Here is a 72,089-nt window from a genome sequence, read left to right on the forward strand (position 1 = left end):
TTATTTACGAGTCGTCGTTTGACAGGACACTTCTTTGGACGTTTTTGGAGCTGTTTTCTCATAGACTCCAATGAAAACAGCTCCAAAAACGGACGTAAAAAACGCCGCGAAAACGGCGCGAAAAACGCCGCGAAAAATGCGAGTTGGTCAAAAAACGTCTGAAAAGCAGGGTCTGTTTTCCCTTGAAAACAGCTCTGGATTTTCAGACGTTTTTGGTCACTACGTGTGCACATACCCTAACGAAACTCTTTCCTCACTAGGCTCCCAAACTACTGCTAGGGTATATTTGCCGGCAGAGAACTACAGCTCCCGACATTCTTTGCGAACAGCAGCGCGGAAATGTGGTTAGCTCATGTAGTAAGCGCCCAGAGCGCCCTCACGTCAGAGCAGCAGCGGGACTGCGAACTACAACTACCAAAGTGCTTCGCGGCTAACCCGCCTGACCCTCAACCCTACGTCTGCGGTGTGCTCACGCCTCCTGAGTCCTTACTCTCTCTGTGTTCGCCGCACGCCTGTGCAGAAGGGAGACAGTTGGACGCCAAAATGTCGGGTGACGATGAGCAGCAAGATCAGACGATCGCTGAGGACTTGGTGGTCACCAAATACAAGATGGGGGGCGACATCGCCAACAGTGAGTGTCCGGCTGTCAGCAGAGGGGATGTGTCTTTGCCGGGTTACGGGTGTCAACGCATGAATGCCGGGTAGCACCCGGCCTTAACGCGGGCACAGTTGGGCACAGCTCTTGGGTATCTCCGGGAACCTCGTGTGCGCATCATGTGTACTGGCGGCCGGTATACGCTAAACGGCACAGTGGGGGAGGGGATCGCACGTGTCCCGCCTGCCATGTGCCTACCCGGCACTCGTACTTCTCCCGGGCACCCACGTGTCTGCCGGGCCCGCCGTACTTTCTGGTGACCGCTCTTTTACCTTACTCCACACTTTCTATGGCGGCCTTCAGGAGCCCATGTGTTCTCCACGGCCGGAAGTTATAAATGGTTACGAGCTTTTGTGTCCCTTTTAGGTTTCGACTTGTTGAGGGTTACCGCCGCCATAAATGAGCCTGTTCTCTACAATCAAACATCTCTAATTATATGAAGTCACTTCAGGAATTACACTGGCGCTAAACACTCACAGAAGGCTCAAGATTGGGTGATAAATATCTAACTGATGGGGGTTCGATCGCAGGGATCACGAGAACAGGCTTACCTGGCTGTCCCTGTGCGCCCCATGTGAATGGAACTGTTCTGCGCATGCTCGACCACCGCTCCTTTCATCTTCAGGGTTGCCGGAGAGAGCTGAGATGCAGTCCGATAGAAAGTGAATGGAGCAGTGGCCAAACATTCACAGGACCACCACTGATCAGATATTTATCTCCTATCCTGTGGAAAGGTGATCAACATGGATTATGGGAAAACCCCCTTATTCACACAAACATAAGGTCGTCTTACATGGGCCGTGTAAACGAGCGCCGATCAAGACCGCTCGTTGTTCGGCGCACATTTGCTCCTTTAACAAGGAGCTAGTGTGGGGACGGGCGCTCATTACTCCGATCGCTCATCCCCATACATATCATGTCGGCAGCGCGTCTCCGTTTACACAGGTGGATGTGCTGCCAACAGCGATAATATTTTTCATTTTTAAAACGATCCGTTCTGATAACTGCTCTGTTTACACTGGACAATTATCGTCAACGAGCGTTTGCCCGATAATTGGCCCGGGCCTTGAGTTCTCGTTCTGTAAGTTTTGATAACGGACGACACACTGATTCCTACAAGTCAAAGGGCCTGATTACACATCCTTTTGGGTTTTTTTTTTAGACGGAGCGTGACTGGTTCAAGAAACTTACAGCGTGTAGTATTCTGGTCTGTTTTTGGGAGGAGTCTCAACCTATTATAGTCTATGGGTGCGTGAAAAAAATGGACAGAATGGGGCGACGTCTATGTGCTGTCTGTATTTCACAGACTCAATAGCTAAAGAGCTTGCGGAAAAAAAAGTGAAACTAGGAATTGCTTGCAGAGGAGAAAAACCGATTACCCACGGATGCAATACGGACATTCACATGGAGGAAAAACGCCTTTCTTTAAGGACGCGAATCGGGCACTCTTGTGTGAATAAGGCCTTATACTGTAACTGTGATCTCCACAGAGCTTTATAACCGTAACACAGGAACGGCGGATGTCAATCTTTGACACGTTGATCGTGTTATTTTAGACCATACCACCCTCCCTCAGATCACCGGTGGCCTCTGCTAGTCCGTTTAATAACCTGGTTAGTAAGTGCTCTGAACATTATAAAGTGATTTATTTCATCGTGAGTGATTTGGTAAGGTATTACAATGAGTGACTGTAATAAATGGATTATACCAAGTCGACCAGAGCCTGATGGCGCAGCTCCTTTTATGGCGCACCATATTGCAGATCTCAAGCTGAAATCCATGGTGCTCTATGACATGCGTTAGTTCTCTGTGAGGCCAAACCGCTACCAGGAGGGTTTACATGTAAGACCTTATCTGTCAGACTCATTCACACTACAATGTATGTCATTACACCGCCTGCCTGACACATGGCATTGTGCAGGGTGATCAGACTTGCATGTATTTGCATGGACAACCAAACCAATGGCTGTCACAAAACAACTTTTGTTTGCAAACTGGTCTCAGAGTAAAAACCTGGACATACTATTTTGGTGAGACCGGCCGACCATCTAATCTGACGGGCAGTGTCCTGACCCTTCCCCCGACGGCAGATGGGTCAGGCATGTTAAATTTCAACATGCCCTACCTTTTTGTTCGTTATTAGATAAGTCGCTGCCCGAGGAGTCGGACAGCGGCTTTCTCCCTGGGAAACGCATGCACGCTTTGTCGAGCGGGGCATGCCTGTATATGAGGGAGTCGGGAGGAATAGCTGTAAGCCGAACTTCTATCAAAAATGTGTGGCTTAATACCAGATCTTAGTCGCATATTAAGCTACACCCCTTTTTTTTTTTTTTTTTTATTCCCGGCCCCGTTTTTCGTTTTTGTTTTTTTTGTTTTTTTTAATTGTCTTCTAGAGAGGTGCAGACATATGTTCTGAAATTAAATGTGCCAAATTGTGGCCCATTTTTGACACGTTCTAGGTGCAGACATATTAGTAAATCAGTTTTGCACCAATTTTCACTTTTGACATAAATAAAACCTGAATTTTAAAATAAAAATATCCACTAATACTTCTATGCATTTTATGAGTAGACCCTTTACACGCTGTATAAACAGTACCCAGAACTTTACACTAAAAAAAAATTGCAGAAAAAGTCACGTTTGTGGGTAAAAGATGCACAACACTTACTAAAAATAAAAGTTCAGCATGTGCAAAGGTCACGCATCCCGCTTATACCGATGTCTACATGGGTATATGTTCACCAAAAATCTGTGATCCAGATGCCGGTAAAAATCCCACTTCCCCCTTTCATATATATGTGACCTATTCTGTCCCATTGGGAGGTGATAACACGAAGATAAGTTCTTGTTTTCCCCCTTACGCACTGGGGTTACTGGAGGATATACAGGGGGAGAGATGACCATAACAGACAGGGTAGTTGAGGGGGAAGAAGAAACCCTAAGGCCGGATTCACACGAGCGTGTGCGTTTTGCTCGGGCAAAAAATGTGGCGTTTTGCGCGCGCAGAAGGCACTTAACAGCTCCGTGTGTCATCACTGTATGATGCGTGGCTGCGTGATTTTTGCGCAGCCGCCATCATTATGACACTCTGTATGTTTGTAAACAGGAAAGCACGTGGTGCTTTTCTGTTTTCATTCATACTTTTCACTGCTGTTGCGCAAATCACGCGCGTTCCACGGAAGTGCTTCCATGTGGTGAGCGTGATTTTCACGCACCTATTGACTTTAATGGGTGCGTGATGCACAAATATAGGACATGTTGTGAGTTTTACGCAGCGGATTCACGCTGCGGAAAAATCACTGACCATCTGCACGGCCCCATAGACTAATATAGGTCCGTGTGAGGCGAGTGAAAATCACGCGCGTTGCACGGACGTATTTTACGTTCGTCTGAATAAGCTCTAAGGCTGGGTTGACATGACCTATTTTCAGACGTAATGGAGGCGTTTTACGTCTGAAAAACGGGCTCCAATACGTCGGCAAACATCTGCCCATTACTTTCAATGGGCTTTACGATGTACTGTGCTGATGACCTGTCATATTACGCGTCGCTGTCAAAATACGGCGCGTAAGATTACAGCCTCGTCAAAGAAGTGCAGGACACTTCTTGGGACGTAATTGGAGCCGTTTTTCATTGAATCCAATGAAGAACCGCTCCAAATTACGTCCGTAAAAGACGCCCGGCAAAACGCGAGTACATGCAATTACGTCTGAAATTCAGGAGCGGTTTTCTCCTGGAAACCGCTCCGTAATTTCAGACGTAATTGCAGTTCTCGTCTGCACATACACTAAGCATGCTTGTTTTCAATCTGGAAAAGGGAATAAGCCGCTGCTTGACTCCTCTGACATATATAAACTTGAGAAAAAAGAGTCCAAAGATATCTAATGTTAAGAAAATACAAAAATCTTTATTGATTAAACACATGGCTTATCCCAAGCAGAATCGGGCATGTTGAAATCCGAGTCCACTCCTCCCCATCAAATTCTGCCGTCAGGGGATTGTGAGGACATCTTTTAACCCGTTAGTGACCGCCCCATAGTGTTTTTATGTCGGTCACTAACGGGCTTTATTCCGATGCAATTGCCTTTCTACGTCACTGCATCGGAATAAGTAAACCGATCAGGGAGCTGTCAAATGTTCCTGCTCTCAGCTGCCAGAGGTAGCTGGGGGCGTCCCTGCTCGACCGGGTGAGATCGATATTAGTATCGATCTCACCCGTTTAACACTTCAGATGCGGCGCTCAATAGCGAGTGCCGCATCTGAGTGGTTTTGGAGAGAGGGTGGGAGCTCCCTTTCATCCCACTGACACCCGGTGATAAGATCGCCGAGTGTCTGTGTCGCCGATGGCAGCCGGGGGCCTAATAAAGGCCCCCAGGTCTGCCTGCTAGGTCATGCCTCTGGCATGACCTGCAAGATGCCTGTCCGTTTTACACGAACAGGCATAATACACTGCAATACAGAAGTATTGCAGTGTATTATAAATGCGATCGGATAATCGCATAGTGAAGTCCCCTAGTGGGACTAGTAAAACAGTAAAAAAAAAAAGTGGGGAAAAATAATGAAAAACCCACTTTTCCCCTTACAAACTGCTTTATTATTAAAACACAAAATAAAGTAAAAAAGTTACAAGAAAAAGGAAGAGATGATCCAGCTCTGATAATGGTTTAAAAGGGAAGGACAATTCCCATGTTTGTTGGAGAAATTATTAAAATTGGACGGGAGACGCAGTCTCAAGGCTGGAGTAAGCAGGGAGTATAAGCAGTGTGCGTTCGAAACGCGTAGGCTCGGGTACACTCCCTGCTTACTCCTGCCTTCAGACTGCGTCTCCAGTCCAATTTTAATAATTTCTCCAACAAACATGGGAATTGTCCTTCCCTTTTAAACCATTATCAGCGCTGGATCATCTCTTCCTTTTTCTTGCAACACACACCGCGGGCCGTCGCGGGGATCCGAGCGACATCTCTGGAGACGCAGAACCGGTGAGCTGGAGGTTTCCTCCCTTTCTTTATACTGTAAAAAAGTTACACATTTGGTATCGCCGTGTCCGTAACGACCCAGACTATAAACTTATTACATCATTTAACCCGCACGGTGAACATCGTAAAAAAGAAAATAAAAAACCATGCAAAAATTGCTGCTTTCTGTGAATCCTGACTTAAAAAAAATTTGATAAAAAGTGATAAAAAAGTTGCATCTACTCCAAAATGGTACCGATAAAAACTACAAGTCACGCAAAAAAAACCCCTCATACGACTGCATAGGCGAAAAAATAAAAAAAGTTATGGCTCTTCAAAATATGGAGACACAAAAACAAATAATTTTGAAAAAAAAGCGTTTTTAGGCCTCATGCACACGACCGTATTTTTTCCCACCCGTAAATACTGGCGTAAATACGGGTCCGGTGTCACACGTATTCGACCCGTTTTGCACCAGTATTTACGAACCCGTGCCCGTAAATATGGGTCCGGTGTCACCCGTATTCCACCCGTATTTACGGGCACGTTTTTGGCGGCAAAATAGCACTGCACTAATCGGCTTCCCTTCTCTCTATCAGTGCAGGATAGAGAGAAGGGACAGCCCTTTCTGTAATAAAAGTTAAAGAAATTCATACTTACCCGGCCGTTGTCTTGGTGACGCGTCCCTCTCTTCACATCCAGCCCGACATCCCTGGATGACGCGGCAGTCCATGTGACTGCTGCAGCCTGGGATTGACCTGTGATTGGCTGCAGCGGTCACATGGCCTGAAACGTCATCCAGGACGTCGGGCCGGATGTCGAGAGGGACGTGTCACCAAGGCAACGGGCGGGAGACCGGACTGGAGGAAGCAGGAAGTTCTCGTTAAAGAGGCTCTGTCACCAGATTTTGCAACCCCTATCTGCTATTGCAGCAGATAGGCGCTGCAATGTAGATTACAGTAACGTTTTTATTTTTAAAAAACGAGCATTTTTGGCCAAGTTATGACCATTTTTGTAGTTATGCAAATGAGGCTTGCAAAAGTCCAAGTGGGTGTGTATTATGTGCGTACATCGGGGCGTTTTTAATACTTTTACTAGCTGGGCGCTCTGAAGAGAAGTAACATCCTCTTCTCTTCAGAACGCCCAGCTTCTGACAGTGCAGATCTGTGACGTCACTCACAGGTCCTGCATCGTGACGGTCACATCGGCACCAGAGGCTACAGTTGATTCTGCAGCAGCATCAGCTTTTGCAGGTAAGATCGACTTACCTGCAAACGCTGATGCTGCTGCAGAATCAACAGTAGCCTCTGCTGCCGATGTGGCCGTCACGATGCAGGACCTGTGAGTGACGTCACAGATCTGCACTGTCAGAAGCTGGGCGTTCTGAAGAGAAGTGGATGATACTTCTCATCAGAACGCCCAGCTAGTAAAAGTATTAAAACCGCCCCGATGTACGCACATAATACACGCCCAGTTGGACTTTTACTTTAAACACGCCCAGTTGGACTTTTGCAAGCCTCATTTGCATAACTACAAAAATGGTCATAACTTGGCCAAAAATGCTCGTTTTTTAAAAATAAAAACGTTACTGTAATCTACATTGCAGCGCCTATCTGCTGCAATAGCAGATAGGGGTTGCAAAATCTGGTGACAGAGCCTCTTTAAGTATGAACGTCTTTTATTTTTATTTTTTACAGGTTTATTCTGATCGGTAGTCACTGTCCAGGGTGCTGAAAAAGTTACTGCCGATCAGTTAACTCTTTCAGCTCCCTAGACAGTGACAATTTACTGACGTCGCTTAGCAACGCTGCCGTAATGACGGGTGCACACATGTAGCCACCCGTCATTACGAGAGCTACATAGACTTCTATGGACTGTCCGTGCCGTTATTACGGCCTGAAATAGGACATGTTCTATCTTTTTCAACGGCACAGGCACCTTCCCGTGAGAAAACGGGAAGGCACCCGTCGCCAATAGAAGTCTATGAGCCCGTTATTACGGGTCGTAATTACGACCCGTAATAACGGGAGTTTTTACGGTCGTGTGCATGAGGCCTAACTGTAAAAGTAGTAAAACGTACAAAAACTATACAAATTTGGTATCGCTGCAATCGCAACAACCCACTGAATAAAGTTATTGTGTTATTTATGCCACACGGTAAACGGCGTAAATTGAAGATGCAAAAAAGTGTGGCGAAATTGCAGATTTTTTTCTATTCCCCCCCCCCCCCATAAAAAAAGTTAATTTAAGTTAATCAATAAATTCTATGTACCCCAAAATGGTTCTATTAAAAATTACAACTTGTCCCGCAATAAACAAGACCTTATACAGCTATGTCGACTCAAAAATAAAAAGTGTATAGCTCTTGGAATGCGACGATGGAAAAACGTAAAAAATGGCTTGGTCATTAAGGTCTAAAATAGGCTGGTCATTAAGGGGTTAAAGTGTATGGGCACCTTTAAACTTTATCTTGCTTTCAGACTTCGAGTCCTGTGCCCCGAATATGGCACTTAGAATTAAATTCTGGCATCATTTGAATGCAAGTCCTCATCGTAGTTGCAGCAAGCACTTAGTCATGACATAAGTCCTTGTCAGTTAGAGGATTGTCATATCTTGATGTACCGCATATAGATATTTTACAATTCAAAAATAAATTTGGGCTAACTATTGCATTGACTATAGAATCTACAATAAAAGAGTTACTAGACTTGCTGATGCACTCAAATGTTTCCTTCTATTTCATACCTCTTCATAAAACATGTCTGAATGTGTCCTAATCTCAAGGAGGTGTAAAGAAAAATAGAGCTTCCAACTGGTAGAGCGAGTCCATGATCGGTGGGTGTGGTGGATTGTCTTCAACAAGCTAAACCTGACTGATAGATATCATGAATACATTTGCGTCTGCTAAGGCTAAAATCACACATACCGTTTTCATGGCTGTTTTTGATCAGTTTTTTTTTAGCCAAATATGGGAGTGGATCCAAAAGAGAAGAGTATCAGTTGTTCTTTATACTTTTCCTTAGTTTTTTGGATCTGCTCCTTGCTTTTGGAATAAAAATACTGCATAAAAATAACTTCCAGGCAAACTGCATGTGTGACACCAGACTAAGGTCCCATGCACACAAACGTAAAAATGCCCGTAATTACGACACGTTTTTACGGGCCCATGGACTTCTATTGGCCACGGGTACCTCCCCGTATGCTTACGGGAAGGTGCCCGGGCCGTTGAAAAATATAGAATATGTCCTATTTCAGGCCGTAATTACGGCACGGGCAGGCCCGTAGAAGTCTATGGGGCTCCCGTAATTAAGGGTGACTACGTGTGCACACGTAATTACGGGAGCGTTGCTAGGCGATGTCAGGGGATAGTCACTGTCCAGGGTGCTGAAAGAGTTAAACGATCGGCAGTAACTCTTTCAGCACCCTGGACAGAAACTACCGATCACAATATAGATCAACCTGTAAAAATAAAAAAAAAGACGTTCATACTTACCCAGAACTCCCTGCTTCGTCCACCAGTTTGGCCTCTTAGGATGACGTTTCAGCCCATGTGACCACTGCAGCCAATCACAGGCTGCAGCAGTCACATGGACTGCCGCGTCATCCAGCCCGACCTCCCTGGATGTCGAAAGAGGGACGCGTCACCAAGACAACGGCCGGGTAAGTATGAATTTCTTTTACTTTTTCTGCGGAAAGGGCTGCCCCTTCTCTCTATCCTGCACTGATAGAGAGAAGGGCTGCCGATTACTGCAGTGCAATTTTGCAGCGAAAACATGCCCGTAAATACGGGTGGAATACTGGTGACACCGGACCCGTATTTATGGGCACGGGTCTGTAAATACTGGTGCAATACGGGTCGAATACGTGTGACCAAGGACCCGTATTTACGGGAGGAAAAAAAATGTTTGTGTGCATGAGGCCTAAAAGTAATTAGTGCTCTTGCACATTACTGAGAGCAGACCGTGAAAAACGGCCCGAGTATGGGATGGATTTCCTAGCCCGACCACGGAACAGGTGTACGGGACTCCTGGCATCAGACGTTTTATGATGCTAGGAGTCCCTGCCTCCCCGCAGAACTGTTCCGCGGGAAGGCAGGGACTCCTAGCATCATAAAATGTCTATGATGCCAGGAGTCCCGTATTCCTGTACCATGGTATTGCTGGGAAATACAGCCGACGCTCGGACAGTTTTTTTCCACAGCCTGATCTCGATCGTGTGCAAGAGCACTCGAACCAAATATTTTTGTCATGTGTAAATATTCTAGAATAGAAGAGCAGTAAAAAGATCTGCTGCTGGATATGATTCCTGACCATGTTTTGTACATTTAGAGGTTGTACATAAATCATCTTAATACATGGGTTAAACCTGAACAAAATCCGTATCACTAAATATAATAAATCTTGAAAATGAGTATCTCCTGAAATCTGGCTATACAGTGAGATGTCTTAGGCCCCGTTCACGCAGAGTTTTTTGGCACCGAAAAAGCGCCAAATGGCTGAAAACCTCTCTTGATTTCATTGGGAGATGGAGGCATTTTTTTTCCTGCGAGCAGAAAAAATGCTTGTGGGGAAAAATAAGCACTTGCCCTTTCTTCAGGTGTTTGTCTCTGACCTCCCAGTGACATCAATGGGAGGCAGAGAAAGCGGTTTTCGCAGCATTTTTTTTTTTGCCCGGGAAGCTCAATGGCTGTGGCCAAAAAACACGGCAAAAAGTTCAGGCATGTCAAAATCTGCCTCAAATCTCCTAAGGCGGGATTCACACGACCGGGTCGCGTCCGAGCCCGAGTGCCGGCCGGTAAAATCGGCCATTCTGCCCGGCCGGTTTGCATAAAGTTATGCATCCGTGCCGGGCCGGGCAGATCCGGACAGTGACATCAGCGGCAACTCCTTCGGGGATTCCGCTTCAGGAGTTTCCCCTGATGTCACTGCCCAGATATGGACAGAGACATCAAGCTCTCTGTCCAGGAACGGAATCCCCGAACACACGGGGATTCCGCTCCTTCAAGGAGCTAAAGTGCGGATAGCACATAGCAGAGCGGGGAGATACCTCCCCGCTCTGCTATAGTGGCGTCGCTACAGTAGTAGCAGCCGCAGCAGCAGCTGCTGCAGCTGCTAGCGGCGCCATCAAAGGTATCGCCGGGCCAGGGCGCTTTTAAAACAAGCAGGAGAAGGGAGCCAGCGCAGCGCTCCCTTCCACCTGCTGTACACCCCGGCCCTGCCACACCGTGTACAGCGATGCCATTCGTCAGAATGGCATCAACTCCTCCTCCTCACATGCACTCTGCGCTGTGAGGAGGAGGAGATAGAGCGCAAGAGCCGGAAAACCCGGCCGTCACTCGGGACACATCCCGGTGATGGCCGGGTATTACCCGGCCCCATAGACTTCTATGGGGGCCGGGTACCCGGGCGAAAATAGAGCATGTCCTATTTTTTGACGGGCGGTTTTCCCGGCCGTCAAAAAATCGGTCGTGTGAATAGCCCCATTAGGGGTCTATTATTCCTAATGCAGCCGGGTGCCGGCCGATTTATGAACGGCCGGCACCCGGCCGGGAAAACCTGTCGTGTGAATGAGGCCTAAGGGAAATTTGAGGCAGATTTTTCAGCCTGCAAAAAAACTGTGTGAACAGAGCCTTAGAGACACTTATGGTAGATGAGAGATCTTCTTTTCCTTGGGCAGTATCATTTTCTACACCAAAGGGAAGGATCTAGTCATTGCAAAAATTTGTAAATTGCAAATGTTTTAATTCTAGTTTCAGCTCTCCACTTTGTCTCCCCTTATATGCAGCCACTTAGAGGTTGTCTGGCATTTTTTAATTGATGGCCTATACTTAGGATAGGTCATTAATATATCAGATTGGTGGGGTTCTGACTCCCGGTCGCTGCAGCCTTTTCTCATGCGCGCTCTCCTCTCCACAGCTCTTACACTGTCCATAGCAGTGACACGCCCCCTCGCCAGTACTTCAGAAGACTGATCTCGAAAGCTCAAGAATGAGAGCGTGCGCTCGCGCACACTCTCTCCTCGCTCTTGCTGTAACACTGTCCATATCTGATTGGACAGTTCCACAGCCATAGTAACACGCCCCCTTGCCAGTTCGGCAGAAGACTGATCTTGAAAGCCCAAGAATGAGAGCTGAAAGTACTGAAACCCTGTTGGTTTTCATTAGTAAGGGCCTCATGCACACATCTGTAGTTTTTGTCCATAATTACGGTCTGTAATTATGGACCCATTCATTTCTAAGGAAGATTGACCCCTTCCCAATATTTACGGGAAGGTGGCCGTAGAAAGGCTCCGCAAAAGATAGGACATGTCCTATTTGCTTTTTTTCGGACCGTGCTCCTATACTTTCACGGACTGTGATTATGGGCACGGTTGTGTGCATGGGGCCTAAAAGAAGGCCGTCAGTGCCAATTATAAATAATAGCCGTGATACTAGTGTCACCAGAGTCCTATTCACGATACTGCATGAAATTTACAAGTCTAATCCGTCACTGGGTATCCTGGAGAATGTCACATATTCATTGGTATAGCATACATTGCAAGCATTTTTTGGATTATTTACATAAATTTATGGGCCTTCTATATGTGCCCCATATCTCTAGACACCTTATATTACGGATTTCTTATATAATTTTAGTAAATAGATGGTGGGGGTGGCTGTAGCCGGCATGCACGTAGCATTTTTATTCCTATATAGTATCTAGTAGTCAGTGATAACATCACTAGTGCCTCTAGATGAAGTTTAGCAAAATTGTTTTTAATTTTATCCTTAATGACCAGGCCATTTTGCGCGTTAATGACCAAGGATTATTTTTTGTTTTCTCACGGTCGCTTTCCAGAAGTCGTAACTTTTTTTCCGTCGACATAGCTGTATAAGGGCTTGTTTTTTGCGGGACGAGTTGTATTTTGTAATTATACCATTTTTGGATGCATATAATATATCGATTAACTTTATTTTAGGAGAGAATTGAAAATATGCAGCTATTCCAACATTGATTTTCACGTTTATAAATGTACGCTGTTTACTCTGCAGCGTAAATAACATGTTACCTTTTTATTCTATGGGTTGGCACGATTACGGGGATACCAAATATGTAAAGATTTTTTGTTTTCCTACGTTTGCACAATAAAAACCCTTTTAAAAAACAATTACTTGTTTTTGTACCGCCGCATTCCAAGAACCGTAACTTTTTTTATTTTTCTGTCAATGTGGCCGTATGTTTGCTTGATTTTTGCGGGCCACTGTAGTTTTCATTAGTACTATTTTGGGGTACACAGGACTTGTAGATTACCTTTTTTATGTATTTTTTTATGGGGGGAATGTGAGAAAAGAGATTTTTGTGTTTTTGTTTTTGGACGCCGTTTATATGGTGGTTCAATTAATGTGTTTTATTGTATGAGTTGTTACGATCGCGGGGATACCATATATGTGTATGTTTGTTTTGACACTTTTACTAAATGAAACCACTTTTTTTTGGGGGCAAAATTTTTATTGACTATTTTTGTTTTTTTTTCATTGTTTTTTTTTAGTCCCACCAGTGGACTTCACCATGCGATCTGCTGATTGCTTATGTAATGCTTTGGTATACTTGATATACCAAAGCATTATTGCCTGTCAGTGTAAAACGGTCAATCTATTAAGCCATTCCTCTGGTTTGATTTCTTTGCGGGGGCGCCTCCCTCTGTCAAACACATCTAATGGGTTAAACTGCCGGAATCTGAGCGCGCTTCGGTTGCGGCAGGAGCCTGACTGTGTATAACAGCCGTGCTCCTGCCACTGATCGGAGGGGTACACTGGCAGTACCCGCGCGATCAGAGGATGGATATACTAGCTCCTTCACTGGCCGGACATGTCCGTCCGTCGTTAAGAGGTTAATGTAGTTTTTTATTTGAAATGTGTTCCACAATTTATCCACCTAATTTGCCTGGTTTTCTGAGGTATTGGTATACATGCAAACGTGTCTGTGTACTGGTTGCAACATCGGACAATGAAACAGAAGGACATAGGGCCCCGTTGTGTAGTGTTTGTTTTTTATATTACCACTATTGCCAATCTCTTCGTTCCTTTACTTGCTTTAAAAAAAAAAAAATCTCTGAATATGACTTCCAAGGAGATAATCGTTCCATGAATAAATCCTCTTCACTCCGTGAAATGACGCCTCTTGTAGAGAGAGAATTCGGCTTGGTTTTTAATCTCCCACATGAAAACTGGAATATACACCAAATGCAACTTCGCCCACTCAGAACGCAGTGATAAATGGGGCCTTTCAGGCGGATTCATTTGATCCCTTTTGTGTGTTGTAGGGGTCCTGCGCACACTTGTGGAGGCAGCCACTGCAGAATCTTCTATACTCAACCTGTGTGAAAAGGGAGATGCTATGATCATGGAGGAAACTGGCAAGATTTTCAAAAAAGAAAAAGAGATGAAGAAAGGTCAGTGGGATTTATTTGGTTACAAACGTGGTTTACATTATGCAGTGTGTGCCATTGGGTGTAATCGTGTAGTTACTGCACTATGTTGTGGTGTAATAAGGTCTTGGTGCATACTTCAGTATGGGCTTATTCACACGAACGTGGGCAAACTCTGACGTGAAAAACGGGTGTCTTTCTTGTCTGATTTTCACCCGTGTGGGACCAGTTTTCCTTGAGTCTGAGGGATCCGTGAAAACAGAAGAAAATAGGACATGTTCTATTTTTCAACGGACCCTTCATACGGTCCATTGAGACAACGGCCGTGTGAACGGCCCCATTATAATACATGCGTCCGTGTGACGACTGTTCTTTTAACAGTCGTCATATGGACGTATTCAATTTTCGTGTGAATACGCCCTATGACTAACACTTCTAATTAGCTCAGATTGAATTTGCTTCTCCACATTGCCGTTTGATCTAGCAGTCACGTAAGACAGTGGTTGCTGAAGAAGAACACTTGACTCTTTAAGACGCGAACATGCAGGCCAATAACCCCACTGGCTCTTGATAATCTGTTTATTCACAAACTGCCCTACACCACACACTTATCTTTAAGAGAAAATGATACAGATATTGGAGACCAAGTATATATGGAGAGCAACCTCCAGCTCACCTTCGGCAGAGTCCCGCTGCCAGCTGCGCCCGGGTCCTCGTGTAGGCACACGATCTGTAGACGCGAACAAGGGTACAAGGCAGGTTCCAGCGCAAAGTAATTCTTGAGAAATAGATTGTTTAAAATGGAAACATAGTTCCAATTTTATTGTATAAAAAGGAGACAATGTCCCATGGCAAAAGGTGGATATGAATGGTGCACGCTGCCTATGCGTTTCAGACGACCGCAGCGTCCATAGTCATGGCTGAAGTGACTGGATTGTACCCGCCAGGAATCTGAGATGGGAATAACACCTTAAAAGGGGCATTCCGGCTACAAGAAGTCACTCCCTATTCTTAACTGATCGGTGGGAGCCCCTCACAGTTTGCGAGAACGGGGGCCCCGTGACACCCCCCCCCCCCCTCTCCCGTTTAAACTGAGCGTCAGGTTGCTCACACACACACTGCTGATCCATTCTCTATGGCGGTGCTGGAAACTGCGAAGTACAGGGTTCGGCTATTTCAGGCGCACTCATAGAGAATGAATGGAGCGGCGGTCTGCATGAGCAACCTGCCGCTCCGTTCAAATGGGGGGGTACGGGGCCCCCGTTCCCATAAACTGTGGGGGTCCCAGCTGTCAGACACCTGCTGATCAGCAAGTTACCCCCTATCCTACTGATGGGGGGAATAACTTTTTGTACCTGGAATACCCCTTTAATTTGCTGAAACTGAAGCAACCCCGTTTAAAAGGGAGTCTGGCACTTTTTATGCTAACAAAGGGCCGGGACCACTAGTTAGCGATAGGAGGTGAAGTAAGATGTACATATCAGTGAGGTGGATCATAGGGCTTGCATCAGGGTAAAAAATAATTTTTATTCCGCCGAGTGTTGTATGCGAATTAGGTTGGAGTGTGTTCCAACCACTCCCCTCTGCAGTAGATGAACGGCTCTGCTTGTCTTGATAGTCATACAAACAGAGCCGTCGTTCAACTGGGGAGCGCAGTGGTTGGAGCGCTAGACGTCGGCCACTTCAGCGGGCTCTCCAACCTAATTAGTATATGGTGCAGCAATATTATTATTTTCTTACCCTGATGCAAGCCCTATGATCCACCCCACTGGTATGTTCCTCTACCCTATCGCTAACTAGCAGTGCCAGCCATTTGTTAGCCGAAAATGTGCTGAAAGACTCCATTTAAGCTGTAGTCTAGGAGAACTTGCAGGCCCTAAATTATGACTGATCACACTATGCTTCATCGCTCTCTTACTTGGGCTCTTTTCTTTATTGCAGGTATTGCCTTTCCAACAAGTATATCCGTTAATAACACTGTGTGTCACTTCTCCCCTCTGAAGAGCGACCAAGATTACCGTCTGAAAAATGGTGACATAGTTAAGGTGTAAGTACTCGTGTTTTTGTTTGTTTTTTTTCAAATTCTATAATAAAACTCTAACCGTATTTTGCTTTTTTTTACTGCTTCAAGTAGTAAAGCAGTGGTAAAGTAATTTGCTGGGCAATATGCCATGCTGTATTCTTGTGCTTATCATTACCAAGAAAGTTAAATGGAATATGTCATGAGAAAATTACCTTTCTCGTTCGTTACATTGGGGGACCAGGATCATGGGTATATGCTGTTTCTACTAGGAGGCTTGACACTAAGGCCTTATGCACACGGCCATGCCCGTAATCACGGCCTTCGATTGTGGGCACGGCTGACTGCCACGGGCTGCATTTCCCTGCCATACAAAGTATGGGAGCACGGCTCATAAAAAAACTAAAAGTAGGACATAATTCCCAGCACAGTTCTATGGCACGGACACCCTTCCGTAGCGATACGGAAAGTTGTCCGTGGCCAATAGAATCCGGCGGGTCCGTAAATGCAGACTGTATTGCTGTCCGCAATTATGGAGATTTTTCACGGTCGTGTGCATGGGGCCTTAGAATTCAAAATCTTGGCCCCTCCTACAGGCAACGAGCTAGTGCAGTCTTCGCTTTAGAATATTTTGTTTAATACTGTTTGATTCTGTGTTGCAGAGACCTAGGAGTCCATGTAGATGGTTTCATTGCGAATGTTGCGCACAGCTTTGTTGTTGGTGCTTCGAAGGTAAGACCAATCCTTCCTCGTCTCCTGTGCACAACTGTTTTTGTTTAAAGGGGTTGTCTGGATTTAGCAAATGTTGTTTTTTGTGTTAAGTTATACAATTTTCCAATGTACTTTCTGCATTCCTCACAGTTTTTACAATCTCCACTTGTTGTTCAGTAGGAGCATTCATTATTTACAATTCTGTCCATGGTCATGTGATGGACACACAGGTGCTGGGATCGTTAGTAGACAGCGCTCTGATATGCATACAGTAACGAGCCATGCACCGGTGGCCATCACATGGCCATGCACTGAATTTTATTCACTGAAGTAAACCATAAATGTTCCTACTGAATAACCATAAGCAGAGATCTGGAAAAGGAATTAATGCAGAAAGTATATTAGAAAATTGTATAACCTTTTATTATACAAAAATAACATTAATGGGGTTTTCCCATGAGACATTTATGACATATCCACAGGATATGTCAGATAGATGCAGGTCCCGCCTCTGGGACCCGCACCCATCTCTAGAATGGGGCCCCCTAAACCCTTTTGTAGCTTTGTCTGATCTCGCTGATTCTCGGCCACTTTCTGGTAGTTACGAAAACGGCAAAGCTCGCTGAGCTGCGCGGTTTCCGTAACTCCCATAGTAGTGAATGGCAGTTACGGAAGCCGCGTAGCATGCGAGCTACGCTGTTTCCGTAACTACCAATCAGTTCTATGGGACTTACGGAAACAGTGTAGCTCAGCGAGCTATGCTGTTTACGTAATTCACGACCATATTTCATGGTCGGAATTCGCCTCATTCAGCCGCAACACACTGGGATTAGGGGGCCCCATTCTGGAGATAGGTGTGGGTCCCAGAGGTGGGACCCGCATCTGACATTTGACATATCTATTCTGTGGATATGTCACGTCTCTCATGGGAAATCCCCTTTCATTTTCTGAAATCATAATTCCCTTTCAAGTTTTTTGGTTTGTTATATAGACATCTACCCCTTCATTTTCAAACTTGACTCACGTAAAAGTTTATTTCTAGATGTACAGCTTGTTGTAAATGTTTTTCCTTTTGCATTTACATTTTCATCTTTCGGTACGCAGGAATTTTGAGTAATAATAAATCTTTATTTGTAGAATTTGTTAACTTCGCTGTAGACAAAGTTCATAACCAGTGTAATTTTTTTTTAAATGAACCTGAAGGTTTTTAGACTTCTGTAATGCAAATCTTCAGATATTGTACAGATTTTGAATTTTAACATTTCCCATTGACAATGACAAAAAAACGCTTTGAAATTCTGCTCCAAAAACGCCTGTTCTTCAGGGGCTAATGTCTCTTAGGCCGGGTTCCCAAGTAGCGTAAACGCGGCGGAATTTCCGAAACTGAATTCTGTACGGAAATTCCGCAGCATTTACAGTAGCAGCAAAGTGTATGAGAAAATCTCATGCCCACACTGCGGAAAAAAACCGCAGCGTAAACGTTAATTGACCTGCGGTGCTGTTTTTCCGTTGCGGGTTTTCCCCATTGGATTCAATGGGGATGCAAAACCAGCAACAGAAAGCCAAGTGCTGCGACTTTTGCAGCGTATTCGCAAAAAACACAACTACAGGAAGAAAAAAACAATACTTTCCCAGAACGACCTCCATCTTTCTGCAGTCCGGCCTCTGGGATGATGTTGCATCCCATGGAACCGCTGCAGCCAATCACAGGCTGCAACGTCGTCCAGGGAGGCCGGAGCAGACGTCAGAAGAGGGTGGGGGTAAGTATGAACGGCTTTCTTCCGCAGCGGATATTTTGTTAGAAAAACCGCACCAAAAAACACAGCGTATCCGACGCGAGGGAACCTGGCCTTAAACCCCTAGGAGACCCAGCCAATGTTTTTTTAAAAAAAACAAAAGCCATGATTATTTTAAAAAAAATTTCTATTGACATAACTGTTTATTGTGGGACGAGTTGTAGTTTCTTCACGACTCTAACCCCTTTACGACTGCCAAGCGGCTGTATACGTTCCAACTGCCGATGCCCCGTGCAGTTGCCACGTGTATAAACGTTGACCGCCTTGAACAAGGTTTAATGAGTGCAGTGCTGCTTCAGTGTGAGCAGCGCTGCACTCATGTCTGCCAGGGCTTTAAGAGCCCCGGACTACACCCCCTAATGTAGATAGTGCCACCCACAACCCCTTGCAGATAGCACTACCTAAGCTCCCTCTAGGAGCAGAATCCCCGACCAGCTCTCTGGCCGGGAATTCTCCTAGAGGGAGCACCCGACCTTATCTGCAGGGGGGGGTGGTGCTATTTACATGGACACTGTGGCAATATATCGGCACTACCTACAGGGTACACTCTCGCTATCTATGTGGGCACTGTGTGTGGCACTGTGGGCACTATCTACAGTGAGAACTGTGGCACTATGTGGGCACTATGGCACTATTTACAGTTGGCACTGGCACGATTTACAGTGGTATTTCGTTACTATCTACATTGGCACTGGTGTTTTTCAGGTGGCTGTGACAAAAAAACAAAACCTAATGAAGAAAATTCTTCCATTTTTAATTTATTTATTTTTTAAACTGTCCATGAAAAATGAATGGCAAATGTCGGTGAAAAACGGTCAGACGGCCTGGAAATGGATTCAAATTTTGAGACCCATTGATGCAAAACAGCCATGAAAAACTGACCATTGATCCGTTGTCAACTGCACTTTTTCTCATGTCGTGTGAATTTAGCCTTATAGCCCTCTTATCCACTCACAGCGATAGTGTGTGTGTGTGTGTGTGTGTGTGTATATAACGGAAGTGTGTTTTTTTTTCACATTTTTAGTGATTTGTCTGCTCATAATAAAAATGAAAGACATTGAATTAATTAAACTAATCTAGAAAGTGAAAGCCTCATAAGTCTTGTAAAAATAGTTGTGATATTCAAAGCGGTTGCAAAGATATTATCGTTTAAAGAAGTGCACATCATAAATGGAAAATTTGACCTGGACACGAGTATCAATGACCCCTGGTCATGAAAGGGTTAATGTACTGGGACACTGAAGAAAATAGCACTGTGGGGCAAAATGAGCAAAAACATTGATTCCTGCTTTTGTTTTTTGGGTCTTTGTTTTTATTATGCGGTAAAAACGACATGTTAACTTTATTCTACTGGTCGATACGATGACGGTGATGACAAATTTTATCTAGGTTTTACCACTTTTACAAAGAAAACTATTTAGGAATAAAAAAAAATTGGCATCACACTCTGAGAGCCGTAACTTTGTTTTTTTTTTCTTTATATTTTCGTCGATTGAGCGATATGAGAGTTTAAGTCTTGCGCTGCGAGCTGTAGTTTTTATTGGTACCATTTTGGGGTGCATGCGACTTTTCGACGACTTACTTTCTGTTTTTAATCCTTTTTTTATTTTTTTGGGAGCGAAAATGATCTAAACAGAAATTGTGGCCTGGCTTTTTTTTTTTTGCTGCAGATTTTTTGGACGGATTGGCTGCAGATTTTCCGCAGCAGATTTAATTGCTTGTAAATCCGCAGCGTATTACTATAGTAGCAAAGTGGATGAGTTTTCAACAAATCTCATCCGCATTCTGCAGGAAAAATCTGCTGGAAAACGTTTTCATAGATTTTTAATCCGCAGCATCTCCCTTTTATGCGGCAGAACCATTGCACTTTTGTGCGTGTTTTTTTTTTAGTCTAATACGGCAGTAAGAGCCACAAGGAATCCGCTTTTTGCTGCAAAAACGGCAACATTTGCTAGAGTCCACCGCAAAATGTGCAAATCTGAAAATCACTTTTTTTTGTTAAATGTAAAGTCTTTAATTCCCTGGCGTTGCAATAGCGAGGCTCCTTGTTCCCTTGACTGTTCTCCATGCTGCTGGTCTCCTAGGATGACATTTCTTTCCATATGACTGCAGCAGCCAATCACATGCTGTAGCGGTTACATGAGTTGTAGTAGCCTCGCAAGAGGCTGGGGTGCATCGCTATGGCAATGCCAGTAGGGGTAAGTATTCCCTTTTTTTTTTTTTCTGCTTTGCTTTTCACAGCGGCGATTCCAGCCAAAAATCTGCACCGCAATTTGGTGTGGTCTTTTGGACGGAATTTCCCTGCAAGTTCTGGGTCAGATATGCTGCGTCCTTTGCCGCTGTGTATCCCACTTGTGTGCGCTCAACCTAAATTGACCTAATAATTTTTCTACCATAAAATAAAGTCACGTGAACATGCACTAACACAACACGGTTAAAAGTTGTTTTTTTTTGTCCAGACTCTTAAGGACAATATACTGAAGTAAACTTACAAGCCTATTTACAAATCTGAGTGCCGAATATCTTGGTACAGTATGATTGATTGCTTTTAGATCTTTTTTGGGCTGAATTACCTTTTCATTTCTCTTAGGCTGTGCCGGTCACCGGTCGTAAAGCAGATGTCATTAAGGCTGCACACCTGTGTGCCGAGGCAGCTCTCCGTCTTGTAAAGCCTGGGGGTCAGGTAAGATCAATAGTACCATCTATTATATAGCACTAACTAGACAGCGCTCAGCTCTGATACAGTTCAAGATACTTACAAAATAAAGACATTCATTGTTTTCTGGTAGCAAGCTGTAATTATTTTCTTAAGAAAACCTTCTGAAGCACCCTCAAACAGAAAAAAAAACAAAACTATAATCTTATATAAAGTAAAATCATTTCAAATTCTCCACCGCTCTGACCACCGGACAGTCCTTCAAAGAGGTTTCAAAACATTTTAACCGATCTATGTACAGAATGTGCTCCGTGTTTGTCTTCAGGATTTTATGCATGGTCTTTGAAACAAGTAAACTTGTAGAATCTCGATGAGAACATGGGTATTTGTGCTTATGGATGCAGCTGTATCAGGGCTCCATGTGTGGGTCTCCTGTTTAGAGCCATGGATGGGGTTGGATCCCAAAGGCTGATCTCACCAAACCGGATCCGGTCCACTTATTGGCACAAAATATACGGCACTTGCATGAAGCTATAACCGAACTAAGCCTTAATTGTCAGCGAGACTTTTTTTCTTTATAAGATTTATCTCTGAATCTCAGCACCATCTTTCTTTTTTGGAAGTAGCTCATAATCTACACAAGTTTTGAGACCCCTGTTATAGAGAGAGTACCTTTTTTAATGTTGGCCACTTGTCCGACAGTTATCCAGGATATCACAATGACGTAACGTCTTGTGCCTACATCATACAATTGCTGAAGGCTGCAGTACCTTTCTTCCATAGTAATGTTTTGCTTTTGTGATTGGATGAAGTGGCCTTGGGAAGTTAATTAAACCGCCAATAGGTGTTTTTACAGCGGTCACTAACAGGCTTTATTCTTATGCAGAAGCCTTTTTACGGCACTGCATCGGAATAAAGCAGCGCCGCCGGGAAGAGTAACAGCTCCTTGCCCTCAGCTATCGGAGGTAGTTGAGGGGTTGGAGCAGACATGCTCTCGCGGGATGATCCGAAATCCGCATTGGTCCGGCCTGTTTAACACCATAGATACGGCGGCCGATGGCGACCACTGCATCTAAGTGGGTTTAGAGGGAGGTGGCTCCCTCTCTTTCCCCATCGGCGCATTCGCGATGCGATCTCGGGGGTGCTGATGACTTTTATGGCAGCCGGGGGCCCACCAAAGGCCCCCAGGTCTGCCTTTAGTGAATGCCTGATTTACACTGACAAGCAATAATACACTGTAGTACAGAAGTATTGCAGTGTATTATAAAAGAGATCAAATGATCACATAGTAAAGTTCCCTAGTGGGATTAAAAATAAAAGTAAAATATTTTTTTTTATAAATCTCAAGTAAAAACAAAATTAAATACCCACCTTTTCCCCTTACAAAATGCTTATTATGAAAAAAATAAAATAAAATTTGTTACACATTTTTCGTATCGCTGCATCCGTAACGAACCCAACTATAGAACTGTTAAATTATTTAACCTGCACAGTGAACCCTGTAAGAAGAAGAAAAAAATACATGCCAGAATTGCTGTTTTCTGTTCATCCTGCCTTCAAAAAAATTTGATAAAAAGCAATCAAAGTCCTATGTACTCCAAAATGGAACCAATAAAAACGAAGTCGTCCCGCAAAAAAGAAAGCCCTCGTACAGCTGAAAAATAGTTATGACTTAAAATATGGTGAGGCAAAAACAAATAATTTTGGAAAAAGCCTTTAAGCCTTATTCACACGAACATGTTTTACGTCTGTGATACGTGCGTGAAAATCACGGGGATCGCACAGACCTATGTTAGTGAATGGGGCTGTTCAGACAGTCTGTGATTTTCACACTGCGTAAAACTCACAACATGTCCTATACTTGGCTGTTTTTCACGCATCACGCACCCATTGAAGTCAATGGGTGCGTGATAATCGCACACGGAAGCACTTCTGTGTGTCACGCGTGATTCGCGCAACAGTAGATAAAGAAATGAAGGTAAAAATAAAAGCACTTCCTTCATTTATTTTTCTAAACTTCAAAACCGCGTGTCATAAGCATGGCGTATGCGTGAAAATCACGCAGCCAACACTGATGACACACGGAAGTGCAACGCGCGCAAAACGCTGCGTTTTTTTGTGCGTGCAAAACGCACACGTTCGTGTGAATAAGGCCTTACTGTGTAAAATTAGTAAAACATAAAAATAAAAAAAAATTGGTTTTACCGCAATCGTAATCACTCACTGAATAAAGTTATTTATACCACACGGTAAACGGCGTAAATATTAAGAAACACAAAAGAATGGGGACATTTCAGTTTGTCTCAATTACCGCCCAAATTTTATTATAAAAGTTAATCAATAAACTAAATGTGGTGCTATTAAATAATACTTGTCCCAGAAGAAATAAGTCCTTATACAGCTATGTCAACGGGGGAGAAAAAAATGATAGCTCTTTGAATGCAACAATGGAAAAACTTAATTGCTGGGTCATTAAGGTTTAAAACACCTTCAGTATTAAGGGGTTAAAGGGAACCGGTCACCTGCATTTCACCTATTAAACCAGCAATACCTGGTGGTAGGGGGTGAAAAATCATTTTTATGTAACCTAGAATTACCTTCTAAGTCGGCTCTGTACCCTTTTAGTATCCCGTTTTTTAGTGTTCCCGTGCTGTATGCTAGCGAGCATAAGTCATACCTTGGTTCGAGAAGTCATCTTCCTTCCTCAAGCCTTTCCGAGTTAACCCCGTCTCCTTACTTTTGAGTGACAGCATACTTTTGATTGACCGCATTCAGGGTGGGCCGGTTTTCGGCGGTGGGAGGGCATAAGAAGAGGAACAAACGAGACTGCCGGATAATTAACATAAAAGGCGTAAAATGTTTGCAGACCGTTATTTACGGTAGGAGAAGGCGTTTAGGAGAGGGGATAACGGCAATGAACTTTTGACCGCAGCGGCCAGTGAGGTGTGAGTAGAGTTCAATAGGTGAAATGCTGGTGACAGGTTCCCTTTAAATCATTGGGACCTGCTGTATACACAGGCCTGGCTGCTTGTGACCAGAGCAGGAATTTAATGTTAAGTAAATTAGTCTGTATCCTTTTATTTTTAGCTTTTAAATCGCACAGGTTTTCGTGTTACTGGGATCTGTTTCTCTAACATGCCTATAGAATAGATAATAGGATACCAGAATTATGTGTATGAATGTATAATGTCACAATATTTAGCTTCAATAGAGTCTCATGATATCATGGCTTTTACCTTTCAGAACACGCAGGTGACTGAAGCATGGAACAAGATTTCTCCATCTTTTAATTGTGTACCCATTGAAGGTAGGAGCTACTTGATAAATATTTCCAAATAACGCTGTCATAGAAGTACAAAAAATACAAAGTCCGATCATAAAAAGCTAGTTCACATACCAATCGGCATCGTGATATTTGTCAGTATAAGCCGTGCAACCACTGCAAATCTGCAGAAAATAAGATAAGAGAGCACTAGGAAAACTAGGCCACAATAAGGTATTTCCTGGCACTAAATATCCGCATTCATTTCAGTTTGTACGTTAAACCATTTCAATGAAATTTTCATAAACCCCTTTAATTGTTGGTTATCTAAACTTTCCAAAAACTTTTGACATGTCAGAAGTTTTGATTGGTGGAGGGTCTGAGCACTGAGACCCCCACCAATTGATAAAACAAAGCGATCAAGTGATCGCTGTGCCGCTTCGTCTGTGCTCGGAAAGCCGAGCAAGCGGTGTATGGACTCATACACTTTCTATTGTACACCGCTTGCTCAGCTTTCTGATCAAAACTTCACACGTCACTATAACAGGTCAAACGTTTTTTGAAAGTTTAGGTGCACTTTAACTACTGTATTAGTATCACTACCGACTCTAAAACCTGGCTATCTCTTCTCCACCCAGGGATGCTTTCTCATCAGTTGAAGCAGCATGTCATTGATGGAGAGAAGACCATTATCCAGAACCCAACTGACCAGCAAAAGTATGATTCTTCAGTTTTTCTTTTTTTAAAGGCAACCAGTCACCGAATAGAAGAAAGAAGCAAGTTATTATAATTTTTTTTTATTGGTGATCACACATTTTATTCCTAGTGAAATGACTGTCTCTTAGACATACTTGTACCAACCATGTATTTCTCATTAATACAGGGTACAAATTCTTGTCTAATGAATGAACATTGAGATTTGGTCTTCACATGCACAAGAAGTGGAGCCACTGAGAATTATCATTGAATTCCCTGTGCACATTTCCTCTGCACAATGTAAAATACAAAGTTAGCCAGCACCTCGAAAACAAAATAAATTGGCGAATTGAAAACAACAAGGAAACCTCATTCAGATTGGTCCTTACACTAAGCATTATAGACTTACCTGTGTCTTGGGCTTAGGCCTACAAAATGTCCATATAGGTAGGAACCAGCTTTAGGCCCTGTTCACACTGAGATTTTTGCAGGCAGAAAAAAATCTGCCTCAAAATGTCTGAAGAAATTCTGAGGCGGATCTTGAACTGCCTGCACGTATTTTTCGCCTGCGGCAATTGAAGCTAATGCAAGAACAGTGGGTGTAAAACGCTCAAACGAGTTCCGTGGGTTTTTACTGCCTCCTATTGCTGCAATGGGAGGTCGGAGGTGGAGACGTGCTGCTTTTTTTTTTTTTCGGAGTGTGGCTAAAAGCCGCCAGTGGGAAAAAACACCTCTGCCTCCCACTGATATCAATAAGGGGTGATTTCGGATGTTTTTTTGGCGCCGATTCCAACGTGGTTTCCACGTCAAAATCGACGCCAAAAAACTGAACAGATCCTTATTCTGCATTAATTACAAAACTGCTTTTGGCAAATGGGAGGAGTGAAATATATATAAACAATACATATAAAGTGTTTTGGTGACCGTGTTTTGTTTTTTTTAATTCAAATTTTTTTTTTGTGTTTTTCCCCCCTTAGGCTATGTTCACATGGAGTATTTTGCAGGAGGAATATCTGCCTCAAAATTCCTCTCCCTGCACGCTGATTTTCGCTGAGTTTTTCGCCCGCGGCCATTGAGCGCTGCAGGCATAAAACACAGTGAAATACGCTTTCTCTGCCTCCCATTGAAGTCAATGGGAGGTCAGAGGCGGAAACGCCCAAAGATAGGACATGTCGCTTCTTTTTCCCGCGAGGCAGTTTTACTGCTCGCGGGAAAAAGACGCCGACGCCTCCCATTGAAATCAATGGGAGGCATTTTCGGGCCGTTTTTGACGAGTTTTGTGACGCGGTTTCCGCGTCAAAAAACTCTGCTAAATACTCGGTGTGAACATAGCCTTAGGACTTCAAAAACACCAGGCAAAAACGCATGTTCAAATAAAACTGCCACCAAAAACGCATTAAAATCACTTGGAATATCTGGTGTTTTCCAAGCGCTTAAAAAAGCAAAAAAAAAAAAGTGTGTGAAGGAGGCCTAATGGAAACTTTTTTTTTATTTTTTTATTATTTATTTTTTTTATTGTAGGAAGGACCATGAAAAGGCAGAGTTTGAGGTCCATGAAGTTTATGCTGTTGATGTTCTTATCAGCACTGGAGAAGGAAAGGTGAGTACAAGGGAGCGCGCTGCGGAGTTGGGACTTCTCTTCAGTTGGCTACTTATTTAACTTGCTTTGTTGTGGGATGTTGAAATTAGGCAAAGGATGCAGGCCAGAGGACAACCATTTACAAAAGGGACCCAACAAAACAGTATGGTCTGAAAATGAAAACCTCCCGTGCCTTTTTCAGTGAAGTGGAGAGACGTTTTGGTGCCATGCCGTTCACTCTGAGGTATGAAGCTGACGTGATCTCTGCTTATATTTTCCATGCACTTGAGATGGAAAGAGACTCTGAGGTGGACTTTCATTTAATCTCCTTGTATTTGCATCTAATTTGCCTGACAGGATAAATTCAGGTGCAGTGGTCCTATAATATCGCTGCCTCTACATGTGATATTTGCATACAGCTATAAAATAAAATGGATGGCAATTAGTTGCGGCGTTGGACTCGCCAATATTGCTCAGAGTGAAATTAATGGGCACAATTTATTTTATTCTGTTCATTTTGTGTAGGGCCTTTGAAGATGAGAAAAAGGCTCGAATGGGTGTAGTGGAATGCGCCAAACATGAACTTCTCCAGCCTTTCAACGTACTATATGAAAAGGAAGGTGAGTGTTAATCTTGTATGTTACGTGTGTGCATGGAAACACTTGTAAATGTAGAGTAAATAATTGATTTCTACCTGCCTGGAGTGCGGTGACCTCTACCTGAAATCCTCTCTTTATGCACGGGCTAGACCTAGATTATTTTTTTGTAGTGAGCCGATTAATCGCTGTCTATAGGAATGCATTAGGCTAGGAATATTTACCTCACAACAAAACATTGCTTTGATAAATTGCTGGCCATAGGAATGCATTGAGTAGCTTAAAAATTTCATCAAAATCGATTGCCGATTGCCTGGAGCGATTTTGAAGAGCTTTTCAAGCTACTCACTGCTTTCCTATAGACCACAATTTTTATTTTATTTTTTCTTTTGTAGTGGGATAAAACGCTTTGTATGTATCTCTAGTCTAATGCGTTCCTATGGACAGCGATTAAATCGCTCACTACAAAAGTCTTGGTCTAGCCCCAGGATAAAAAGATGGAGTGGTGACATAAAAAAATAAGCAAAACTGACACTGACCTTTTTGCCTGATGTAATGCATTGAACTGAGTTGTGTGTTGTGTATTTTCAGGAGAGTATGTTGCACAATTCAAGTTCACAGTTCTCCTGATGGCTAATGGCCCCATGAGGATAACTAGTGGCCCCTTTGATCCAGATATGTATAAATCTGAACTTGAGGTGCAAGATACAGAGCTGAAGGTGAGTCCTTTTTTTTTTTTCTTTTTTTTTTTTTTGGTGATGGAATCTGTAAATATTTTGCCTGCCAACAGTGCTTCTTACTGAATGCCTCTGTATTGAATGTTAAAGTGTAGTGGACTAGGCTATTCTCTGCTGTAATAAAAGAAGACGAAAGGCTGACGAACGACACGAGGCCCTATGGATACATTCCCCATATATGATCATGGCCTAAGCCTTATACAGATGGCAGATACATGTGCAGGAGGCTGTACAGAACCGCCGTATACTTCTCCGTGCATGGAGAGCTATACATTGAAAGAAAAAATCCAATGCTTCTAGGGAAGAATAGCTCTATAGTATAGCAGTAGAGCCCCATGCAAGTCTATGGTGTCCTATTATGGCACAGTATAACTTGAAGGTTATACAGAGGCATAATACGTTCGTGTGCACGAGGTTTCCTGTTCATAAGACTAGCGCAATTCAGTGTTTCCCCATTTGAAAAATAGCTGCAAACAACCTTGCAACAGTTACAAAAAAAAAAATTGTGCCGTGAATTAGCTGCCCGTATCATGGCCACGTCTTTGTCTGTGGCCAGCCTGACACTTCTACTGGCTCTTTTTTTTTTTTTTTTTTGGTTTGCTCAAGAGTTGTTTAAAATGTATTAATCTTCCAGGCATATTGCACTACTAAAGGAAAGTAATCTGGTGGGAGTTTTATTTTGCAATATTTGAAGTTCATCTTTTTGTTGCTTATTCCATAATTTTATGTTGTGATCTATTCAAAGTGTGGATTTTCCAGTAAGTGGATGTGGAGCCACAATTTTGTCGTTTCCACAAAACATACCTGTATAGTAAAACTTGTATATGTCGTTTTGCTATGGACTAGGGATCTGGTCTTGTAAACATAAGTTTTAATATTTTTACGATTTTCTTTAGGCACTTCTGCAGAGTTCAGCCAGTCGGAAGACCCAGAAAAAAAAGAAAAAGAAGGTAACTATTCCAGCACGCTGCACCACCTGCTTTTGAAGTGGTTGCACCATGCGAGCAGAACCATTAGCTTTGAGAGTTATTGGAAGCTTTAACCCTTTCAGGACCAAGCTCATTTTGGCCTTCAGGACCAGCCCTATTTTATCAAATCTGACGTGTCACTTTATGTGGTAATAACTCTGGAATGCTTATACCTATCCAAGCGATTCCGAGATTGTTTTCTCGTGACATATTGTACTTTATGTTAGTGAAAAAAATTGGTCGATAAATTTAATATTTATTTGTGAAAAACGCCAAAATTTGGCGAAAATTTGCAATAAATATGATTTTTCTAAATGTAAATGTATCTGCTTGTAAAACACATAGTAATACCACCCAAAATAGTTACTATTTAACGTTTCCCATATGTCTACTTTATGTTTGCATTGTTTTTTGAACGTCCTTTTTTTTTTCGAGGACGTTACAAGGCTTAGAATTTTAGCAGCAATTTCTCACATTTTCAAGAAAATGTCAAAAGGCTTTTTTTTCAGGGACCAGTTCAATTCTGAAGTGGTTTTGAGGGGCCCATATATTTGAAAACCTTAAAAAACACTTTATTTTAAAAACTTCACCCCTCGAAGTATTTAAAACAGCATTCAGAAAGTGTTTTAACCTTTCAGGCGTTTCACAGGAATTAAAGCAATGTAAAGGTGAAATGTAAAAATTTTATTTTTTTTGCTGAAATTCATTTGTAATAAAATTTTTTCTGTAACACAAAGTTTTACCAGAGAAACGCAACCCAATATTTATTGCCCAGGTTCTGCAGTTTTTAGAAATATCCCACATGTGGTCCTAGTCCGGTAATGGACTGAAGCACCGGCCTCAGAAGCAAAGGAGCAGCTAGAGGATTTTGGGGCCTCCTTTTTATTAGAATATATTTTAGGTACCATATCAGGTGTAAAGAGGTCTTGTGGTGCCAAAACAGTGGAAATCCCCCAAAAGTGACCCCATTTTGGAAACTACACACCTCAAGGAATGTATCTAGAGCTATAGTTAGCATTTTGACCCCACAGTTTTTTTGCTAAATTTATTTGAATTAGCCTGTAAAAATGAAAATTATTTTTTTTCCTGAAAAACCATAGAATTTTCAATTTTTTTACAAGGAAGAAATGAGAAAAAGCACCACAACATTTATAAAGCAATTTCCCCTGATTACGGTAATACCCCATATGTGGTAATAAACTGCTGTATAGACCCACGGCAGGTCTCAGAGGGGTAGGAGCACCATTTGGATTTTGGAGCACAGATTTTTGCTGGAATGGCTTTCAGCGCCATGTCGCGTTTGTAACGGACTGGAGGGACCAAAACAGTTGAAACCCCCCAAAAGTGACCCCATTTTGGAAACTACACCCCTCAAGGAATGTATCTAGGGCTATAGTTAGCATTTTGACCCCACAGTTTTTTTTTTGCTAAATTTATTTGAATTAGTCTGTAAAAATTAAAATTATTTTTTTTCCTGAAAAAACATAGAATTTTCTAATTTTTACAAGGAATAAAGGAGAAAAAACACCCCAATATTTATAAAGCAATTTCCCCTGATTATGGCAATACCCCATATGTGGTAATAAACTGCTGTATAGACCCACGGCAGGTCTCAGAAGGGTAGGAGCACCATTTGGATTTTGGAGCGCAGATTTTGCTGGAATGGTTTTCAGTGCCGTGTCGCGTTTGTAACGAACTGGAGGGAACAAAACAGTAGAAACCCCCCAAACGTGACCCCATTTTGGAAACTACACCCCTCAAGGAATATATTGAGTGGTATAGTGAGCATTTTGACCCCACAGATTTTTGCTGAATTTAGTGTAATTAGGTCATGGAAATGAAAATCTACGTTTTTTTTCAAGTAAAATTAAGTTTTACCTCAGATTAAAATAGGTAAATAACTAATTTTTTGTACCAGGTATAGGACTTTCTTGATACCTGGTATGGCTGTAGAACCTGATCAGCAAGGTCTACTCCCCCCATGTATTTGTTGTAATCAATGATTGACACAGGCTTTTGCTTTTGGGTAGTAGAACCTCGTTCTACAACATCCATTGTTGCATCAGTGTGGATCGAGCTGAGGATAAAAATATCCTTTTTGTCTTTGTATTTTAGGGCAAGCAGCTCTCCGCTGCGAACACCGCCTGACTGCCCCTTTTTGTACTTTTCATTCACCAATGATTGTGGAAACCCCTGGCGGTTTTTACGAATGGTCCCACAAGCCCCTGTGTTCTGTTCGACCAAACTTTTAAAAAGGGGTATGCTTGTGTAGTAGTTGTCCACATACAGGTTATGGCCCTTTTCTAGAAATGGGGTAATAAGTTCCCAAACAATTTTTCCACTTGTCCCTATATAGGGGGGGCATCCTGGTGGGTTTAGTTGGCTATCTTTTCCCTCATAAATGCGAAAAGCTGATGTATACCCTGTTGAACTCTTGCACATTTTATAGAGCTTTATTCCAAATCTTGCTCTTTTAGATGGAATGAATTGTTTGAAGTGCAGTCTCCCTTTGAATTTTACTAGGGACTCATCAATGGAAATGTTTTGCGTGGGGGTGTAAATTAATAAAAATGTGTCTGACAACGCTTTGATGATGGGCCTGATTTTGTAGAGTCGGTCATAATCTGGGGCACTTCTAGGGAGGCACTGACTGTTATCGTTGAAATGCCAAAATCTCATGAGCATTTCATAACGGGCTCTAGGAAGAATGGCAGAAAAGGCAGGGGTGGTTAGAACGGGACGGCTGGACCAGTAAGATCGAATGCTCGGTTTTTTAACAAGCCCCATCGCAAATGTGAGGCCTATAAATTTCTTCATTTCATCAATATCTGTTGGCCTCCATGAATTTTGCCTGGCATAATATGAACGGGGATTCTGAGAGATGAATTGGGAAGCATATAAATTAGTTTGGAAAACAATATGTTCCAGCAAATCATTTGTTAGAAATAAGTAAAAAAAATTAATTGGAGCAAAACCTTCCACCTCCACATTTGTACCTGGGGTGGCATTAAAGTCAGGGATGAATGGCGCACAAGAATTTGAAGCCTCCCATCTAGTAAATGCTACATCTAGTGGCAAACTCTCTTGTAGGTTGGCATGCGCTTCTTCGCTAAAATGAGGCATGTCACTTGTACTGGGCATCGTGCCCTGATTTGGAGATGTTTCTCCAACAGCCCTCTCTACCTGTCCTGTACTGGTCCTTGTATTTTTTGCCGATGAACCTGAATGACTGCTAGACTCAGAGCTGTCACTTTCGCTAACAGCAAAACCCTCAAAATAGTCTTCGCCATCTGACAAGACACTATCTTCACTGTCAGAGCATAAAAGGGCATACGCCTCCTCTGCAGAATAAAATTGACGGGCCATTTTATTACGTTTATATTTTTATACATAAAGGTATATAAACGTAAATGGTATGAAGTTCGTTAATTTAATTAGAACAAATTAATTGACTGGCACAGCACTTCCTATCAAATTGATTACGAATATAACTTATACTACCCTAACCGTCACCCTAAATTATTACTAACTATACCGTAATAATTATTATTACTAACTACCCTAATACTAAAACCTAGCACTATACCCTAACCCTATATCCTACCTGACAAGGCAGATTAATGGGATTGGGGGAAATTGTTATGTGGTGTGTTTTTTCACTGTGTCTTAGGGTATGTGCACACACACTAATTACTTCCGGAATTTACGGACGTATTTCGGCCGCAAGTACCGGACCGAACACAGTGCAGGGAGCCGGGCTCCAAGCATCATACTTATGTACGATGCTAGGAGTCCCTGCCTCGCTGCAGGACAACTGTCACGTACTGAAAACATGATTACAGTACGGGACAGTTGTCCGGCAGCGAGGCAGGGACTCCTAGCGTCGTACATAACTATGATGCTAGGAGCCCGGCTCCCTGCACTGAGTTCGGTCCGGAACTTGCAGCCGAAATACGTCCGTAAATTACGGACGTAATTAGTGTGTGTGCACATACCCTTATACTGTGATATTCACAGATCTGACACTGTCTCTCCTCTGTTTGCTCTCTGACAGAGCAGCAGGGGAGAGACAGTGTTTATATATACTTGGTCCCAGGGAAAGTTTGTTGCTGCAACAAACTTTCCCTGCGATGGCCATGATTTGTTACCATGACCAGGACCTGAACCAATCAGGTCCCGATCATGTCTCCAGGACCAGAGGCACTGTCTCTCCTCTGTCGGAACAGCAGAGGGGAGACAGTGTAGGTTACAGGGAAAGTTTGTTGCTACAACAAACTTTCCCTGCGATGGCCATGATTTGTTACCATGACCAGGACCTGAACCTATCAGGTCCCGATCATGTTTACAGGAGCAGAGGCACTGTCTCTCCTCTGTTTGCTCTCTGATAGAACAGCAGAGGGGAGACAGTGTAAGTTACGTGGGAAAGTTTGTTGCTACAACAAACGTTCCCTGCGATGGCCATGATTGGTTATCATGACCATCACATGAACGGGACCTGAACCAATCAGGTCCCGATCATGTCTCCGGGACTAGAGGCACTGTCTCCTCTGTTTGCTCTCTGATAGAACAGCAGAGGGGAGACAGTGTAGGTTACGACGGAAAGTTTGTTGATACAACAAACTTTCCCTGCGATGGTCATGATTGATTATCATGACCATCACATGTTCGGGACCTGAATAAATCAGGTCCCGATCATGTCTCTGGGACCAGAGGCAGATGACAGCAGCGAGATCCGGGTGTCAGCGCTATTCTGAGACACCCAGATCTCGCTTTTAACATCCACCGTGAATTCACGTCGGCACTGCACAGAGCCAAGCAAGTGCCGACGTGAATTTACTGTGGGCGGTCGGGAAGCGGTTAACATGTATAAGAAAAAGGGATCCATTACTGTGCATTTACTAGTAAGTTGTTAATATTGAATGTCTGTTTTTCTTCATGGTGGCTCTTTGGTTTCTGATCCTGACACATGTTCACACCTGTGTTGACATTCCGTTCTGCTCCCTCAAAGCAAGGGAATAACTGAAGCAACGGTTCTGTTGCACAACGGACACTGCCGACTGAACTCATTGACTTTGATAGGTTCCGTCGGCGTGTGCATGATTTTACCGGACACAATAGCGTGGCATTCTGCGCTATTGTCACCGGTAATCTCCAGTTATCCCTGCCGGATCTGCAACGGAGGCTCCGACGCAAATGTGAACAAAGCCTTACCCTTTCTGTTTTTGCTTGCTAGTTAAGCGCCCGTATTCCACTCATAACTCAATGTGTAGTTTTGACCACATTTACATATAGATTTAATCAACATATAAGTAATTGCTAAATACTTATCTTAATTTATCTTGTAATCTTCATTTATTCCACAGCTGTGTCCAGAATTTTTCTGTTTGCCACCAGGTTAGGCTTCGTTCACGTCTGCGCCAGGGTCCCGTCCCAACTGAGACGAACGGATCAGTCACCATTGAAAGCAATGGTGATGGAAACAGTCAGGGTCTCGTTCCGACGGAAAGCTCAGACGGAACGGGACCCCGGCGCAGATGTGAACGAAGCCTTAGCTGAGATTGCATAATGTAGCACACTTTACTGCATAACATTCTGGAGGATTTAGGACTGTACAGATCTAGCTGTGAAATCCCATATAACACCCGTGGCACTTTTTTATGCACTAACATTAGGACCATGTTTAGACGTCAAGGATTTAGGAAACAATTCCCTGCTTAAATCATGACAATCTTCTAACATTATGCTGGCAATGCTTGTGAATGGGGTTTCTATACCCCAGTCCCACGCGAATGTAAACATCCATGGGGAATAATGAATGCGATGCATATTCTAAAATCTGTATGTTCATTATTACAACGGATTCCGCCCTTAGCCGCAGCTTAGCTCCACTAGGTTACAATTGGACTAATTCGCAGGTGGATCTGTTGGCCAATCCATAACAGAAATCAAAGTGTCAGCTGTAGATTTCTGGCACCGATTTTCTAATATGTGAACGTGGCCTAATTCTGTAACCTATGCAATACTGAGGATTTCCTGAACACATGACCTGTTGGTGCTACTTTAGAATGAGAAACGCTATGATTAGGCAGATACAAAACTATTAACTGAAAAGAGGGGAAGTTAAAATTTTAGTCCAAGTTGTAAAAATTGGGACTGAAGTTAGCAGTACTTAAAATGTTTAATTTTATTGATACTTCAGTGCTTAACCCCTTCGTGCACCACGACGTGCCGCCAGGTGCGGGGGAGGGGGTGATGTATGGTGCGTGCCACAAACGCTGCGCTTGCGGGCTGTGTTTTATAGCTAAACCCTGGAACTAGCGGCCAGGAACAGTTATCGCGCTGTTCCTGGCAGTTTAACCCCTCAAATGCTGCAGTCGATCGTGACCGCAGCATCTGAGACATTAAAAAGAGGGGCGGCCACCCCTGACCACTCATAGGCGCCCCCACAACGCGTTTGTGGGGTGCAGATGGTGGTCTCTCTTAAAGGGAATGTGTTGCCAGAAAAACATGTTTGTTTTTTTTTTAATTAAACATTTAGTGTGTGTGGGTGATTAAACATTTATTTTTTTCACGAGTCAGGTAATATTATAAATTAATTCTAATTTATAATATTTCCCATTTCTGGTCACTAGATGGAGCTATTCCCAAAATTGCAGCATTGCAAAATTGGGTGAAAAGCCCTCGCTCTAGTGAGCTCTCAGCATCCCCCCCCCCCTTCTTTATCCTGGCTAGTGCCGGGATAAACGAGGGGTTTGAACGGTCTAACCTCCTACACTGTGTGTCGCCATTTTTTGAGCTAACACACAGTGTAGTAGGTTTACATACAGTAGTAAACACACACAAACACGGAACATACATTGAAATCTCTTACCTGCTCCTGCCGCCGCGGCTCCCTCCGGCCCGTCCGCTCCGTCTGCTGCCGCTGGTCCAAGTGCACAAGTCCGGAAGCCGCGACCGGAAGTAGTAATATTACTGTCCGGCCGCGACTTCCGGTCCACAGGAAAATGGCGCCGGACGGCGCCAATTTCAAATTGGACTGTGTGGGAGCGGCGCATGCGCAGTTCCCACACAGACGCCGTACACACAAGTGAATGGGACGGGAGCCGTTCGCAGTCCCTATGGGACTGTGGCTGCCGTATTCCATGTCTGTATGTGTCGTTAATCGACACATACAGAAATGGAACAAAAAATGTCAGCCCCCATAGGGAAGAAAAAGTGTAAAAATAAGAAAAAGTAAAACACAAACACACAAATAAATATAAACGTTTTTAATAAAGCACTAACATCTTTAACATATAAAAAAATAATTTGTGATGACACTGTTCCTTTAAGCTGTGCCTGTGGCAGGGTTTAACAGAAGCCTGTAAAAATGACTATACACTGCAATACATTAGTATTGCAGTTTATTGTACCAGCGATCTAATGATCACTGGTTCAAGTCCCCTAGGGGGACTAATAGAATGTGTAATAAAAACACTTTTCCCAGTAATGTAATGTAAGAAGTAAAAAATTGGTATCGCTGCGTCTGTAAAAGTTTGAACTATTACAATATAGCGTTATTTAATGCGCACGGCGAACACCGTAAAAAATGTAAAACTACAAAATCCACTTTTTTTTTTTTTTTTTTTTTTTTTAGAAGTTTAAAAAAAAAATTAACGATCAATTTCAGCCCGCAAATAATTTTTTCTAAGTTTCCCAGTACATTATATGGTACTTTAAGGGTAGGAATACACGCAACATATTAATTGCGGGTACACTGCGTTAAGCTGCGCAGCGTATCCGCCCTGAACACCGCAGAGAATGCTGTCCGGAAAATGGCACCACATTGTGATTCGTTTTTCCAGGGGAAATTACGCTGCGAAGCGGTGCCGGAAAAAACAAAACAAAAAACATTCATACTTACCCTCTCCTTCTTCTCGGCGTGTAGTCTGGCCTCCTGGTATGACGTTGCAGGCCATGTGACACTGCCGGCTGTGATTGGCTGCAGCGGTTACATGGCCTGCAACGTCATCTCAGGAGGCCGGACTGGAGAAGGAGGGAACTCTGGGTAAGTAACTTTTAATTTTTTTTCTTACTTTCGATTTTTGTATCGCTGTGATTCTGCCGCAATTATCGCAACACACACTGCTTTGTTGCGGTTTTAAGCATCCCATTGAATTCAATGGGTAAACCCGCAACAGAAGAGTTGCGTATCCGCAGAATTAATTGACATGCTGCGGTTGAAGTAACCGCACCGCAGGTCAATTTGTGTGGTTTCTTCTGCGGATATTTAGCGCAGTTTGGGGATGATATTTGTTGAAATCTCACCCACACTGCTGCTACTGTAATACGCTGCAAATTTTCTGCAGTTAATCCGTTGCGGAAAATCCGCAGTGTTTATGCTGTGTGTGTTCCACACCTCTGGCATGGCCTAATAGGCAGTTGCTGAAGGCAGACCTAGCAGCCTTTGTTAGGCAAAACAGATAAAAACAAGGGGACATATACAAAACAACACCGAAAGAGGCCATACTTACAAATGGACACAGCCAGGTCAGAAACGCTGATGAAGGAGTGTGAGCAGGTGCTTTAAATAATAGCCACTCCCACTAGTCTTGAGGGGAGTGGTGTGTGTGGTGCATGGGATGTGTATTAAGAAATGATAAATGAATAGTGTGTGTGCAAGTGTAATACTATAAGTGAAATATAGGGGGCAGTAATGAGAAGTGCCTCAATAGAAATAAATGGATAATGGGGTGCAAGTGTGTGAAACGTGGAGGGATAGTGTGTACGTCATGAGGCACAACGTGTATAGCCAGGTAGAAGCCTATTTGTGACGCCTTGATAGTTCATAGAGCGGGCTACCCTGCTTGCTATGCCAAACAACAACACACCATGCTCTCCCAGCATCAAAGACCCGGCTGTGTCCAAGAGAAGCGAATATACGTAGTAATGAAAAATACCTGGGGTATTAGTGATCATTTTGGCCAAAAGGACGCAAGCTCGCAATCCACGACAAGGATCCCCAGACTTGCGAGTCCCTAACTGGAACTGAATGTTCCTGATGCACAGACCAAACAGATAAAAACACGGGGACATATACAAAAAACACCGAAAGAGGCCATACTTACAAATGGACACAGCCAGGTCAGAAACTTTGTTAGGCCCCTAGCTGCCATGGAGACCAGACAGCGCCCCGCGATTTCTTTTGCGGGGGCGCCGATGGGGTGACAGAGGAGCTCCCTCTGTCAAATACATTAGATGCCGCTATCGCTATGGACAGTGGCATCTAATGGGTTAACTTCCGGAATCGGAGCGCGCTTCGATTCCAGCAGTTACGACAGGAGCCAGGCTGTGTATAACAGCTGTACTCCTTCTGCTGATCACGTAGGTACACTGGCAGTATCCACCCGATCAGAGCAATGGATGGCATTTTTTGTAGTTTTTTTTAACGCTGTGTTTGAATACACCCTTACTGCTATTTATTTAGCCGCTTGGCTGCTTTTTATTTTATTTCCATTAGAGCAGAGTTGTGGAAACTGATTAGCTTATGCCACGTTCACATCTGTGTTCGGGGATCCGATAGGGGCCTCTGTCGCAGATTGGGTTGAGAATCTCAAACGATAGCGCAGCACGGGCACTCAGACGGAATCAATTAAAGTCCTGTCGGCCGCCGGTGGCGTTCGTCGTGCAACGGAACCAGTGCTTTTGGTATTTCCGTTCGCTTCTTTGACGGAGCAGAACAAGGGAAAGCGGAACGAATGTGTGAAGCTAGCTCCAATGCAGTGCCTGGAGTGCTAATTACCGAACATCAAGGATCGCTTATAATCGAACAGGGTAAAAGTCTGAGCCCTAATAAGAGAGCGGAGTCTTAATGTTCCATTTTTTTTTACTGTGGTAAGAAAACTACTGCTGTTGTTTTTGTCTTTCTGACGTTCCTTTATGCTAAAATGTTGTCCATTATTCATTACAGGCTTCAAAGAATGCTGAACAGGCCACTGCTGAGGATAATGAAGGCACAGAGTGAGGAAAACACCTTATGAAGGTGTTTGATTTCGACCTGCCGGTTTATTTTATAGTGTCTGCGTTATTTTTGCTCCACCCCCACCCCAAAAAAATGATTTTTCAAACCAAAGCCTCTGATGGGTGATCTTGCAGAGTGCGAATTGATTCAGGCCTCCCCAAACCCTCTTTGGATACAAAACCTGGACATTGAGGGAAAGTCTTTTTGGTATTTACACCAGACTACTTAACCAAAAATATATAGAAACAAAATAAAATCAGGCATAAAACCAGTCTTTAGCCCCTCTTTCTAAATAAAAGTTGATGTTTTGTAAGATTGGTCCTCTTTTTAAGATTTATACCACTGCGGTCACGCTGTCCTCTCAAGGCGGGACTGTTACTGACTACAGAACCGTCCATATTCTGCCTTTTCCACTTGTGTGAACCTCATGCTATTTCCGGACAGGCACTGCTCAAACAGGACTGTTCGGTTCCACATACAAATCACCAGTAAGTAGGTTACGATGAGGCAAGCTGCGCACAGTTCTTAAGAACTTTAGAACTATGTTTTGTATTAATATGGCAGAGCAATGGTTTTCAATGTTATGTCCCATTACTTTCTCCTTACCATTAATTGAAAGTGGTCCCAAAGCTATTTATAGAAGCTTATAACACGTTGCATTTATTCCGTCACCCAAACCTCAACTGATTCAGTGCCTGCTTATAGCAGCAAAGGCGTGCACCTTCCTCCAGTTTATTACACAAGCTTTTCTTACTATAGGGAAGCACTTTACTGCTTTGGTTCTTTGCATTATCTGTTTTCTCATGTATCTTCAAGGGAAGCAGACAGCAATTAGCACCACAACAGGCACTTACTATGTACCCTTACTCTGAAATTAATTAAATTCCCACTATTTTTTTCTTTTAAAGGGTTTTCCATGTTCTGACTAGTGATAATGACCTATCCCTGGATAGGCCATCGGTATATGATTGGTGTGGGTCCGACACCCGAACCCCGCACCGATCAGCTGCTGTGGCTGCCTCCGGGATTTAGATGCAGATGGCTCTGGTCAATGAATAGCGGCTGAGCTGCAGTTACTGTTTTTGTTGTACTTCTAACACAGCAGGTTTTGTGGTTACATTTGATTTTGTATCCGAGTCTTAGAACTTTTTTTCTTTTTCTTTTTTTGTGACTGCTATTCATTCAGCCGTTTTGTGGTCTAGACAAATACAAACCGTTTACTACCACCAATGCTAGGTTTATAAATTCATTCTTTTTTATTTTTCTTGCCTATAAAATATCTGTCGCATCTCATGCACATAATGACTAAATTTAATAGCATAGATAAGGCGATGCATGAAGTGCATTCTGTTGTTGGGAGAGCCAGTGTGCTTCCAAATATCTAATGCAGTTGAAAAGAAATAGACTTTGATGTAACATCTGGCCACACTAAAAAACGCCGCAAAACGCTGTGTGAATCCAGCCTTACAGAAGCTGGTAACATTCTCGTAATCAATCGGCAGGTTTAGGTGTGGGAGTCTGGCCGCCACACCACTAGACCGCTGTAGAAGAATAAAGTATAATTCTACCTAGGTCGGCGATAAGGCTGCAATCCACACTAGGAAAATTAGTTTTTACTCGTGTCGTATGCTAATGAGGAATATGATTAAACTTGGTGACGCTCTTTTCTAAAAGGGTTTATCTCAATGACATTTTTTGATGTCCTAATAATAACACTAACCCTAATGATTACAGTAGTATCCACTAGTTGCGCACTGTATGTGAAATAGCACATTCTTCTCTCCTGATTGGTCCAGAGGGATCATCTGACTGGCTCTAGCGCCTTTTTTTGTAAAGGTATCGTGAAGCTTGTTAGGTGATCTATTAGATGCCCCAATTTAGAGGTCTGTCTCTGTGAGGTCCCTCATTTAAGGTCTCAGAATCTAATTTTAGTATAGTCCTGTGAAGCGTTTGGAAAATGTGTTACTATCTGTAGTAGAATAGTGATGGTGGGCCTGTTCTTTTTGACAGTTATGCTGAAGCAGACATCCATCCAACTTCCACATTGTGGAGAAAACGTATATTTTTATATCCTGTAACAAAAAACTTTCACGTATCACATGTATCTTTTTCCTGCCTGGATAGATGTGCTACAGAGGCTGCAATGTGTTTTGGTTTTTTTTTTTATTTTCATTTTTTTTTTCTCCATCTGATTTATTCAAGATTTATACACCTGGATGTTGGTGTTATACACCTAGTCCATACATCCGAAGAGATGGGATAAAACTTTCATGAGAAAGGGACATAAGTTGAACTTCTTGCATGGCTATTGTGTTTTTCTGATGAAGGGTTTATGGCTTGTTTTTCCTGTGGGGTTAATTCTGGTCTAAGATGGGTTAAATCACTGTGATTGCAAGAAAAAAAATTTTTTACTCACTTTTACTACTATATATGTATTTCTTGGAGAAAAAAATTCCTGCAAGTAATGTTACACGTTTCCCTTGCAATCTGTATATTTTCCCAAATAAAATTGATATTGACTGACTGGTACATGGTTATCAAAGCATTTGTATTGTCCCTGTTCATTTTCATATATTCATATATTGTTAGGTGTAGCTTTAGCAGTCTGATACATTCCCTGCGATTGCTAGATTAGTTCCGGGCAACCATTTACAACATGAAAATATTTTCATTTACACAGTTTCTCTATGCAAACTTATACATTCGTTCTAAAGCCGGCAAAATGTCTACCAAAAATAAAGAAAATGTAGCAAATTTTGATTAAAGCAAGTTTTTTCATATAAAAGCCTGAAAGAGCTGCTGGAAGCTGGTGAATCCCTTTCAATGTTGGCAGAAGCTTCGTCAGGGTCCTAAATAGTACATACAGCGTACAGTAATGGAGCCACTTACACCAGGGATCCAAATAAGCGCCTTGGCCTTCCACAGGTAGATTACAGTACAGGGAGATAGCAATACAATACATGTAGCGAAGTACTTCAGATGCTACTAGACAGCCAATGCACTTCAGTAATAATTTTTTATATTTTGTACTTTCTGTAAAAACATTTTTCCAAATAGCACAACAACATATGGGGGAATTCTCTGCCCTGCAGATGGAAATTTTAATTGACACTTGAATACTATATAAGGTTCCCCAAATTGAATGCCCATTGTGGGCTTTTTTTTTTTTCGTTCCTACCTGTGGTAGTATAGGTGGATGAGCAGACGAACGTCTCTAAAAACTTTGTGGTTCTTCTTTTGAGCCCTTCACCTTCGCTAAACCTCTACAGAAAGGGCTAAAGAGCTTCACACTCTGGGCTGTTCAGAACCTTATTTCTCGTTCAATACATTTGGGGGACACAGACCGTGGGTATATGCTGTTGCAACCTAGGAGGCCTCACATGAAGAATTAGAAATTGCAGCCCCTATTACAGCATAGACTCCCGCCTACAGAGCTAATTCAGTCAAGGCTTCGTGTCTGCTGCAGTAGAAGGACTGTCTGCCTCCTACAGAGTGCTTACCATTTTTTTGGTGTAAGTTTTATTTTATTTTTTCTTCCACTTTAGCTCGGAAACAGGGTTGACATAGTCTCCCTGTTGTCCCCTTCAAGCCGGCTGCACGGTTTATAAAGACAAGTGGGACAAAAGCATCAGCTCCTCTGTCATCCACCAGCCTAAGGTGCACCCCTCATACTTTGCTCCCACCAGTGTCTCTCCTCACTAAGGGCAACTCAATGAGGGGGTGCTCATGCTGGTCCCCTATGTGGGTAATAGAAGATGCATGGAGGGTAAGTCGGAAACAACCCCCCCCGGGCCTCCGCTTGTTCCATTACTAAGCGTTAAACTCCACCAACTTGCCCGCTAGTTTTTGGGCCTTTATGCCCCTTTCGTGGGTGCCATTTTCAGGTGTGCTGTAGCGGGCAACAGTATCCTCTTGCAGGAAGTGCTGGAGTCCACTTGTCAGACGGGGAGAGGGGTGATTCCTTGGCACATCCAATCGCTCCAGCTGTCTCAAGGGCAAAAAGGCTTCCAGCACTGGATTGTCCGATTGTGTACACAAGACCGCCAATTGCATTGTTTCAGGGTCGTGGCCTATCAGTCCTGCTGCACGGGACACAAGACCTCCTGATAGTCTTGCTGCCTTTACCTCTAGGACAGCACGAATACTCAAGGAGCTGGGCAGAACCAGCCCTAGGTTTGTTTTTTTTACTTTTGTTTTTTTTATTACAGATGCCCTAGACTTTAGGCTCTGAAAATTTTCTATACAGTAGGGGTGCTTTACCTAAAAGACCTAGGCAATCTTTTTACTTGAGGTATTGTCCTGCTGTGCAGTACCTGAGTGAATTCGCTGATCATCTAACCACCCATCTTTTCAGATAGTGTGCTGACCCCCTCTACTGCAATGTCTGACCCTAACCGAGAGCCTTCCCGCCAGACAACCATCATAGCAAATTTATGTCTGCTCTAATTGCAGCTCTAAATTTTCATGTGGTCAACCTACTTCCTTATGTGATGTATGCTGGCCTCCTTGTCAACCATCTGTGGCTGCCCAAACCCCAGTGTTACCCACGCCTGGTACTGTGGCGACTGAACTGAATTGGGCCTACTCTCCTTTCTAGGACTGCTGGTGACCTCCCTAATGTCACCCAGTCCATGGTGGGCATCTTGTTTCTCCTTTCTGATCAGCCACCTCTGGACTCTCAGTCCATGTCTTCCTCATCTGGCAGACTCCAAAAGCTGGCCAGGTCTACTTGACTAACTTCATTTTTTCCCTGTGTCTTCTGCCTCACTTCCTCTGCTCCCCAAGGGAGCATTGTCAGAAGGGGAACTTTCTGACTCTAACTCTGATCTGGATGACCAATCTGATCTGGAAATAAGGTCCACGGATATGGCTTCCAAGCACTCTGACTGCACTTCCTTTTTCAGTTTCCAGTCTTTTCCGGACCCGACTAAATAAAATCATCTCTGAAGTCACTGGTGTAAAGAGTACTCACATCCCCAGAACAAAGTCAAACAGGTTTCCCCTGCCAAGAAGATAGGTCCTCATTTTCGGTCCTTTTGGTGGTTCGCCAGCACTTTTGTCTTCCAGACAGCTGACCCACCAGGACCCTTAGACCAAGCCTTCCTTCAAAGCCTGTCTCTCCTGGCGTCGCTGGCCTCGGACAGTCAAGGCTGGAGCTGGCAAGCCCAGCTCTGCCTGAAGGTGCGCCTCTTTCTGATTCTATTCGAGTAGGCGGCAGACTTCTGTGCTTCAAGGATGTCTGGCTTTTTCAAATTTAGGACACTTGGGTTTAGGAAGTAGTATACTTGGGATTCAGAATCGAATTTACCAGCTCTCCAGAGTGCTTCTTCCAGTCTGCTGTTACGCCGTCACCCTCCAGGGTGGCCGCCTTTTTTCAAGCAAACAACTCTATTTGATTCTTCAGGGAGTCATTATTCCCGTTCCTCCCATATGAAAGCTGTCAGGGGTTCTACTCCAACCTTTGTGTTGTGCCAAAAAAAGACCGCTGGATTCCCTCCATTCTGGACTTCAAGAGACTCATCGAGTCAGTCAAGGTTCGCCATTTCTGCATAGATTCCCTCCGCTCGGTCATCGCTTACATGGAACAAGGGAATTTCTTTCCACAGTGGATATCAAGGATGCGTATTTAAACACTACTATTTACCAGTCCCACCAGCGCTGGTGCCTCATTACCAGTTTGTAGTTTTCACCATAATCCTGTCTGTGGTGATAGCGCTCCTTCGGACCAGGAGGGCTGTAGGTCACCCCATACCTGGACGACATCCTGATCAAGTCCACTACCAGGGAGGACAACGTGGCTGCCCTCCAGATCACTTTGGATACCCCATGCCGATTTGGTTCGATTGTCAACCGATCCAAGTCTTGTCTATCCCCTTTCCCAGATGATTGTCTTCCTGGACTGGGTCTTCGACACTTAGTTGGCGAGAGTTTTCCTTCCGCAGGAAAGATTCTGTTCTTCAATACAGTGTTTGGTCCGTGCGGACGGCTCCAGTTCTCCGGGCTCCTTGGAGCAATGGATCTGTCTTCCTCTTGCTGTCCGTTGGACCCTCCAGTGGTGGACCTCCTTCCCAACCATCCCCCGCTGTCGCTCCTTCGTTCCGCTGAACTGGCATATCCTTTCCACAGATGCAAGTCACAAAGGGTGTAGAGCAGGGGTCGGGAACCTATGGCTCGCGAGCCAGATATGGCTCTTTTGATGGCCGTATCTGGCTCGCAGACAGGGCTCCTACCCAGTGGCGTAACTACCGCGGTAGCAGCAGTAGCGGCTGCTACGGGGCCCGGGGCTTGAGGGGGCCCGTGCCGCCAGCCGACACGCCCTCCCAAATGCACGGTGGCGCCGCTAGCAGCCGTTATGGCTGCTACAGGGGTAGCACCGCTACTGTGGGGCCCGCGCCGCCGAGCCTTACACAGGCACTCTCATGCCTGTAGGTGTCGCTAGCACCGGAGGGGGCCCCGGTACTAGCGGCACCAAATACATGTATTAGCGCTGAATGGCCGGGCATGTTCCGTGCCTGACCATCCAGTGCCTTACAATGACACTGATTGGCTAGCGGCGCGATGACATCATCGCGCCGCTTCCATGCTTGGAAGGTGCTGATTGGCGGGGCAAGTCATTCTGCCCCGCCAATCAGCGTCATTGAAGGACGCTCATTCAGCTCCTGCAGACATGCTCAGAAGAGAGCATGTCTGCATCGCCAGTGAACAGCGTGGGAACCGGAGAATGTGAGTATGTCAACTTTATATATTTTTTTCCTCAGAAAAATGTGAATGGCATTATCTATAGTGGGGGGGGGTCTATCTACAGGGGGGGGTCGTCTTTATGTGGGCTATTATATATAGGGGGGTCTATATGTGGGGCAGTAGCTACAGGGGGGTCTATATGTGGGGCAGTAGCTACAGGGGGGTCTATATGTGGGGGTGTGGGCCACTATCTACAGGGGGGTCTATATGTGGGGCAGTATATGTGAGACACTATACAGGGGTGGGCTATATGTAGAGCACTATCTATAGGGGAGCTATTTTTTAGGGTACTTTTTATAGGGGTGGGCTATGTGTGGGACACTATATACAGGGGTGGGTTACCTGTGGGGCACTAGCAACAGGGTGGCTATATGTAGTGCACAGTCTACAGGGGTGGGCTATATGTGGGACAATATCTACAGAGGTGGGCTATACGTGGAGCACTAACTATAGGGGAAGCTATATGTAGGGCAGCACGGTGGCTCAGTGGTTAGCACTATTGCCTTGCAGCTCTGGAGTCCATATGTGGGCACTATCTACAGGGGCTTCTATGTAGGTCACTATCTACAGGGGGCACTATCTACAGGGGGCACTATCTACAGGGGGCACGGTGTGTGTGTGTGTGTGTGTGTGTGTGAGACAGTTATATTTAGATGTGTTGAGAATTGTAACTTTGTTTACAGGTGCAGAAATGTTTTAAAAGTGAGAAGCTGAAGACATCTAAACGGAAAACTGCAGAAGTGGGTCATGGCCGGGAGAAATCCATCATAGATGTCTGAACCGGAGGGAGAAGAAAAGAACTAGAATCTGAGACGTCACCGGTGAGTCACTTAATGTAAATGTTTATTCTGCCTCTAATCAGTAATGTAGTCACTGTATGATCTGCAGCGAGATGATGGTGGTATGTTTTTTTTTGTGAAACCGCATCTCCCAGCATATCCTTATCATTGTTTCGGCCATGCTGGGAGCTGTAGTTTTACGCCGTACAAACCTATGCGCAGTGGCGTAAATACCGCTATAGCAGCCGTAGCGACATCTACGGGGCCTGCAGCATGAGGGGGCCTGTGCCACCCGCCGGCACGGCCCCTCCCATGGCCGCAGGCTCCGCTAGCAGCCGCTATGGCTGCTACAGCGCGACGCCACTGAACGGGTTGTTCCTACAAAAGACATGCATCCCCTATCCACAGGAACATTATAACATGGAAATTGTTACACAGCCTCATGGTCAGCAGCAGTGAGCTGCATCAATAAAGGGGCTGTGTAATACAGTGTGTCCCACCAACCCCCCCTTCCCACTTCACCCCTGAAAATAATCCCACATAATCCATTATATAGCCCCCCCCCAAAAAAAAAAAAAAAATATGGCCTTAAAAAACATCTGCCACCCATATTACACTCTTGGGGGCTTTAAATTAATCTCTTGTGGGCATAAGAAACTGATTTAAAGGACCACTATCAGGGCAAAGATCTGTCAATGGCCCTTTAAACATATTGTACGGCTCTCGCGGAATTATATTTCAAAATATGTGGCGTTTACGGCTCTCTTAGCCAAAAAGGTTCCTGACCCCTGGTGTAGAGGAATGTTCTGAAACCTCACGGCTTAGGGGCTATGGTTCCCTTAGGAATCATCTCTCCCCATTAACCTGCCAGAGTTGAGGGCCATCTTCCTTTGTCTGTTGCACTGGACATCGCTTCCATCCTTTGCGAGTCCAACAGGACAATAGCACGGCCATGGCTTATCTCAATCCCTAGGGCCGGACTTGAAGAGCAGCGGTAATGGCAGAAGTCGGGAAGATTATCACCTGGGCAAAACGTCCCTCTCTGTCGGCTGTGCACATTCTATGGGGTCGACAACAAGGACGCAGATTTTCTCAGTTGAATGAGTGGATCCCGTGGAGTGGTTTCTCCATCAGGACAATCACAAGGTTTCCTGCCGCATCTCCCAAGCCTGGGATCTCAAAGCCTACACAGTGGGCACTCTTGTGGCTCCACAGACTTGCTGCAGTTCCCTGTATGCCCCCCCTGCTTCTTTTGCCTAGGATCCTCATGTTCAAGGCCGATTGGATCTGGTGGTGCCAGACTGGCCGCGTCGTTGGTACACAAACGTGGTGGTCCTGCTGCCCAACATACAAATTCACACTTTATAGCAGCTAGCTTCGTTTTGACTTTTTCTGTCAGGGACCTCTCTTCCACCAGACTTAAAGAGGCTCTGTCACCAGATTTTGCAACCCCTATCTGCTATTGCAGCAGATAGGCGCTGCAATGTAGATTACAGTAACGTTTTTATTTTTAAAAAACGAGCATTTTAGTTACAAAATTGTCTCTAGATGGTACCGGGTCCCGGCGGCTCTGCATAAATGGTTTCCATCTGTGCCTGACAGTTGTTGGCGTTGTGGTGCTGCGGGAGGCTCCATGTCACATGTTTGGTGGAGTTGCCCCTTGTTGAGGAGTTTTTGGGATACAGTACTTAAATTAATACTGGAGGTTACCGGAGTTTCTGTTCCCGATTCCCCAGAAGCTGCTCTTTTATTTATGTTCCCGATGCCAATACACGTTTATAAAAGTTCCTTAACTAGACATCTCCTTCAGGCGGCAAAGTCAGTGATCCCGCGCAGGTGGAAAACGGCAATGCCTCCAACATTAGATGAGTGGTTTCGGGAGGTTGCCGTGATACAGCGCATGGAACACCTGGTAGCTCACTCCCCGGCAGCTGTGGTAAAATATACGTCTACATGGTCGCCATGGATAGTGTTCCTTTCTTCTTCTTCATACCTCACGGCCGTAACCTGAGTTGGCCTATGCCCCTGTGAAGTGTACGGTGGTGCTTATTTTCTGCTGGCTGCATTCATAATACCCCGGAATAGGAGTCCAGGATCCTCATGCCCTCGCCCTTCCCTCCCTCTCTTGGGGCCTTTTCTATTTGTTCTTTTCCCCTGTCTAGGGTAATGTGCCTCTCCTTCTCCGCTTCAATTAAGTGGCCTCAATGTATGCTCTGATGCTTTGCTTATGAACTCATTCATGATGCTGACATATACTGAATAATGTCCTTGAATGGGGTTGTGATGCACATTTCTGATTTTGTTTTAGTGGGTTTTTGCTTTGGTCTTTGACTTTGTTTGTTAATTTACTGTGTGGAGGCCTTCCCTCTACTATGTCTTGTAACTCTGTGTACTGAAACTTAATAAAACTTTGAATAAGAAAAAAAAACGAGCATTTTTGGCCAAGTTATGACCATTTTCGTATTTATGCAAATGAGGCTTGCAAAAGTACAACTGGACGTGTTGAAAAGTAAAAGTACAACTGGGCGTGTATTATGTGCATACATCGGGGCGTGTTTACTACTTTTAATAGCTGGGCGTTCTGAAGAGAAGTATCATCCACTTCTCTTCAGAACGCCCAGCTTCTGGCAGTGCAGATCTGTGACGTCACTCACAGGTCCTGCATCGTGTCGGCACCAGAGGCTACAGTTGATTCTGCAGCAGCATCAGCGTTTGCAGGTAAGTAGCTACATCGACTTACCTGCAAACGCCGATGCTGCTGCAGAATCATCTGTAGCCTCTGGTGCCGACGCGATGCAGGACCTGTGAGTGACGTCACAGATCTGCACTGCCAGAAGCTGGGCGTTCTGAAGAGAAGTGGATGATACTTCTCATCAGAAAGCCCAGCTAGGAAAAGTAGTAAACACGCCCCGATGTACGCACATAATACACGCCCAGTTGTACTTTTACTTTTCAACACGCCCAGTTGTACTTTTGCAAGCCTCATTTGCATAAATACGAAAATGGTCATAACTTGGCCAAAAATGCTCGTTTTTTAAAAATAAAAACGTTACTGTTATCTACATTGCAGCGCCTATCTGCTGCAATAGCAGATAGGGGTGGCAAAATCTGGTGACAGAGCCTCTTTAAGAGTCGCTACGTTTAATGGCATGACTGTTGAGGCCACCATTCTGAGGGCATACGGGTTTGTCGTAGGGGGTTGTTCCCACCATGCTCAAGACTGGGAAGCCTTCCTCAGCCCACATTTATCATTGCACCGGGAAGACAAACTTTCGTTGGTGTGGGGTTTGTAATCTCCCTAACTTCTGATTTTTCTTTTCCAGAGTTTTGTCCTTCCTCCAGAGCGCCCTGGATCAGGGTTTAGCCCTTCGCGGCCAGCTGTCGGCACTCTTCATCTTTTTCAGTCGCCTGTAAGCCTCAAAGTCTTAATTCTGATCCCTTTTACAGGGGATTGCGCACGTGGTTTCCCCTTATTGCCCTCAGAATTTCATGGGATGTCGACTACAATTAATTTCTATGGCCGACTGACACCTTCCCGTATATTTCCGGGAAGATGTCCAGGGCGTAGAAGGGCTCCGTAAAGAATAGGACATGTTCTATGTTTTGCTTTTTACAGACCGTGCTACCACACTTTATATGGGAGTACGAGCTGCAAATGCGGGTGGCTGTCCACGGCCGTCAGTGCGCGTAATCGCGGAACATGATTACGGGCATGGTCGTGTGCTTGGGGCCTAAGTATTTCTTATACTAGTCTGAACACAGTCCCGCTATCTGCCCTGGCAAAGTTCTGGGTAAGTACTATCTTTTTTTTTTTTTTTTTTTTTTTTACTCCACTGAGATGAACATATACACAGTATGATAATGCAAAAGTCAATTAACTGCCTCCAACTGTAATTAGGTCATTACTGTACTAAACTTTCCTGGTGTAATCAGATGCACAGACTGACGGTGTCATCGGCCTGCGATCCACATGCAGCAGCTCTCAATGGTGTCTCTTGGATACACTTCTTCTCTGGGGGAACTACTCTATCGGGAATCACGAGCAGCAGGCCCTTCTAGCACACCATGTGGCACATGTCACCAACTGCTCCTCCTCTGACTTCCACCCTCTAAAATAAATATATATATATATATATATATATATGTGCACGCACACTAATAAGAGCACAGAAGCAGCACTCAAAGAGAAAACGTGAAGTTAATTCACCCAACACATGCGACGTTTCACTTCCTCAATGGAAGCATTTTCAAGCAAACAGTGGTGGTAACACAGGTATAAATACAGAGAACATAGTTCAGTGAACAAAGGTTATAATTAATGGCAATTTATGCAAAACCTATAAAAATCGCACAATGTAACAGTGTGACCACGTACAAAAAGACGTGATTTAACTCCTTAACGCCGAAGGACGGATATATCCGTCCTCAGCAGCTGCTAGTTCGCGCAGGAGGACGTATATATCCGTCCTGTGATGGCGTGGGTACTGCCAGTGTACCCACGCGATCAGCGGCAGGAGCACGGCTGTTATACTCAGCCTGGCTCCTGCTGCAACTGCCGGAATTGAAGCGCGCTCCGATTCCGGCAGTTTAACCCATTAAATGCCGCTGTCAATAGTGACAGCGGCATCTAATGTGTTTGACAGCGGGAGGGAGCTCCCTCTGTCACCCGATCGGCGCCCCCGAAAACAAATCGCGGGTCGCCGTCGGGTTTCCATGACAGCCGGGGGTCTAACAAAGACCCCCAGGGTCTGTCTTCAGCAAATGCCTGTTAGGCGATGCCGGAGGCATGACCTAACAGGTTGCCTGTCAGTTTTACACTGACAGGCAATAATGCTTTGGTATACGAAGTATACCAAAGCATTATATATGCGATCGGCACATGACCAATAAAACAACTTGACCAATAAAATGGACACATTAAATAAACCGCCGGATGAACGGCGTCCAAAAAAAACGCAAAAAAGAACGGCAAAATTCTCTCTTTTCTCCAATTCCCCCCATAAAAAATAAGATAAAAGTTAATCTATAAGTCCTATGTACCCCAAAATAGTACTAATGAAAACTACACATTGGCCCGCAAAAATCAAGCCCACATACGTCCACATTGACGGAAAAATAAAAAAATGACGGCTCTTGGAATGCGGCGATGGAAAAACAAGTAATTTTTTTCTAAAAGGGTTTTTATTGTGCAAACGTAGAAAAAACATATAAAACCTTTACATATTTGGTATCCTCGTAATCGTGCCGACCCATAGAATAAAGTTAACATGTTATTTACGCTGCATAGTAAACGGCGTAAATTTATAACGTGAAAATCAATGCTGGAATAGCTGCTTATTTTCAATTCTCTCCTAAAATAAAGTTAATAAAAGTTAATCAATATATTATAAGCATCTAAAAATGGTACAATTACAAAATACAACTCGTCCCGCAAAAAACAGCTGACACTCACCACGCTAAGTTAATTGGAACCTCCTGGACTGAATGACTCCTGTACTGATTACTTGAATCTCAGCATTTCATACGCCCATTTGCGCATGCCCACTTCCTAACTGTCTATTGGGTAAGGCCGACCTCGTGTTCTATGGTTGCTATGGCAAAGCACAACATCATGGTGTCTCGTATGAACACAGCGGCTAAAGAGGCCGTTCCAGCCGCGCAATGGCTTACAGGTAAATGCGCTGTGTCACCATTTTAATTAAGGGCAGACGGCCACTAAATATCAACTGTGTGAATTCAATCATATAAGGGTTATATACGAATCGGGGATAGTGTATTCCGCTCTGTCATCAGAGCATATGTAAGGATTAAAATCGATTATTAGATTCCAAGGTCATAGCTATAATTAAAGCATGGTGTCCCTAGAGACAAAAAGATCTACCACATATAGAAATGCGGGGAAGCTCAAGTCTCAATCCCCACACAACCGATGTGCTGATCTATAGTCAACAAACTGGTCTACGGTGAAGATCATTCCGGGACCCCAATTGTAAGAGCAAAATCCATGTCATAGAAAACAAGGAATCCTACATTCAGAACATACATCCCTGATCCAAAATTATCCCAACTACCATTTAAACTTGTTCAGAATGTATATAAACATTTTAGACATTAGAAACGTATTGAAGTTGTGCTCAGTCAGAACAACCCTATAGAATACACGAAAAAAACAAAAACTAAGAAAATAATTCTTTCTGTCTTTATGATTGCTATTAAATAAATATATGTTTTCTTCGTTTTTGTCCCCTGGCCCTTTCAATCAGGGATGTATGTTCTGAATGTAGGATTCCTTGTTTTCTATGACATGGGTTTTGCTCTAAGGCTGGGTTCACACGACCTATTTTCAGGCGTAAACGAGGCGTATTATGCCTCGTTTTACTCCTGAAAATAGGGCTACAATACGTCGGCAAACATCTGCCCATTCATTTGAATGGGTTTGCCGACGTATTGTGCAGACGACCTGTCATTTACGCGTCGTCGTTTGACAGCTGTCAAACGACGACGCGTAAATGGACTTTTTTTTTAAATCAAACAACTGTTTATTGAAAATACACAATATACATCTGTCATCTGCTATAAATCCACTTTCAGCAGAGAAATAAAATTTACATTACACATATCATCTTTTCGTATAAATTCTGTGTATACATTACATATTTCCCATATGGTTCTTTAATAACATCCCCACCCCCCAACCTTAACTCCCTTCCACACCCCTTCCCCCCCTGCGCGTCCATGTCTCTATCCCTTGATATATCTCACTCCACTTTTATTGACCTCCCAATCCATAGTATTGTGCCCATTTACCCCATTGCTTATCATATTTATGAATCGCTCCACGTTTCATATATATTCTTCGCTCCAAAGCCACCGTATAAGTAACATAACTCACTAGTTCAGAAACCTCCGGGGGATCCCCCTGCAGCCAGTATTTAGCAATCAATTTTCTTGCGTGATATAGTACTTTTTTAATGGATAGCAATTCAGCCCTATCTTCTTCCACCCCTCCCATGCAGCCCAACAGGTATATCTTAGGATCCAGTGGGAATTCCCTGCCATATATCCGAGACACCATTTCTTTAATCTCTCCCCAGTATCCGTGCAACCTTGGACAACTCCAGAACATGTGTTTCAGATCTGCCCCATCCAATAAACATCTTTGACATTCCATTGTAGATCTAAGCCGCATTTGCCAGAGCACCTTAGGTGTTCTATACACTCTGTGTAGGAGAAAAAGCTGCGACCTCCTATGCGCCACACTAAGGGAGAGGACTTTCGGTGACTCCCCCCCACTCGTCCTCTGTCAATGTTCCCACATCTCTTTCCCATTTTGTTTTAACTTCTGCCATCGGATCTCCTAGAAATTTGAGAAGCAGCGTGCCATATACTAGAGATATAAGCCCTTTTGTGTCTTTTGCCCCCAGTATCTGTTCCACCACTCCCATACTGGAACAACCCATATCCAGCACCCTTGCCTGTGCTTGTGCCGCATGCCGCAGTTGAAGGTATTGATAAAATAACCTATGGGGGAGGCCAAACTCTTCCTGAAGCTGTGAGAAAGGTTTAAAAATTCCCTCATCATATAGCTGACTCACCATTCGAACTCCATTTTGCTCCCACTCCTGAAATCCCTCCAGTGTGCTAACCTCCCCAAGGTATGGATTGTTCCAGATGGGCATGTAATTAGAGCACCCCGTAACTCCCAGTAAGGCCTTACATTCCCACCAAACCTTATGAAGCAATAACAAGGTAGGTTTTCCTCTCGCCTCCCTCTTCAATTTATGGGATTCCAAGGCCTCTAGCATACTCATGCGTTGCCCCAGGTAGAATAGCAGCTTCCACCTGGAATCCCAATCCTCTCTATCTTTCCATCCTGCAAAGTGCTGCAACTGCGCCGCCAAGTAATATACCCACGCATTTGGGATAGCCAACCCACCTTGCTCCTTTGGTAACTACAATTTTTCCATTTTAATTCGAGGAATCCCCCTTTTCCACACCAAGTCCCTGAACAGGTTATGAATCCTCCTGAACCAATACTTAGGTAACCACATTGGAGCGTTGTGTATCACATAAAGAATTTGGGGCATTAAAATCATTTTAATTAAGTTCGCCCGTCCCAGTGCTGAGAGCAGTAACTTCAACCAAATTTTTGATCTATCTTGGATTTTTTCCAATAGGGGTTTCACATTTAGGGCAACAAAGTCCTGCACCTTTGCCGAAACTGTAATCCCCAGGTACATAAATTCCTTCACACAGGGTATATTCACCCCTCTCACCACCACCGGCAGACTCAAAGGGGTAAGCGGCAGTAGCACTGACTTACTCCAGTTGATTCTCAACCCCGAAAATTTACCAAAGCTTTCCAGCACATTCATAACTGCCGGCAACGACCGATCTAGTCCCCTTAAAAATAACAAAACATCATCCGCATATAAGGCTATACGCTCCTCTAAGTCCCCATATCTAAATCCTTCAATATCCTGATGCTGTCTCACAACATTCGCTAAGGGCTCAATTGCTAAAGCAAATAACAACGGGGATAACGGGCATCCCTGACGCGTCCCCCTTTCCAGAGCAAAGATCTCAGACATCCTTCCATTAGCTCGAATTCTTGCCATTGGCTGTTTGTATAACAGTCGTACCCAGGTAATAAAGTTGTTCCCAAACCCCATGCGTTTCATCACCGCCCACATATATCCCCACTCTACACTATCAAAAGCTTTAGCGGCATCTAGGGATAACACTGCTCTAGACCGAGCATCTTCAGTATCTGCCTGAATATTCAGGAACAGCCTTCTCAGATTAACTGCCGTAGATTTTGATGGCATAAACCCTGACTGGTCTGGGCCAACAATGGTGGTCACTACTTTCGTTAGCCTATTGGCAAGAATTTTTGCAAGAATTTTAACATCTGAGGTCAACAGTGAGATTGGCCGATAAGATTCAGGCATAGTCTTGTCTTTCCCCTCCTTAGGAATAACTACTATGGCATCCTCAGACATTGACCGGGGCAGACAGCCCCTCTCAAAACCATCCTGAAACACTGTCAATAACTCTGGCAGAAGCACATCACCGCAGGTTTTATACAGCTCCACTGGTATGCCATCTAGCCCTGGTGCCTTTTCATTTGCCATTGAACTCACCGCTTGTTGTATTTCCTCCAGAGTTAGTGGTGCCTCCAGCCCCTCCCTATCTTCTGCCTTCAGCGTGGCCCATGTCATACCCTCTAAATAGTCTGCCAATAGCGCTCCCGTATAGTCAACTTTAGAGCTATATAGTTCAGTATAGTAAGATTTCAACACCTTCAGCACAGTTCCTGTGTCTTTGGCCACCCCCCCTTTCCCATCCTGTAAGCAATGAACAAACGCACTATCTTGTGCAGGCCTAGCTATAGTGGCCAACAATCTACCTGTCATTTCCCCCTCCTCATAATATTTCTGTTGCATAAAAAGTCGTTTATTAGCCGCCTGTTCCATCACATGGTCCCTCAATAGTTTCTGGGCATTCTTCCACTGAGCAAGCGTATCTGCCGTGCAGTGTGTAACATGACTCTCTTCTGTTAGTGTTACCCTATTTGACAATTCCACACCCATTTGTTTAGTCCTATTCTTAATAGCCGTAATCTCTCGTATATATACCCCTCTAATATATGCCTTCATCGCATCCCACAAGACGTCGACAGGCACCGTGCCAGAATTAAATTCAAAATACTCCTGTAGACTCGAGGCTATTTTTTCCCCCCCTACCAATTGAATCCAGAACGGATTTAACCGCCAATGCATTCTAAGTCCTCCCTCCTGAGGACCGGTGTTGACTTTCATTAGCATTGGAGAGTGATATGACAGCGATCGCGGCAAGTATTCCACCTCTTCAACACACACAACTCCCAGACTATTACTAAATACCAAATCCAACCTGGACAGTGATCCATATGTAGAAGAGACACAGGAATATTGCACAGTAGATGGCCATTTAGCTCGCCACACATCCGTAAACCCCACCTCCGTCATATATTTTCCAAACGATGTCATCCCGGCTTCCATTCCCCCTCCATTCCCCAGGAATTTATCACGCGCCTTATCCATTATATTGTTAAAGTCCCCCATTAGTATAGTGGGGACCATCGGCCAGCCAGCCAATTTCTCGAACACTTCCCGTATGGGGACCACAGAGTATGGGGGAGGCACATACAGTATCACTATAATACATTCCCAGTTAAAAAGTTTACAATGTACCCCTACATATCTACCTTCCCGATCACTGAATGAGTCCAGGCAACTAAACGGTAGGCTCCGATGTACCAAGAGACTAACCCCTCTTGAGTACGTGGAATGAAAGGAGTGGAAACTGTGCCTAATCCAGGTTCTATGCGCCTGATGGGCCGTGTCTTTGGTCAGGTGAGTCTCTTGCAATCCCATCACCCCAGCAGACTGTCTTTTCAATGAATCAAAAATAGCCCTGCGTTTTGTAGCCTCCCCCATACCCCTGACATTCCAGGACATAAAATTTACCCTTCCCCCCATCTAATCAAGACTTGGATTTGACATTGAGATATACCATATAATACAACACACTTCTGAATACGGCACGCTTTAACCTCCCACCCCCCACCCCCCCCCCCCCGCAACACATCCCCTTCCCCCCTGTTATATCCCTCAACTCCCCACCTTGCCATAAACTTACCCTCCTAAGAGGGCCAGGGCAGGCGAACAATTCGCCCTTATCGAGACATTTCAGCACCTTATTCACAGTGTATAAATACATGTAAAATATTCTATGCACTGTACTTCAGAAGCTCCGATCCTCCCGCCACCAGAATACAGCATATACATATTATCTTCACATTTCAAGTAATCATATCACGGTCAACCTTCCAGTATTCCCCCCCCCCCTTCCTTCCCTATTTCTAAAATAAAAAGGATTTCAACTCCTCTCCAACAATTCAGCGTTTCAACGTACACCCGCATTTCTTTCTCCTCTCCCCCCATCAGCAACAGTCCCATCAGGAAACTTCAGGTGCGCACAGCAACTTCTTCCCTCTCCTGACGAAGACGATCCTCATGGCTGTCCAGCCATCTGAGCACATCCTTTGGGTTTTCAAAAAATTGGGCAGTCCCCAGTGCCACCACCCGCAGCTTCGCTGGATATAACATGGAGTATTGGACTCGAAGATTCCTCAGCCATTTTTTTATATCTAGGAACTGCAGTCGTCGCTTCTGTATCTCAGCTGAGAAATCTGGATAAAAGGAGATTTTCGCCCCGTTCACACTAATATCTTGGCGTTCCCGGGCTTTCCTAAGAATCAGATCTCGGTCTTTGTAATGAAGCAATTTCACCAAAACTGGCCTGGGCGGTCTTCCAGGTGGGCCAGGTCGAGTGGGAACTCTATGTGCTCTTTCCACTGCAAACAATGGCGTCAAGGATTCTTTGCCAAACACTTCTAGCAGCCATTTTTCAAAATAAGAATCTGGATGGGCCCCTTCCACTTTCTCCGGGATCCCCACCATCCTCACATTATTTCGGCGCAAACGATTCTCCAAGTCGTCCGTTTTGGACAAAAGGTAATTTACATCCACAGCCGTTGCATTCACATCTCTCCGCATGGGCAGCATTCTGTCTTCCAGCTCACTGACCCGACCCTCCACCGCCGTTGTACGTTCAGACACTTTCTGCAGGTCATGTCGTATAATAGAAATGTCCTCTTTGATCCCCCCCACCTGGCAGGTAAGCTTGGCTAGAGTAGAATTGCACTGGCTTACCGCCAAAAAAACGTCTGCCAAGGTGGGTCCAGGCACTGCCTTGTCATGTATGCCTCCTTCCGATCCGTCTGCATGGTTATCCGACACCCCTTCTCCATTTTCCTCCTCATCCGACTCCATCTGCGTCCTCAGTGGCTCAAACCGGGACCCGGAGCCTGAACCCTCCGCCATCCTCTCCCTACTGCTCATCTGCCCTCTGATTACAGCAGGCTTCGTAGGTGTGTGCCGGGCAAAGCGCTCTAACCTCGATGCTGCCGCCCCTTTCACATCTCTGCGCTCCGTGAAGGAGCCCGCGTCGGCGCCATCTTGCTTCTTCAGCTCCTCGTCCTCTGCTGCCTTTGACTTCCGAGATCGGGTCATTATGAGTGTCGGTTTTGTTCCGAAATATCGTCCCCGGGTTCTCCACCACTTCTCCTCTCGTTTTAAGTGGTTCACCGTGCAAATTAACAACTGCAGGATATAGTTTAAGGATAATGGCAGCGGGAGCTCCGGATCCTGCTTCTTCTCACATGCGCTGCTAGGCCACGCCCCCATGGACTTTTTTTTTTTTTTTTTTTTTTTTTTTTTTAGCTCAATGAAGCACAGCTCAAGATTTACGAGCGTCTCAGACGGCTCGCAAAATGCGAGGAGGAGCATTTACGTGTGAAACGAGGCAGCTGTTAACAGTCTGTCTTTTCACACGTAAATGCCTCTCATCGTGTGAACATACCCTTACAATTGGGGTCCCGGATTGATCTCCACCTTAGACCAGTTTGTTGATTATAGATCAGCACATCGGTTGTGTGGGGATTGAGACTTGAGCTTCCCCGCATTTCTATATGTGGGGGATCTTTTTGTCTCTAGGGACACAATGCTTTAACCCCTTAACGCTCAGTGACGTACTATTCCGTCATGGAAACCATCCTGTTCGCGCTCCATGACGGAATAGTACGTCGTGGGAGTAACGGCCATTTCGGCCGTCTTCCGGACACGTACAGGAGCTGTGAAGGCTGCTGTCTCGTACAGCAGCTGCCGCAGCTCCTACAGCGGGCACCGATCGCTGTGTCCCCGCTGATTAACCCCTTAAAAGCCGCGTTAAATAGCGTTCGCGTTTTTTTAGGGGTTAAACTACCATCACCGGCCTGCTACACGATAGCGGCCAGCGATGGTGACTATGGCAACCGGATGCCTAACAATGGCGTCCGGCTATGCCATCGACGGAAGCCTAGTGGGTTCTGACAAAGTCAGGACCCACTATGCTTGCTGTCCGTGAGTAGCTGACAGCTCTAATACACTGCACTACGCATGTAGTGCAGTGTATTAGAATAGCGATCAGGGCCTCCTGCACTCAAGTCCCCTAGTGGGACAAAGTAATAAAGTAAAAAAAAAGATCTGTAAAAATAAGAAAATAAAAGTTTTAAAAGTAAAAATCCCCCTTTTTCCTTTATCAATCCTTTATTATTAATACAAATATATAAACAAATAAACTATACGTAATTGGTATCGCCACGTCCGTAACGGCCTGAACTACAAAATTATATTGTTATTTATCCCGCGCGGTGAACGCTGTAAAAGAAAATAATAGTAAACCGTACCAGAATCACAATTATTTGGTCACTTCACCTCCCAAAAGATGGAATAAATAGAGATCAAAAAGTCGCATGTACCTAAAAATGGTAATGATCGAAACTGCAGTTCGTTACGCAAAAAAACAATGGCAACACAAAAAGTAAATGATTTTTTACAAAACTTATTTTATTGTGCAAACGCCATAAGACATAAAAAAAACATAAACATATGGTATCGCTGTAATCGTATCGCCCCGCAGAATAAAGTGAATATGTAATTTATAGCGCACGGTGAACGCTGTAAAAAAAATAGAATAAAAAAACAATAGTAGAATTGCTGTTTTTTAGTCACCACGCCACTTAAAAATAGAATAAAAACCGATCAAAAAGCCGCATGCACCCCATGAAAACTACAATGAATTCCTCAAGTGGTCTAGTTTCCAAAATGGGGTCACTTTTGGGGGGTTTACACTGTTTTGGCACCACAAGACCTCTTCAAAACGGACATGGTGCCTAATAAAAAGGATGCCTCATAATCCCTTAGGTGCTCCTTTGCTTCGGAGGCCGGTGCTTCAGTCCATTACCGCACTAGGGCCACATGTGAGATATTTCTCAAAACTGAAGAATCTGGGCAAAAAATATTGAGTTGCGTTTCTCTGGTAAAATCTTTTGTGTTATAGGAAATAATTGTATAAAAAGGATTTTCTGACCAAAAAAAATATATATGTACATTTTACCTCTACTTTGCTCTAAATTCCCGTGCCACACCTAAAGAGTTCAAAAACTTTCTAAATGCTGTTATGAATACTTTGAGGGGTCTAGTTTCTAAAATGGGGTGTGTGATGGGGGTGTCTAATATATAGGCCCCTCAAAGCAACTTCAGAACTGAACTGGAACCTAAAAAGAATAAATTAGGCAACACTTTGCTTCTTACACTATACTGATAATGAGCAGTGCCCACCTTGAGATGGCCCCAGTTTTGACCGTTTGTATAAACGGAGACCCCTATTAGACCGTTTCAGTGCCCGGTATTCCTAAGCATACACCCCCGAGAAGTGTACTTCTCTTGAGGAGTCATTGGTAGATTTTAAATGGAGGCTTCAATTCCGCCAGTACCTGCCGAGTAAGAGGGCAAGGTATGGTGTGAAGATGTATAAGCTGTGCGAGAGTGCATCAGGGTATACCTACAAATTTAGGATGTATGAAGGGAAGGACACCAGTATTCAGCCCCCAGAATGCCTCCCCCTTACTGGGAATTAATGCAAAAATTGTGTGGGATTTGGTGCACCCACTGCTGGACCAGGGTTACCACCTCTACCTAGATAATTTTTATACCAGCGTCCCACTCTTCAAGTGCCTCGCTTCCAGAAGTACTGTGGCATGCGGCACTGCTAGATGAAATCTGAGAGGCCTCCCTAAGACTCTGCTTGGGCAAACACTCAGAAGGGGTGAGAGCAGGGCACATTCTAGCAGCAACATATTGTGTATCAAGTACAAGGCAAGAGAGATGTCCTTGTATTGACAACAATACATGGCCACACCAGTACCCATGTACCTGTACGAGGTACCGGTACAGAGACCCCCAAATCAGACTGCATCCTGGACTACAATAGGTACATGGGAGGGGTGGACTTGTCAGATCAAGTCCTGAATCCCTACAGCCCAATGCGGTGTGCACCTCATTATCAAGAACCTAATCTTTAGGGACCAAGAAGGGGGCACCCAGTACTTCTGGAAGCGAGGCCACATGCATCGTACCAGGGCAACACTTTTCAGAAGAAGTTCCCCAAATTGGCAAGAAGGGAAAAAGTCATAATAGGTGCAAAGACTGCTATAAGAGGGGGATAAGGGAGGACACAATATATCAATGTGACACGTGTCCCGAAAAACCAGGGCTCTGTATGAAAGTGTTTTAAAATTTACCAAACATCCCTTAGATTTTTCATCTACCCTGATGCACTCCGCACAGCTTATCCCCCTCATCTTTCCGTTTTGAGCCCTGCTGTGTGCCCAGGCAGCTGATAACAGTCACATGTAGGGTATTGCCGTACCCAGGAGAACCCACATTACAGTTTATGGGGTGTATATCTCTGGTGGCGCATGCTGGGCACATTGTATTGGACACTGAAATGGCATATATATATATAGAAAATTGCAAATCTCACACTGCACCATCTGCTGCGCATTACCTTTTACACAATACCTGTGGAGTCAAAATACTCACTACACCTCTAGACGAATGTCTTAAGGGGTGTAGTTTTTAAAATGGGGCCACTTCTCGGGGGTTTCAACTGTACTGGTACCTCAGGGGCTTCTGCATACATGACTTAGCACCAGAAAAGCTCCAGTAGGCCAAATGGTGGTCCTTCCCTTCTGAGGCCTGCCGTGTTCCCAGGCAGCTAATAACAGCCACATGTAGGGTATTGCCGTACCCGGGAGATCCCACATTACAGTTTATGGGGTGTATATCTCCAGTGGCACATGCTGGGCACAATATATTGGGCACTGACATGGCATATACAGTGAAGGAAATAAGTATTTGATCCCTTGCTGATTTTGTAAATTTGCCCACTGTCAAAGACATGAACAGTCTAGAATTTTTAGGCTAGGTTAATTTTACCAGTGAGAGATAGATTATAGAAAAAAAAAATCAACTTGGTGCCTGCATTAAAGACCGCTATCTTAAATGGTCACCTGTATAAAAGACTCCTGTCCACAGACTCAATTAATCAGTCTGACTCTAACCTTTACAACATGGGCAAGACCAAAGAGCTTTCTAAGGATGTCAGGGACAAGATCATAGACCTGCACAAGGCTGGAATGGGCTACAAAACCATAAGTAAGACGCTGGGTGAGAAGGAGACAACTGTTGGTGCAATAGTAAGAAAATTGAAGACATACAAAATGACTGTCAATCGACATCGATCTGGGGCTCCATGCAAAATCTCACCTCGTGGGGTATCCTTGATCCTGAGGAAGGTGAGAGCTCAGCCGAAAACTACACGGGGGGAACTTGTTAATGATCTCAAGGCAGCTGGGACCACAGTCACCAAGAAAACCATTGGTAACACATTACGCCGTAATGGATTAAAATCCTGCAGTGCCCGCAAGGTCCCCCTGCTCAAGAAGCGACATGTACAGGCCCGTCTGAAGTTTGCAAATGAACATCTGGATGATTCTGAGAGTGATTGGGAGAAGGTGCTGTGGTCAGATGAGACTAAAATTGAGCTCTTTGGCATTAACTCAACTCGTCGTGTTTGGAGGAAGAGAAATGCTGCCTATGACCCAAAGAACACCGTCCCCACTGTCAAGCATGGAGGTGGAAACATTATGTTTTGGGGGTGTTTCTCTGCTAAGGGCACAGGACTACTTCACCGCATAAATGGGAGAATGGATGGAGCCATGTACCGTCAAATCCTGAGTGACAACCTCCTTCCCTCCACCAGGACATTAAAAATGGCTCGTGGCTGGGTCTTCCAGCACGACAATGACCCGAAACATACAGCCAAGGCAACAAAGGAGTGATTCAAAAAGAATCACATTAAGGTCATGGAGTGGCCTAGCCAGTCTCCAGACCTTAATCCCATTGAAAACTTATGGAGGGAGCTGAAGATCCGAGTTGCCAAGCGACAGCCTCGAAATCTTAATGATTTACAGATGATCTGCAAAGAGGAGTGGGCCAAAATTCCATCTAACATGTGTGCAAACCTCATCATCAACTACAAAAAACGTCTGACTGCTGTGCTTGCCAACAAGGGTTTTGCCACCAAGTATTAAGTCTTGTTTGCCAAAGGGATCAAATACTTATTTCTCTGTGCACAATGCAAATAAATATATATAATTTTGACAATGTGATTTTCTATTTTTTTTAAAAAATATAATCTATCTCTCACTGGTAAAATTAACCTAGCCTAAAAATTCTAGACTGTTCATGTCTTTGACAGTGGGCAAACTTACAAAATCAGCAAGGGATCAAATACTTATTTCCTTCACTGTATATACAGAAAATTGCAAATCTCACACTGCACCATCTGCTGCGCATTATCTTTTACACAGTGCCTGTGGGGTAAAAATGCTAACTACACCTCTAGATGAATGTCTTAACGGGTGTAGTTTTTAAAATGGGGTCACTTCTCGGGTGTTTCAACTGTACTGGTACCTCAGGGGCTTCTGCATACATGACTTAGCACCAGAAAAGCTCCAGTAGGCCAAATGGTGGTCCTTTCCTTTTGAGCCCTCCCATGGGCCCAAACGGCAGTTTATCACCACAAATGGGGTATTGCCAAACTCAGGACAAATTGGGCAACAAAATGGGGTATTTTGTTCCCTGTGAAAATATGAAATTTTGATCAAAATGACATCTTATTGGAAAAAATAAAAACATTTTAATTTCACAGCCCAATTCAAATACGTGCTGTGAAAAAACTGTGTGGTCAAAATGGTCACAACAACCATAAATCAATTCCTTGAGGGGTGTAGTTTCCAAAATGGGGTGACTTCTTGTGGGTTTCCATTGCTTTGATATCTCTGGGGCTCTGCAAATGCGACATGGCACCCGAAAAAAAATCCAGCAAAATCTGGACTCCAACAAAGACATAGCGCTCCTTTCCTTCTGAGCCCTCCCATGGGCCCAAACGGCAGTTTATCACCACAAATGGGGTATTGCCGCACTCAGGACAAATTGGGCAACAAAATGGGGTATTTTATTTCTTGTGAAAATAAGAAATTTTATCAAAAATGACATCTTATTGGAAAAAATTTCATTTTTTTAAATTTCACAGACCAATTCAAATACGTGTTGTGAAAAAATTGTGTGGTCAAAATGGTAACAACAACCATACATGAATTCCTTGAGGGGTGTAGTTTCCAAAATGGGGTCACTTTTGGGGGATTCCTACTGTTTTGGCACCTCAACACCTCTTCAAACCTGGCATGCTGCCTAAAATATATTCTAATAAAAAAGATGCCCCAAAATGCACTAGATGCTTCTTTGCTTCTGCGGCTTGTGTTTTAGTCCACGAGCACAGTAGAGTCACATGTGGGACATTTCTATAAACTACAGAATCTGGACAATACATATTTAGTAGTGTTTCTCTTATAAAACCTTCTGTGTTAAAGAAAAAATATGGAATAAAATTGAAATTCAGCAAGAAAAATGAAATTTGCACATTTCACCTCCACTTTACTTTAATTCCTAAAGGGTTAAAAAACGTTCTAAATCCTGTTTTGAATACTTTGAGGGGTCTAGTTTTCAAAATGGGGTGTTTTATGGGGGTTTCTAATACATAGACCCCCTCAAAGCCACTTCGGAACCGAACAGGTGCCTTTAAATAAGGCTTTTGAAATTTTCTTCAAAATATGAGAAATTGCTGTTTATGTTCTAAGCCTTGTAATGTCCAAGAAAAATAAAAGAATGTTCAAAAAATGATGCCAATCTAAAGTAGACATATGGGAAATGTGAACTAGCAACTATTTTGGGTGGTATAACCGTCTGTTTTACAAGCAGATGCATTAAAATTCTGAAAAATGCAATTTTTTTATACATTTTCTCTAAATTGTGCAATTTTTCACCAATAAACACTGAATATATCGTCAAAATTTCACCACTAACATAAAGTCCAATGTGTCATGACAAAACAATCTCAAAGTTGCTTGGATAGGTTTAAGTATTCCGACGTTATTACCATATAAAGTGAAATACGTCACATTTGAAAAATGGGCTCTGAGACCTTAAGCCCCAAACTAGGCTGCGTCCCTAAGGGGTTAATTATAGCTGTGACCTTGGAATCTAGTATGGATTTTAATGCTTACATATGCTCTGATGACAGAGCGGAATACACTATCCCTGATTCGTATATAACCCTTATATGATTGAATTCACACAGTTGATATTTAGTGGCAGTCTGCCCTTAATTAAAATGGTGACACACAGTGCATTTACTTGTAAGCGATTGCGCGGTTGGAACAGCCTCTTTAGCTGCTGTGTTTATACGAGACACCATGATGTTGTGCTTTGCCATAGCAACCATAGAACACGAGGTCGGCCTTACCCAATAGACAGGAAGTGGGCATGCGCAAATGGGCGTATGAAATGCCGAGATTCAAGTAATCAGTACATGAGTCATTCAGTCCAGGAGGTTCCCATTAACTTAGCGTGGTGAGTGTCAGCTGTTTTTATGTTTTATTATTTATCACTATTTACACCCAATTTACGGAATACACGTGTTTACATGTACAGGGTGGAAGTAAAAACTTTTACATTTTTAACACTGAATGTCCTAATTGGACTCTTAAATCACATGTCTTTTTGTACGTGGTCACACTGTTACATTGTGCGATTTTTATAGGTTTTGCATAAATTGCCATTAATTATAACCTTTGTTCACTGAACTATGTTCTCTGTATTTATACCTGTGTGTTACCACCACTGTTTGCTTGAAAATGCTTCCATTGAGGAAGTGAAACGTCGCATTTGTTGGGTGAATAAACTTCACGTTTTCTCTTTGAGTGCTGCTTCCGTGCTCTTATTCTCTTGTTATATACCATATGGGGAGAAGTCACTCCTACTATTTTAAGCTTAGCACCGACCATTCATTTGGTATTTTACACTAGTGCTGCTCCCACCTGCCTTACGATTTTTATATATATATATATATATATATATATATACACACACACACACACACACAGAAATCAGGGGAAAGGGGATGGGATGAGGACGAGTGTGTGGTCTATTAATAAATAACCTTTATTAGTATATTAAAATAAACAAATGTGATTAAGATGCCTGTGGTGCAAAGAGGTATGTGTGAAGGACCCCCTACTTCACATACCTAGGCCAATTGGATGGTATAGCAATTGTTGAAGCTGCAAGGTGAACTGCTGTCTGGCAACCGGATGCCTAACAATGGCGTCCGGCTATGCCATCGACGGAAGCCTAGTGGGTTCTGACAAAGTCAGGACCCACTATGCTTGCTGTCCGTGAGTAGCTGACAGCTCTAATACACTGCACTACGCATGTAGTGCAGTGTATTAGAATAGCGATCAGGGCCTCCTGCACTCAAGTCCCCTAGTGGGACAAAGTAATAAAGTTAAAAAAAAGATCTGTAAAAATAAGAAAATAAAAGTTTTAAAAGTAAAAATCCCCCTTTTTCCTTTCAGTCCTTTATTATTAATACAAATATATAAACAAATAAACTATACGTAATTGGTATCGCCACGTCCGTAACGGCCTGAACTACAAAATTATATTGTTATTTATCCCGCGCTGTGAACGCTGTAAAAGAAAATAATAGTAAACCGTACCAGAATCACAATTATTTGGTCACTTCACCTCCCAAAAGATGGAATAAATAGAGATCAAAAAGTCGCATGTACCTAAAAATGGTAACGATCGAAACTGCAGTTCGTTACGCAAAAAAACAATGGCAACACAAAAAGTAAATGATTTTTTACAAAACTTATTTTATTGTGCAAACGCCATAAGACATAAAAAAACATAAACATATGGTATCGCTGTAATCGTATCGCCCCGCAGAATAAAGTGAATATGTAATTTATAGCGCACGGTGAACGCTGTAAAAAAAATAGAATAAAAAAACAATAGTAGAATTGCTGTTTTTTAGTCACCACGCCACTTAAAAATAGAATAAAAACCGATCAAAAAGCCGCATGCACCCCATGAAAACTACAATGAATTCCTCAAGTGGTCTAGTTTCCAAAATGGGGTCACTTTTGGGGGGTTTACACTGTTTTGGCACCACAAGACCTCTTCAAAACGGACATGGTGCCTAATAAAAAGGATGCCTCATAATCCCTTAGGTGCTCCTTTGCTTCGGAGGCCGGTGCTTCAGTCCATTACCGCACTAGGGCCACATGTGAGATATTTCTCAAAACTGAAGAATCTGGGCAAAAAATATTGAGTTGCGTTTCTCTGGTAAAATCTTTTGTGTTATAGGAAAAAATTGTATAAAAAGGATTTTCTGACCAAAAAAAATATATATGTAAATTTTACCTCTACTTTGCTCTAAATTCCCGTGCCACACCTAAAGAGTTCAAAAACTTTCTAAATGCTGTTATGAATACTTTGAGGGGTCTAGTTTCTAAAATGGGGTGTGTGATGGGGGTGTCTAATATATAGGCCCCTCAAAGCAACTTCAGAACTGAACTGGAACCTAAAAAGAATAAATTAGGCAACACTTTGCTTCTTACACTATACTGATAATGAGCAGTGCCCACCTTGAGATGGCCCCAGTTTTGACCGTTTGTATAAACGGAGACCCCTATTAGACCGTTTCAGTGCCCGGTATTCCTAAGCATACACCCCCGAGAAGTGTACTTCTCTTGAGGAGTCATTGGTAGATTTTAAAGGGAGGCTTCAATTCCGCCAGTACCTGCCGAGTAAGAGGGCAAGGTATGGTGTGAAGATGTATAAGCTGTGCGAGAGTGCATCAGGGTATACCTACAAATTTAGGATGTATGAAGGGAAGGACACCAGTATTCAGCCCCCAGAATGCCTCCCCCTTACTGGGAATTAATGCAAAAATTGTGTGGGATTTGGTGCACCCACTGCTGGACCAGGGTTACCACCTCTACCTAGATAATTTTTATACCAGCGTCCCACTCTTCAAGTGCCTCGCTTCCAGAAGTACTGTGGCATGCGGCACTGCTAGATGAAATCTGAGAGGCCTCCCTAAGACTCTGCTTGGGCAAACACTCAGAAGGGGTGAGAGCAGGGCACATTCTAGCAGCAACATATTGTGTATCAAGTACAAGGCAAGAGAGATGTCCTTGTATTGACAACAATACATGGCCACACCAGTACCCATGTACCTGTACGAGGTACCGGTACAGAGACCCCCAAATCAGACTGCATCCTGGACTACAATAGGTACATGGGAGGGGTGGACTTGTCAGATCAAGTCCTGAATCCCTACAGCCCAATGCGGTGTGCACCTCATTATCAAGAACCTAATCTTTAGGGACCAAGAAGGGGGCACCCAGTACTTCTGCAAGCGAGGCCACATGCATCGTACCAGGGCAACACTTTTCAGAAGAAGTTCCCCAAATTGGCAAGAAGGGAAAAAGTCATAATAGGTGCAAAGACTGCTATAAGAGGGGGATAAGGGAGGACACAATATATCAATGTGACACGTGTCCCGAAAAACCAGGGCTCTGTATGAAAGTGTTTTAAAATTTACCAAACATCCCTTAGATTTTTCATCTAACCTGATGCACTCCGCACAGCTTATCCCCCTCATCTTTCCGTTTTGAGCCCTGCTGTGTGCCCAGGCAGCTGATAACAGTCACATGTAGGGTATTGCCGTACCCAGGAGAACCCACATTACAGTTTATGGGGTGTATATCTCTGGTGGCGCATGCTGGGCACATTGTATTGGACACTGAAATGGCATATATATATAGAAAATTGCAAATCTCACACTGCACCATCTGCTGCGCATTACCTTTTACACAATACCTGTGGAGTCAAAATACTCACTACACCTCTAGACGAATGTCTTAAGGGGTGTAGTTTTTAAAATGGGGCCACTTCTCGGGGGTTTCAACTGTACTGGTACCTCAGGGGCTTCTTCATACATGACTTAGCACCAGAAAAGCTCCAGTAGGCCAAATGGTGGTCCTTCCCTTCTGAGGCCTGCCGTGTGCCCAGGCAGCTAATAACAGCCACATGTAGGGTATTGCCGTACCCGGGAGATCCCACATTACAGTTTATGGGGTGTATATCTCCAGTGGCACATGCTGGGCACAATATATTGGGCACTGACATGGCATATACAGTGAAGGAAATAAGTATTTGATCCCTTGCTGATTTTGTAAATTTGCCCACTGTCAAAGACATGAACAGTCTAGAATTTTTAGGCTAGGTTAATTTTACCAGTAAGAGATAGATTATAGAAAAAAAAAATCAACTTGGTGCCTGCATTAAAGACCGCTATCTTAAATGGTCACCTGTATAAAAGACTCCTGTCCACAGACTCAATTAATCAGTCTGACTCTAACCTTTACAACATGGGCAAGACCAAAGAGCTTTCTAAGGATATCAGGGACAAGATCATAGACCTGCACAAGGCTGGAATGGGCTACAAAACCATAAGTAAGACGCTGGGTGGGAAGGAGACAACTGTTGGTGCAATAGTAAGAAAATTGAAGACATACAAAATGACTGTCAATCGACATCGATCTGGGGCTCCATGCAAAATCTCACCTCGTGGGGTATCCTTGATCCTGAGGAAGGTGAGAGCTCAGCCGAAAACTACACGGGGGGAACTTGTTAATGATCTCAAGGCAGCTGGGACCACAGTCACCAATAAAACCATTGGTAACACATTACGCCGTAATGGATTAAAATCCTGCAGTGCCCGCAAGGTCCCCCTGCTCAAGAAGCGACATGTACAGGCCCGTCTGAAGTTTGCAAATGAACATCTGGATGATTCTGAGAGTGATTGGGAGAAGGTGCTGTGGTCAGATGAGACTAAAATTGAGCTCTTTGGCATTAACTCAACTCGTCGTGTTTGGAGGAAGAGAAATGCTGCCTATGACCCAAAGAACACCGTCCCCACTGTCAAGCATGGAGGTGGAAACATTATGTTTTGGGGGTGTTTCTCTGCTAAGGGCACAGGACTACTTCACCGCATAAATGGGAGAATGGATGGAGCCATGTACCGTCAAATCCTGAGTGACAACCTCCTTCCCTCCACCAGGACATTAAAAATGGCTCGTGGCTGGGTCTTCCAGCACGACAATGACCCGAAACATACAGCCAAGGCAACAAAGGAGTGATTCAAAAAGAATCACATTAAGGTCATGGAGTGGCCTAGCCAGTCTCCAGACCTTAATCCCATTGAAAACTTATGGAGGGCGCTGAAGATCCGAGTTGCCAAGCGACAGCCTCGAAATCTTAATGATTTACAGATGATCTGCAAAGAGGAGTGGGCCAAAATTCCATCTAACATGTGTGCAAACCTCATCATCAACTACAAAAAACGTCTGACTGCTGTGCTTGCCAACAAGGGTTTTGCCACCAAGTATTAAGTCTTGTTTGCCAAAGGGATCAAATACTTATTTCTCTGTGCACAATGCAAATAAATATATATAATTTTGACAATGTGATTTTCTGTTTTTTAAAAAAAATATAATCTATCTCTCACTGGTAAAATTAACCTAGCCTAAAAATTCTAGACTGTTCATGTCTTTGACAGTGGGCAAACTTACAAAATCAGCAAGGGATCAAATACTTATTTCCTTCACTGTATATACAGAAAATTGCAAATCTCACACTGCACCATCTGCTGCGCATTATCTTTTACACAGTGCCTGTGGGGTAAAAATGCTAACTACACCTCTAGATGAATGTCTTAACGGGTGTAGTTTTTAAAATGGGGTCACTTCTCGGGTGTTTCAACTGTACTGGTACCTCAGGGGCTTCTGCATACATGACTTAGCACCAGAAAAGCTCCAGTAGGCCAAATGGTGGTCCTTTCCTTTTGAGCCCTCCCATGGGCCCAAACGGCAGTTTATCACCACAAATGGGGTATTGCCAAACTCAGGACAAATTGGGCAACAAAATGGGGTATTTTGTTCCCTGTGAAAATATGAAATTTTGATCAAAATGACATCTTATTGGAAAAAATAAAAACATTTTAATTTCACAGCCCAATTCAAATACGTGCTGTGAAAAAACTGTGTGGTCAAAATGGTCACAACAACCATAAATCAATTCCTTGAGGGGTGTAGTTTCCAAAATGGGGTGACTTCTTGTGGGTTTCCATTGCTTTGATATCTCTGGGGCTCTGCAAATGCGACATGGCACCCGAAAAAAAATCCAGCAAAATCTGGACTCCAACAAACACATAGCGCTCCTTTCCTTCTGAGCCCTCCCATGGGCCCAAACGGCAGTTTATCACCACAAATGGGGTATTGCCGCACTCAGGACAAATTGGACAACAAAATGGGGTGTTTTGTTCCCTGTAAAAATAAGAAATTTTGATCAAAAATGACATCTTATTGGAAAAAAAATTTTTTTTTTAATTTCACAGCCCAATTCAAATACGTGCTGTGAAAACACTGTGCGGTCAAAATGGTAACAACAACCATAAATCAATTCCTTGAGGGGTGTAGTTTCCAAAATGGGGTCACTTCTGGTGGGTTTCCATTGCTTTGATACCTCTGGGGCTCTGCAAATGCGACATGGCACCCAAAAATCAAT

The 72,089-nt window shown here is 43.8% G+C and overlaps 1 protein-coding gene across 1 annotated transcript; it reads left to right on the plus strand.

Moving 5' to 3' along the window:
• Window positions 1-388: 388 nt before the first annotated feature.
• PA2G4 (proliferation-associated 2G4) lies at window positions 389-41,566 on the plus strand. The gene is made up of 13 exons (XM_075852136.1): window positions 389-631; window positions 13,912-14,040; window positions 15,958-16,063; window positions 16,699-16,768; window positions 21,134-21,226; window positions 24,443-24,506; window positions 25,100-25,178; window positions 26,679-26,757; window positions 26,847-26,980; window positions 27,262-27,356; window positions 27,924-28,051; window positions 28,966-29,019; window positions 38,987-41,566. Exons 1-13 carry the CDS (start codon window positions 544-546, stop codon window positions 39,038-39,040), a joined length of 1,173 nt encoding a protein of 390 aa, XP_075708251.1. The 5' UTR covers window positions 389-543; the 3' UTR covers window positions 39,041-41,566.
• The last annotated feature ends 30,523 nt before the right edge of the window (window positions 41,567-72,089 follow it).

This window comes from Rhinoderma darwinii, chromosome 2 (assembly GCF_050947455.1).
Source record: "Rhinoderma darwinii isolate aRhiDar2 chromosome 2, aRhiDar2.hap1, whole genome shotgun sequence".
Classification (NCBI taxonomy): Eukaryota; Metazoa; Chordata; class Amphibia; order Anura; family Rhinodermatidae; genus Rhinoderma; species Rhinoderma darwinii.

Bases quoted from the DNA above. Each gene is read 5' to 3' on its own strand.
- PA2G4 (XM_075852136.1), top strand. From the start codon at position 544: ATGTCGGGTGACGATGAGCAGCAAGATCAGACGATCGCTGAGGACTTG. The intron at 26,758-26,846 runs GTGAGTACAAGG...TGTTGAAATTAG, and splicing joins TCAGCACTGGAGAAGGAAAG to GCAAAGGATGCAGGCCAGAG. The intron at 27,357-27,923 runs GTGAGTGTTAAT...GTGTATTTTCAG, and splicing joins CGTACTATATGAAAAGGAAG to GAGAGTATGTTGCACAATTC.